The sequence below is a fragment of the Tasmannia lanceolata genome, unplaced genomic scaffold, assembly GCF_043159265.1.
Source record: "Tasmannia lanceolata isolate RefF3 unplaced genomic scaffold, GAP_Taslan_0.1 ptg000007l, whole genome shotgun sequence".
NCBI classification, from domain to species: domain Eukaryota; kingdom Viridiplantae; phylum Streptophyta; class Magnoliopsida; order Canellales; family Winteraceae; genus Tasmannia; species Tasmannia lanceolata.
Window position 1 is genome coordinate 6,453,491 of NW_027518684.1, and position 60,948 is coordinate 6,514,438.

General features: G+C 39.0%; 4 protein-coding genes and 1 pseudogene across 7 annotated transcripts; 4 read left to right on the top strand and 1 right to left on the bottom strand.

The window, feature by feature from the left end:
• Positions 1 to 2,669: 2,669 nt before the first annotated feature.
• On the top strand, positions 2,670 to 4,511 carry LOC143880869 (LURP-one-like protein (DUF567)). Its single transcript, XM_077383843.1, has 3 exons — positions 2,670 to 3,015; positions 3,107 to 3,349; positions 4,205 to 4,511. Exons 1-3 carry the CDS (start codon positions 2,779 to 2,781, stop codon positions 4,346 to 4,348), a joined length of 624 nt encoding a protein of 207 aa, XP_077239958.1. The 5' UTR covers positions 2,670 to 2,778; the 3' UTR covers positions 4,349 to 4,511.
• Positions 4,512 to 5,688: 1,177 nt separating this feature from the next.
• On the bottom strand, positions 5,689 to 16,426 carry PSD (ARM repeat superfamily protein). Of its 2 annotated transcripts, none has more exons than XM_077384832.1 (15): positions 14,132 to 16,426; positions 13,923 to 14,018; positions 13,684 to 13,773; positions 13,480 to 13,584; positions 13,039 to 13,098; positions 12,570 to 12,632; positions 12,392 to 12,487; positions 10,400 to 10,564; positions 9,292 to 9,465; positions 9,119 to 9,184; positions 8,926 to 9,024; positions 7,206 to 7,352; positions 6,347 to 6,543; positions 6,209 to 6,258; positions 5,689 to 6,070 (listed from the first exon to the last, which is right to left on the bottom strand). In XM_077384832.1, exons 1-13 carry the CDS (start codon positions 15,851 to 15,853, stop codon positions 6,454 to 6,456), a joined length of 2,973 nt encoding a protein of 990 aa, XP_077240947.1. In that variant the 5' UTR covers positions 15,854 to 16,426; the 3' UTR covers positions 5,689 to 6,070; positions 6,209 to 6,258; positions 6,347 to 6,453. The 2 variants fall into 2 exon arrangements, with proteins under 2 accessions (XP_077240947.1, XP_077240946.1); XM_077384831.1 differs by having other exon boundaries at positions 13,678 to 13,773.
• Positions 16,427 to 20,747: 4,321 nt separating this feature from the next.
• On the top strand, positions 20,748 to 21,509 carry LOC143881631 (large ribosomal subunit protein uL15x pseudogene; annotated as a pseudogene).
• A 16,355-nt stretch (positions 21,510 to 37,864) lies between these two features.
• Positions 37,865 to 44,166, top strand: LOC143881636 (putative GTP diphosphokinase RSH2, chloroplastic). The gene is made up of 6 exons (XM_077384839.1): positions 37,865 to 39,177; positions 39,419 to 39,604; positions 42,308 to 42,768; positions 42,851 to 43,009; positions 43,096 to 43,450; positions 43,644 to 44,166. Exons 1-6 carry the CDS (start codon positions 38,440 to 38,442, stop codon positions 43,929 to 43,931), a joined length of 2,187 nt encoding a protein of 728 aa, XP_077240954.1. The 5' UTR covers positions 37,865 to 38,439; the 3' UTR covers positions 43,932 to 44,166.
• Positions 44,167 to 45,504: 1,338 nt separating this feature from the next.
• On the top strand, positions 45,505 to 58,443 carry LOC143881637 (guanine nucleotide-binding protein alpha-1 subunit-like). Of its 3 annotated transcripts, none has more exons than XM_077384840.1 (14): positions 45,505 to 45,713; positions 47,886 to 48,047; positions 48,232 to 48,304; positions 51,595 to 51,632; positions 51,744 to 51,833; positions 51,979 to 52,056; positions 53,638 to 53,745; positions 53,864 to 53,965; positions 56,461 to 56,516; positions 56,999 to 57,133; positions 57,339 to 57,432; positions 57,533 to 57,592; positions 57,667 to 57,746; positions 57,977 to 58,443. In XM_077384840.1, the coding sequence occupies exons 2-14, from the start codon at positions 47,958 to 47,960 to the stop codon at positions 58,152 to 58,154; spliced, it is 1,182 nt and encodes a 393-aa protein (XP_077240955.1). In that variant the 5' UTR covers positions 45,505 to 45,713; positions 47,886 to 47,957; the 3' UTR covers positions 58,155 to 58,443. The 3 variants fall into 3 exon arrangements, with proteins under 3 accessions (XP_077240955.1, XP_077240956.1, XP_077240957.1); XM_077384841.1 differs by having other exon boundaries at positions 47,892 to 48,047; XM_077384842.1 differs by lacking the exons at positions 45,505 to 45,713; positions 47,886 to 48,047 and having other exon boundaries at positions 48,285 to 48,304; positions 51,744 to 51,852.
• Positions 58,444 to 60,948: the final 2,505 nt, after the last annotated feature.

Sequence of the window (60,948 nt, forward strand, 5' to 3'; positions counted from 1 at the left end):
ATTTTTTTATTTTTTTTAAGTTACTTGGTTTTATTCAAAGGAACCAAAATTAAATCCAATGGGATGAGTCCCCACCAATGCAATCAACAAACCACTTCCTTACACAACTGTTACTTGGTCTCCAAATATCCCATTTCAGACAACAATGTTAACTTACCAACTTCTCCAAAGCTTAAGCTGTTGGAGAAAGGCATTAATATTTATCTTTTATACTTTTAACACTCCCCCGCACGTGTGGCCCACTTGGCAAACACGTGGCATATGTGGTCCCACTTTGGACCGACCATCACATGTGGGTTTTTGCTATCCGGGAGGTTTGAACTCGAGACCTTTGGCTCTGATACCATTTAACTTACTAACTTCTCCAAAAGCTTAAGCTGTTGGAGAAAGGCATTATTTATCTTTTATACTTTTAACAAGCAAACGTTGGTAAAGAAAGCCTATCCCAATAAGAACTCAAGATCATGAAGCAAGTCGACTGGAGTTCTCACTCTGCACTAACTGAATAGCACCCAGCTGGTTCAAAAATAGAACAGAACCTGCAGTTTCAGGATTAAGACTTCACAGTATTTAAATAAGATCATGGTTTGTACGCACTACGTCGTCCCCTCTATTTGTTGTAACATGCAACCTCCGACTTGTCCACTCCCTGTTTTTCCAATGTATCCACTTCATTTGCCGACCTTCTCATATGTTGAACTTGAGGATCAGCAATCCGATGATGTCTCTAATTTCAGCAATGACGGTAGCCAACTTCTATGGACCTCTGGCCTTCTTGGTTGCCCAGTCTTTTAAATTGGTTGAGTCTCCTTCAATTATTAGAGGGCCAAAACGAGCATCCACACGCACCATAATGGAGCTTTAGGCATCATTTGAGACAAATTCCAGCAGGTACTGAATAAGACATTTATCTTCCTATCTTTAGAATCACGGACGATTCCTCTAATTCCTTTATGGCCCTGTTTACCTTTTGTGCTCACATCAAAGTTCAATTTGAATCACCCTAGTGGAAGTGGCTGCCATTTTAGGGTGATGGTTATCCTTGATCCATTCTCTTGAACAATCATTTGCCTTTCCCTTAAAATATCTCTTACGTGGTAGCTTGCTACTGGCTTGCCCTTGCTTCCCCAGAGATATTACATCAATTTTCACATCTAGTAGAATCCTTCCCCAACTTCTTTTTGTCCTTGAATATATGGTTATTTCTTTCCTTCCAAATGTGATGTTAATTAGTGCATACGGGACTGCCTTCCTTAGAGCGGCCGATGTCTCCAAACGGACCTCCACACCAATTGGAGAAAATCTTACTAATCGATCTGTTAAGAACTCGTGCAAGGCCAAAACTATTTATTACTACTAGCCACAACCGGTATGAGAAAGGACAGTACACCACTATGTGATATTTTCTTTTTTTGAGCCGGTTGCAAGTGTTTATTTTCCTGCTAACCATAGTCTAAGCGAACGTTGTACTACTTGGGGCGGGGCTGAAGATTTTCAAATTTTTGCGCAACGAAAAATTCTCTTGTTACTTACGTTCAACCTAAAAAAGAACGAACAAAAAATAATCCTCAAGTGTCAAGGGTCCTAACTCACTCATTAGAAAGATTGGTGGAGTAATAATAAGCATGTAGTGACTCTCGAAGAGAGGAGAAGCTAGTAATCTTCTCATCTTTAAGGTTGCGCTTAAGTCTGATATCCCATATTACCCTTCTGGTAAGGTACTCAAAAGTCTTGCTTTTCTATTGGTCACTAGGGGGCATACCGGCATAGGTTCGGAATAGCATGGCAAAGAGATGACTCTCCTACGCAAAATCTCCTACTCTCACCCCTCTCTATCCTATATCTAAGAGAGGTGAATATTTTTGGACTATTTGTTTTAGTGGGATGTCTAGGCACTTTCTCACAAAAGCTATTTCGCCGCTGTCTTTTGCAAGAGATAATAGCCACCTCAGCAGAATATGTCTTATTCATTTAATTCATACGAGGTTGCACTTACACTCCCTTGTTTTTGTTAGGCAGGCTATGATTGAGTAAACCATGCTTTATAACTAATAGTCAAGAAGTTGATAGACCTTGTGGGCCATGCTTGAATGATCCGTATAGTTCTCCACAAATGGCTTCTTACGGGGTGTTTGGCAACGTTCCAAAAAAAAATCATTTTTGGGGTTTTTTTCTGATTTTAGAAACAGAAATATTCTTTTGCCGCTTTCTTGGTTGACAAGCTAGGGTTTAGTGGACTGTGTCTGCGGTTAGGCAGACCCACTAGCTAGTTATTAATAAATGATTGGTCCATGAATATCCCATCTATGGAAGATATTCGAGATGGGCACACCTTTCTAAAGACTATACATCTAGACGAGAGAGAGAGAGATTTGGCAAATTAAATAGATATTATTCAAAGCTGCAAGCTAAGATACATGCATTTTGAACTTTGAAATATTCCTATTGAGCCACCAAATTTCAACATAAATCAGATACTTTGAGACTTCTTTCCTTGAAACCAACTTTACTAGCTTTAAAGAGAACTTTCACGATTGCCACACTCAAAAGGATTCTACTACACTTGTTATAAGCAATCGTATGGTCAAGGTTCTCTTTTGGCCTACCTTTGAAAAAAGCCACATGCATTTTAGTTTAACTTTTTCTATGTATAAATTAAGCACAGGTTTATCTTACCAAATACCATAGTTTTAGACAAAAGTGACCACAAGAGAAAATTGCTAGGTTCAGAGTCTCAAGAGAGATTGTGCTTGCAATTTATCCTTAAAAAGAAGAAAAATGCCTATTACATCCAATAATCTTATGCCTGTCGTTAGCAAGTTATTCTGTTCCCCCTCCCAGGTAGTTTTCACAGTCAGGAATAGGCCGCACGTTGTTAATGGCGGCGGTTTTGTAGTCTTAAGCACTAATCAGACAGTGGTTTTCAAGGTAGATGGGTGTGGAACCCTTGGAATCAAGGGACAATTAATTCTCAGAGATGGTGAAGGAGAATCGTTACTCTTCGTTCGAAGAAAGGTAGTATCTTTAGTCCCTAAGAAAGCTCTAATTGATGTAATTATTCATGCTAATCCATTTATAACATCTTTGATTCTTTTAAGCAATCCAGGGAGGTATTGTTCAAGCATTAAGCGTTAACAAGCAATGGAAAGGGTACGCAATTGACTACGAAGGAGAACAAAAGTTGGTTTTTAGCTTAAGAGAGCCAACATCATGGACTTTAAAGGGCAGTTCTATCAGAGTTTCTGTTGAACCCAAGAGGAACAACTATGATTGGGATTTTGAGATTAAGGGGTCTTTTGTGGATAGAGCTTGCAGAATCAATGACCGCAAAGGAAATATCGTCGCACAGGTAGCTCATATTCCGTTATGTTTTGGTTGTATAATTTCCGGGGTTAATTAGGTGTTTTAGTTGGTTTTGGGGTGTCATGTCGTCTATTGGGGTGTTTGGTTGCACGTTTTGATTCAAACTATTAGGATACTACTTGCCTTAACTCTCCCTTGTCCGCCCATGTAGCATATAGCTTTTGTACCACACCAAACACCTTAAAAAATAGTTTTTACTTGTAAAGTCTTGGGATTTAGCACTCCCCTTTCCCCCTCTCTCTATATATTGGTTTATATTTATTGGTAATGACACCCCTACTGCCCCATTATTTTCGTAATGAAACTGTACAAGATGACAAACAAACACTAGTTACCACTACTCTACGAGGAGACTACTTCGCTGCTATTACACATGTTGACTACTTGAGTTCTACTTCATCACTACTCTACAAGGCAACTACATGCAACCAAAAGATATAAAGAGAGAGTATAAGGGCATTGATATTGTGCCAAGCCTAATCCTAACCTACCCACTTGACATTACTAATGATCTAGACCTTTTATTTGGTAGCTAGGGCCATCCAGGATATGATATGATTAGAGATTTGCTCTTATCAGATGATCCCAACAATCTGATCAATAATTTGCAAATGGACGGTTAGGAAAAAATGAGCAATGATCGATCCATACTCAAAAGTTCTATAAACAATTGGCTAGAAATGTTCAAACATAGCGATTTTCATGTCATTTCATTGCAACTCAGGGGCCTGGAATAAAAGATCTAGTGCATGCTTAACTCTGTTTTTGAGATTGTAAACTTCTTTATGTTCAAGGAAAAAAAAGATAGTAAAGTTCTGATACTTTTCTTATTTTGGTGCAGGTGAGAAAAGTGGAAGAGGTAGAGAAGTTGATGGCAAGCAAAGATGTCTACCATGTTGTAGTGCAACCCGGCTTTGACCAGGCTTTTGTTTTTGGGGTTATTGCCGTTTTAGACAACATTAACAACGAATCCACTACATGTTAATCAAAAGAAGAGGGATTAGCCTCTCGTCCCTTCCTTTTCAATTGTAATTAGTGAAGGAGGTTATAGATCCTTTCATTTGCCTTGTAAACATGCTTCGATATTGTTGAACCGTTTTCTTAATAGAAAGAAGAAGAAGAAAATTATGTCCCGGGTGTTGTTACTACAGTGACCATCGTGGCTAAAAATTTATTTGCATGTGATGTGATATTTTCAACCCCAATTGTTTGCCTTTTCGAAGAAATGACGACAAATGCTGAGGGGAGTGGGTACAGAGGAATTTCAAGATCCATGCCACCCTTCAAAATCTGTCACCTTCTTCGTTTTTAGTCCTTTTAGCAGTAGTTGCTGACTCTCAACTATTTTTCGTTGTTAATTTTTTTACCTGTCATTTACAATCTTACGCATCAACACACTGTCACTAAAGCCCTTAAATATTAGAGACCTACAAGTTGGGGAGAAACCTACAAGTTGGGGTTTACCCGACCAGCATCGACCCGACCCGAAAATAACCTGAGTCGAGTTTGGAAATCATGGGTCATGGGTTGGGTAGGGTTTGAGGTTGAAAAACCCGACTCAATCTTGGGTCAGGTAAGGTTTAAAGAAAAAAATCCGAGACTTAAAACCCGACCCGACTCGTATAGGTGTGCTATGACTTTCCTAAATATCTCTTGAATAACATGGCAAATTATTTTCTAGTATATTGATATAATTGTTCTCACTGGGCTGATCATGTTTTTTATGTGAAGAAATAGTTTCTTACTTAAATTTATGCACTTAGATATAAATCTAGAGATTTTTGGAGTGAAAATTTGTCATTTTCTACAATCTTAACAAATTAGTCATTATCGTAGACCGGCCCGAACCAACCCGAGAAACTATCTTGGGAGGGTCGGGTTTATGAATCTAGGGTTTTCTCAAAGAAAACTAAACCTGGCCCGGCCCAAGATAATTCCTCGGTAGGATAGGGTAGGGTTCTAGAAAACCCGACCCACCCGCCCCAGTTGCAGCCATACCTTGAAGTGAGTCACTGAGTCTCGTTCTTACGGTATCTACAGATTATCTTGTTTTGATAATGGGAGGAATCATCTTGTTTTACACTTGACCAGCTGTCAAAAGCTAATACAATTCCCAAAAACTCTCCTCAGCCAGTTAAAAAATGCAAAACAAAATGAGTCGTCAAATGCATATTGTCATTTTGGATCTACGGATCAGATTGCGTACGATAATATTTAGCCATTGTAGTTTTTATTTATTTCCCAAATGAAGCACTATGTTTTAAGTGTTTTCCTAAAAGATAAATGTTAACCATAAATAGAACTTATTGCAACTAAAATTGAAAATTAGAAAAGTGTTTTCCCAAATTAACGACAAACACCGCCCACCGAACATCCAACATGTGGATGGTAATCGGTGATTGGGACCATTCATATAAATTTAAACCAAAATCATAATCGTTTATTCCACATTTCCCATTTTTCATCTATAAGACACACAATGAAGTCACTGTTTAAACATGATATGCCAACACATGAAAAGGCTTCTCGGCAAAAAAAAATTAAAAAAAATTAAATTATTAGAAAAACTTGATAAAACAGTTCAAATGGTAAAAAGAATATACAACACCTCTTAGTTGCACCTCACACTTGCACTGTTCCGCACACTTACAATCAGATGGTGGGTGCCGTTTGTGCGCTCAAAGAAACTATTCCCGGAAATTTACACCTGCAGGTGTAAAACACAGTGAATTTTAAGGTGTTGTAATTTATAATTACACCCTTTATGCGCTCCATTGGACATTCATGGTCATTCGCAAGAAAGCCACCACTAATTGAACTAAAATATAGAAGCCGAGATACATACCTCGTAGAAATTCAAACAGCCAGCGAATGTTATATACAAGGAAGAACACCCTGAAAACACCATGAACATGAGCTTAACAAAGAAAAGTTAGGAAAGAAACGATGTTTCAATAGTTACAGAAACTATATTATACCCCACCTGTATTTGATCAAAATGGAATGCTGGTACCCAAGAATCCGGGAGACATGAACCTTCAATAATTTTATTTGTTCTTTGTAGAAGCTAAAGACCCATCTGATTGTGTGCTATCTGAAAACGAGGCTTGCATTCTGATGACGTCTCAAATTCTCTATGAGGGACTGGTAGAATGACTTCAGAGTCTTGATATCACTGCCCTGTGGACAAAGGGCGAAAAAGTTTGACGATAAAGAATTGAAGAAGGGACAATTAAGTACTTTTCAAATTGTAGGAGCAATTTTAATTAGTTAAAAGGCTGATTAGGTTGGCTGAAAATATAACACGAGGACAAATAAGGATTCAACTGGGGACTGGCATCGACTGCCAAACCAGTTCTTACTCAAGACCCTCAACTCAACTCTAACTCAACTAAGCCTTTTTCACAAACTAGTTCTTACTAAAGACCCTGAGTGGAATAAATGAGAACTGGTTAAGATACTATATTAAATCTGACTTCAACTAATTCAGGCAATGCCAGTAAAGAATCCACGCCCCCAAATCCCATCACTCATCAGAAAAATGAATAATATGATGTGTTTAGGTATTATAGCTATACAAGGTTTTCTTCTTCTTCTTCTTTTTTGGAATGGCATTATAGCTATACAAGGTATAATATAAGGTACAGATTAAAATAGAGAGAAAGAAAGCTATACAAATACAGATTAATATAGAAAAAACTGATGTATAACCCGTTTACAGCCCTGTCATTGTGTCCCTGTAACATGTTTCTGGTTACAAACTTGTTATATTTTGAACTTGTGCGAGTGCAATCCCGAATGACAGTATAGTGCACAGAAGAGATTGAGGGTGTTTTTCTTACCTGCAACTTTTGACAGTATTCCTCAGCTAAATCTTGTGGGCAGTGTGCAGCTGGAAAACCCCTTGACACAAAATGAATGAGAAAATCGTCACCAAACTTTTCATACATGACTTTCTGAGCCACCACAATTTCGCCAAAAAGCACATGCTGCCAGAAAGAATCAGAGTCATAAATAACTGTAGAATCGAAGTAGACACAATTACTATAGGCAAGTTCCAGCATCTAAAAATTCTTTAAAGGCATAACGATGAAATTCCACGCTCATAAACCTCAAACAATTAAGTCATAAAAAGAAGAGAAAAAACTTGATCCATGGAACGATTCGTAATTTTCCATTCCTTTGTGTCCCTGACACCCATGAGGTTGAATACCTTTGGAAGAAGTTGAGTACAGCTCAGCCTACTAATCATATTGATCGTCTCCCTCATGTAAAGCTTTTGTGCAGCTATTTCTTTTCATAATATTCCTAAGATATTGGAAGAAGTGATGGCTCATCCTTAGAGAAGAGTAGGACTTGGGACATGGCCATGTGATAACTTAAAGGAAAACGAGCTGTGGATTGCAGACAGACCCGTACTATAAAGTAAAAGCCAAATGGGGAAAAGGATAGACTGACTTATGGAGTGGATTGGCTGGAGACCCTCATGTGGCAAAGTGAACTCTGTGAGAGTATCATTTCTATAGCAGATTCTAAGGTTCCTTGATGCTAAGAATGCATTTCTTTATGGAAACCTACAAGTGCATATAACTACACCAAGCTTTGTACCTTACGGGGGAAAGGGGGAAGTGTATAGAATAAAGAAGTCTATCTACGGCCTGAAGCAATCTCTCAGTGTCTGGTTTCAGAAGTTCAGTAACAGTCTACTACAAATTGGATTAAAGAGAAGTTGCGTAGATCACACTTCGTTTGTAAAACAAAGGAAAGAAGCTACTACTACTCTAATTGTGTATGCGGAAAACATTGTAGTCACAGTTATGATTAGGAAGTGACACAACAGTTGAAGGCATATCTGCAGAAGGTCCTTGACATTAAAGACCTCGGTCATATAAGATATTTTCTAGGTGTTGAGATAGATCCACTCTTGGGGTTCTCTCATCACTAAAAAATGTGTACTGGATCTTCCAATAGATATTGGTAATTTTCGTGTAAAACTTATCAAAAAACCTATGGATATTAATCACAGACTATCCACTTGACAATCCATATCACGTGGGTAAGCGGGAAGCCTTAACTCTCACTTGTCCAAATTATAATTATGTTATCAATGCCGTTACATAAGCTTATGCACTCGCCTCATACCAAGGTTTTAAATTTCGGTTTCGGTTTCGGCCACCGTAGAAACGGAAATGTTTCGGTTTCAGTTGAAAATTTAGGTAGAAATCATGTAAAATAATGAAAACAAATGTAAACATATGCAAATGATAGAATTTTAAGATCAAACTTCAGGAAATGGTAGAATAAGCAAAAATACACACCTAGAAACCATCACATAGCAAGAGTGCAAGACAACCATTTATAATGGTTTGACAACATCAAATGCAAGTCTAATAATTCAGTACATACCATATTTCACATGTAAATCATATAAATATTTATATATAATGCATACACCACATTTCACATGCAACTCATATAAATATAATTATGTTACACGAAACTCGAACAGGCTAAACATGATGTGGCCATGAGAATTCAAACATAACAAGAATGAGAACTTACGGTATTTGCATCACGGAACTCGAAAGACTTGTCAAGCACGCTGTATAAACAACAGTTGGTTGCAAATGTCTCAATGACAAAGCTCTGGAAACCAGGTACCTGAGAAACTTTCAGGAACACCTAATCACTGACGAGACAACCAGCCACCTCGATCACATATATAAACAGCGATGAGATTTACAAAGCATATTACCTTTTCTTCACCACTAGGTTTGACACACCAGTCTTTGATCAGCCTAATAAATATTTGTACACATGCCTGTAGAGTAGACATGTATAAGAGAGTATGTTTCAAGCTCTGATAACAATCTAATAGAACTACCAGCCAAGGAGGAGAGAAATCTAGGCAGCAACCAAAATACATACCTTTCGTATAAGTATATCCTTGTGATTGCAAGAAGCGTACAAGAGCAACCGCATTATTGGATCCAAATACGCTCTGCTTCCAGGGGCAAGGAAAACCGAAGATAGGTCATGTGTGGTCATGACATGAAGAAATGTATAAAATGTTCGCTGAAGCTCTTGCAGTTCACGAATTTCCTACAAAAATCGTAAATCCAAAATATCAGAAATTTCAGGCAACTTAGGATGCAAATTGTGATTGATGACTCTTGCATCACTAAATAACACTTGAACTTGTCATTTTAGTTGTGATTTTTTTCATTCACATGAGTTGCATTGTAGAGAAATTATTGTTAATTTTGGGCTTTAAACTTTAATAGATTGCTCAGCAACGAAGATGTACTGTTTCTATTTTTTATTTTGGGAATGGTTGCAGATTTCATTGAAAAGAAGTTTAACCAAAAGAAAAGCAGTTATCCATAAGATCATATTAATTTTTCTTTTTGAAAGGGTTCCTGAGAAAATAAAAGATATAATTGACAAGGAGAAATAAGGGAGTCGTTTTTTTTTCAAAAAAAGGAAAAGGAGAAATAAGGAAGTAAAATCAGGGATAATATAATACCATAGATTAGCACGTGATTCTAGTGTACAAAAATGCTAAAACAAGCTAATTAGAATTTTTCTTTTTCTTTCTTGGAGAGAGAGAGAGAGAGAGAGTTTTCTTTCTAATGGAAAATCACTGTCATACCAATGAAAAAGTATATTTCCTATGATATGATGTAACAATATGCTAATGAAATCAGTGTAGTTTACTATGATATGAAAATTAGATATATGCTGTAAGTCCGTAACTAAGAAAATTGAAACTTGTAAACGTTTCCATATTCGAGACTTAGAAAACTTTTTCCCCTATCAATGATAACACTGTGATCAGCAATTCAAATAGCACGGCCGATAAATTGTGGATTACTAAACCTATGGAAGCATCACCCTTTACATTTGAGATTAATAAATGAACAAAGCTTCAGAAGGCAAGAATTTGCACTAAGTATTTAACAGCTCCTAAGCATAAATAATGTGTCAGATGAACTTTCATGTGTTTAACCTCTTCCCAGTGAATAAATCCGCATACCTCAGTATTACTTCCAGGTCCTGAAGGAAATGCATCCTGAGGAAGAATGTGAAATACTCTGCTTGCAATAGCAGGAAATACTTCCTCCAAAATATCACCCACCAAGGTATTAAATTTGCATATAAGCTGATTGATGAGCACAAGAAAACCCACCATTTCTTTTGGCTGCAATCATAGTCACAAGAAACTTCATCGTAAGTACGAACAGACGATAAGCACGTAGGAGAATCTAGTTATAAAAAATGTCTACCAATTGATACGGCCCAGTTACATGGCTAGTCATACAATGCACAAAAAAGAGGTACTGCAATATCTTCTAAGCATTTTCAGAAGGTCCCAAAAGTATTAAAATTTACGATAAGATTCATTTCACTGCTATACAATTTTTTATCCAATTTGTTTATCACAGCATTGACTACAATATGCACTTACATGCTTCTTCTTTCTTTTTTGAATGGCGCACTTACATGCTTATTAAATGCAATTTTTTGCCAGGACTCAGAGATCTCCCAAAACAAAAATGAAATGAAAATCGATTCAAAGATTATGTGTTACTTTCATAGTTGAGAACACGAGTGATGCAAACATACCAGCACCAACAGCCCCAAGAATTGTCACAAGAAAGAAAAAAGAGGGAATCAAATTTCTAGGAGAAACAGGCTCCTCTGAAAAATTAAAGGTCAGAAAGAGAACCCAACTCGCTAATAATATGAGAGGGAAAAAACTTGACCCAGAAGGATCTTGCTTCTGAATCCAAATTCTTTCCGTACATTCACTGGGAGGAATATAGAAAGAATCTTTATCAATGACTGGATACTGAAAAACTAATTACCCTCAAGATTTCTCCTTTAGACCAAATCCTACACCACACATTCCCTCACACAAGAGTAACTCTATTTTATACCATTTCCTCCAAGGAACACTAGCCACAAAATCCAGGAATAGAAACAAATATAAACAGAGAAAATTCTTCTAAAAATTTTCCAAACTATTGGCTTTCCAAGACTGACAGAAACTAACTCCAAAATTAATTTAAAATCTTCCTAAATTTAAGATTGAACTGTTGGCTTTTACGTCCAAAGCAATGAAATCTTACAAAATCTGCAGAAATAGCTGGTGTAGCACTAAGAAAGACCTTTGGAATGAGCTCTAGAATGATTAATGAACCTTCAGGCACGCAGTTATACCTCTAGAAGTTTCAGCGTTAATTTGAAGGACCATAATTTTTTAATTAGATCAGGAATCCATTTAAGTGCTTTGGATACCTTGAGGAGGTGAAAATCTTCTTGGCAGGTTCATAAGATTAAAGGAGAAAATTTTGTGGTGGCAATGATCACAGAGAGGTAGATAGATTCTTAATCTCTTAATAGTAAGTGATGATTGACAATTGGTGTTTGGATGTAACTCCTGACTAGAGGAAAGATCAATCATCAGTAGAGAAGGGTGAAATGAATCTATTCTATAGGGTTTGAAGATCAAGCAATGAAATCCTACAGCTGACAATCAAATAATTCATTCAAGAGCGATGACCTCAATACTTCAGTATGAAGAAGACCACATTATGTTTACACCGGGAAAGGGGGATGTGATTACCAAACTAGGTACCCCAATGCTCTTCTTAAAATTGCATTACCAAACTTATCGAAACCAAAGAAAAGAGCAAGGTTCAAAAGTTATTATTTATGCAAATCATGTAAACAAGGGAGGCATGCATTTGAAATAAAAGTACAATTGCGAAAGCTTCAAACCAACTACTTCTAAGTTCTAAGCTAATATAATAGGAAGCGATAAAGGAAATTATATAGTTCAAACTTCAAAGTATGACCTTCATATGCTATGAAAAGGCGATGAGTAAGAGCATCCAATTTTCTTACAACCTTGGATTTGGGATATAAAAAAGTATTGAATCGAGAGAGAGAGAGAGAGAGAGAGAGAGAGAGAGAGAGAGAGAGAGAGAGAGAGAGAGAGAGAGAGAGAGAGAAGTTACTGCACCTCACTTTCCACAAGCAATTGGTCCAGTGCCTTGGGAAGGTAAGGAAATACTGATGTTCCTAAAGTGTCAACCATGCGGTGAAGAAATGATGTGACCTGCTTTTTCAAAATGCAGCATCAGATGGCACACTAATCAAAGACAAGTTTTTAACAAAGAAACCGTGTACCCACTCGTTACCTTATTTCGCAAAGGTTCAATCTTAGGAAACACCAAAAGAATTTGCAGGAGAACATCCAGTGCCTGTTATTCAAACAAGGACCACAAGAGCTTTAGAAATGATATCCAAATCCATTAGAAAATGATGCTACAGTTTGGCTTCAAGCTTCAACATGTGAACACGAAAGGCCTACACTTTTTTTTAAATGGCCTACACAAAAGGCCTACACTTAATCACCAAGAAACAATATAGAAAGTAAGATATGGGCTTATGGGCTTCGAGACGAAATCACCATGAAGCATAATGTATAACACATGGCACTTAATAACCAATGACCTATGTAGAAACTAAATTATGTGAATAATTGGCAGACAAAGCTAAAAAAACATAACGTATAATATACTCGCTGAAACATATGTTCATATATTTCCCAAATATTCATCTCATGTAACCATTCAAAAGCATAATCGATGCATGGCCTTGTCTTACCTGCTTGAACATGATGCCAATCGCAGGACGACTAGCTGTGACAAGCCGCTCACTAAAGCCCTGAATAATCAACAAACTGCTAATAAGGATGAATTGCATTTGCTATGAGAACCATACATACAAGATACCAAAGAACAAGCAACTAGTAATTTAATGGCTGGAAACCCCACTCAGGGTCTACTGTATTGTCTCTGCTTAAATAGAAAGTAAATCAATTCAAAAGATGAGAAAACAGGATCAAGTTAGTTTGGCACTGATGAAACCTGAAATACTAATAATTACATTTTTAACAAGATTTCAGCCAAGAAAACACATATTAGTTAAGAATCAAAGGTAAATGATTCTAACTGGCAAAGGCTTTCATAGTAGATTGAAGTGTAACAAACAAATATTTTCCTATGGAACAAAAAAAAATCCAGGAGTTTAAGGTTCAAGAAGAACCTTGCTAAGTGCATTAATCGCCATGATTACTTGCTGGATACTTGAAACTTTTGCGAAAGAATCATCTGGACTCTGTGCTTTGGCATCTACCAGCAACAACTCAACCTGGACCAAAAATCAAAACAATTCAGAAAAAGAATTTAAATTCCTGGAAGTAATAAAAAATAATCATCCCTTCATTACAAAAACACATTTCACCTTAACCTGTTGACAAAGAGGTGTGAGCAATGCAGAGAGGTACTCTGACTGTTTTTCTGGTGGCACATCCTCCATACCGATCAATAAACCAATTGCCTATATAAACCACATAAAAGAAAAGGGAAAGAAGTTGAATGGCCATATCAATCTCAAAGAAAGGAAGCAGCTTAAACACCTGGGAGAGGGAATTGCTGATACTAGAAATATGTAGGAAACAAAAAACATATTACCAAATTGAATTATACCTCAAATATGTGACTACCATCTTCAGATGCTGAACATTTTGGCTCTTTTGAGATCCAGTTTACACTTATAAATTGGGCCACTGTATCTTGCAGGTTCTGAAAACCCATGAAGGAACAAGAAAATATCAGAGGGAGCCACTGAAAGACAGCAGAGACATGTATAGTAGAGTAACAAGGGGAAAGTGCAACAGAAAAATGGATTGAAATACCTGCAGAATCGTCTCTATGAATGGCACAAGCTTTGCTTTCAGTAATTTCACAACTCTCATGAAGAGATAACTAGCCCGTCTACTCACATTGATATTTGGATGGTGTATACCCCTTTCATCTAGAAATGCAGTTAGTACAAGAGGTATACATTGGGTATTCTCCTGCACAAACTTCATGTATCTGGTTATCGTCTCTAAGTACACAAGTGCCACCATCCGATGTGAATGACAAGAAAAGCGGGCTGATAAAAGCATTGGGACTAATTCCCTTAAGACCCCACTACCAGTCCTCATTGCCTCATCACTTATCGACTCTCCAAAGGCATAGAGAAGAGAAAGAGCGGCTTCAACCTCTTCAACATTACTCTCTGAAGATCCATGTGCACTAGCTAATGAATTCCTTATAAACACCTGAGTAACATCAGGCGCAACACGGCCCACAGTACGAAGCAACACAAACAAATCCTTGCGATATTCTGTCATACGATCTTCCTCTTCTCTACCAATCTTATCAGGCAAGTTAAGATTATCTCTGTACGTAGAATCATAACAGATCCGTGCACGAATCACCTCCAACATCTGACCAACATGTACCACCTGTTTCTCTCTCAATGGTGAGAGACTCTTCATAGTGGATGCATAACAAGACAGGAACTGGACAATGTTGAAGGTTGCATCTAGGTCAGAATTCTGCATAACATAAAAGACAGAGGGCAGAACTTCATCCAGAAGCTCCATTGAAATCCCCTTTATATCCTCAGAATCCAAATGCTTCGAACAATCCAAAATTTCAGATGCATATCCAGTAAGCAGAGCCGCCAATTTGGAAACCAGCTCGGACTCGCCATCACCCACCACCAAACTAAAAACCCGACTAATCTGAAGGCTCCGCAAAAGCGAGAGCTTGGACTGAGGATCCATCCGCTTAGAAACTATCGCTAATACACAACTAGCAGCCGTCCCTCTCAATTGTTCCGACTGCCCATCGACCAAAATAAGCTCGAACAATAATGGAACAAAAGCATCATTCGCGATCAAACCAATATCAATCCAAGTGATATATCTCCTCGTAGTATCTAACATACCCGCCGACAAATCCGGGTCAGAATTCCTATACAGTGTGACAATGTCATACCAAGCCCTAACTATCTGTGGCACGCATTGTTGCCTCATCGCGTCCTTAACCCGCGAAGCAACAGTGATTTCCTCTGCACTGCGAGGGTAATCTAAGCTAATCAATTCGTCATCGAGTGCATTCAAAACCCTACAGAACATATCGATGACCGGCGCACCTTTACTAAGATGCGAAAGCAAATCTAGAAACACTGATGACCAAATAAGAGGATACTCAAAGTAGATTAGGGTTACAAAGACCTGAGCAAACTTGTTTTTTATGAAGGCCGGACTGTCCAAAACGCCGACCGAGTTCTTGTCCTTCGGAACCTCGTAACAAGCAATCGAAAGAACGGATTCACGAATATACGATTTCTCATCAGGATTGATTGAAGAGTATTTTAGGTGGAGGATTTCATGGAGGGTTTGCAAACACCAGAACTGAACTTGGACGAATTTTGTAGAGGAAACTCGTTCTATAGATAGGCGACAGATCGATGAGGTTTCTTTGATCTGTTGGCAGTACGCCACAGCCTGGGATTTAAGAACAGGATCGACAGAACCAGATTCATCAAAGCTAAAGAGTATCGCTTTCTCTAGATCATCCATAGCAGTGACAAAACCCTAGGACAAAACCCTAGGAAAATGAAAAGCTAAAACCTCAAGAAAAACCCCGATTTTCTAACTTCGTCTTCGTTACTGTTATAAGGTTAAAGAAAGTCGAATAAACCCTCAAAATTCTTCAATTTATCGAGTAGCAGTGACAAAACCCCAGGAAAAGAAAACCTAAAACCTCAAGAAAAACCTCGATTTTCTATCTTCGTCAGTTTTATTTGCTCAATATAAACCCTCGAAAATCTTCAATTTATCAATTTTCCCCCCTTTCTTTGTAGATTTTGATTAGCTCCGTTGCAGAATCAGATGATTGGATAAAAAAATTCAAAAAATTGGGGAAAAATTAATCAAACTGGAGGAAAAAGGATGGACTGAATGCCTTGAAAGATTGAAAAACTTACCAAGATCGATGAGAAAGGGATCGTTAGAACGATCTTTTTTATTCAGGGTTTAATGTGTTTTTATCAAATAAAAATGGGGAGATTTCTTAGTTTTGAGAGATGGAAATGGACGTAGGGAGACCGCTGTCTTCGAGGATTTTGCGAGGAGGAAAGCTTGGAGAGGAGAGAAAGTGGTTAATTTATATGAGGTTAATATTACTAAAATGTCCCTGTTTGGTTAGGTTAATTTTCCTAGGAAAATATTACCAAACACTCCCTGCTTTCTATTTTACCCAAACGACGCTAGATTCTATTATTTTAACTCTATTTCCCATTTTTAATCTGTTTGTTTGGCTGTTTGCACACGAAAGAGTTTTACCTTAAACAGCGAGACGTGATATTTACCCAGCGTCAGTGTATCAATGACAAAAAGGGAGCTAATGTACTTGATGCCAGAAAATTCCGGTGGCTTTGATTGCAACGTACACTAGCAATGTACTTCAAAGTTTCATTAACCTTCAATTTCTACTCGTTACGGATATTTGCACTACAATGTTCTAACAATTGCAGAAATTCATCTCATCGTTTATGATTTAAACAGCTTTGAAAGGCTGTTACAGTCATGGTTTTAAATTTCGACCGAAATCCAGAATTTCAGACCGAAAAATCCAGAATTGAAAGGCTGTTACAGTCATCTCATCTGTTTTTTTTTTAATTAATTTAATATTTCATCGAAATTACCGAAATTTTGGTAATTTCAGCCAAAATTTAATATTGAATAAAATATTAGTTTCGATTTTTGTACCAGATTTCGACCAAAATTTCAAATTTTCAAGATCCGAAACCGGTACCGAAACCGAAATTTTAAACCTTGGTACTTACAGTTCCCCAAAAACTCTCATAGGCCAATTAAAACAGAAAAGGCAAGCTGAGTTAGTGCAAATAACAAAACATGGTAGTGCCAGTATCAGTATCAGTATCCTTGATTTATATCATCACTCTTTATGTAAAGATACGTAACGAAGAATACTGGTATTTCGCACGACAATATTTTGCAACGTGAAACTAACCTTGTTTTACACTGTTTGATTAGCTGTCAAAGGTTATTACAATTCCATAAAAAGAGATCTTAACAGCCAATTACAAATTGTAAATCTAAGTGCATTCCCCATTGTCATAACTCAGAAGATGGCCATGCCATTATAAGTTTGCCAATAAAGTATGAGAGAATTTCACCTCCATTGTGACTAAGTACATTCCCCAATATCTCCCCATCCACTTTTCGGTGAATGGCTGAGATTAGTATAACTTATCATGGGGGCCAAACGTGCCCTTAGTCGCGACGAAGGTTAACCAGCCTCATAGAGTATTAGCATATAAGTTTGCTCTAATTGTGGACGGGGAAGTGCCCGGATATTCTCTTAGATGTAGGAGTAATGCCAAATTAAAGGGTGCCCGTGCAAAAACCCCCCACACAAGGATGCCCCCTATTGGATCCACATTGCTAAAGGTGCATTTCATATTTCTAGTTGCCCCCTATTAGCATTCTCACTTCCGAGGTGCAGGAGACCAAAAACCTTCTCTGAACATAACATCTCGTTACCGATACTTGAAAATGCAAATAGCACTAAAAATTGTGAAAAAGTAGAAGAATAATAACTACACTGACGTGGGAGGTGCCCTTGCAACTTATTTTTGTAGGGCGCCTTCCAGTTTAGCATTCCTATCTATATACATTAGGTTGACAAACAGACATGGGAGCCTGACCTATGTGAATGATATAAATCATTCATACGGTAAACCCTGATAAGTTTTTGTGTTGAATTTGGGTAAGACGTTTGCCTTGTATTATAACGTACGTTTATTTAACTTAGGAGTTTTGTCCTCTCATAGATTCCTATGAAGCTTGCTATATTTGGACTGATAAGCCATAAAAATGCGTGTGACTTTCCTAGTTTCAAGAGGGACTCAGAACACTGTATACGATTGGGAAAAAAAAGGGAGAAAAGGTGTAGATTTTCTTACGACCCTTTACAAAAGGGAAAGAGAAGAGTAAATATAAGGGATTTTCAATCTCCAAGTGAATCAATAAAAAGCATGATCAACGGAAGGGGCATTTGATGCTTGATCCTAGTCAACATCGAACATACTGGATTTCTGTCTCATGAAATCCAGAGGGAGCTGGTTGTAGTCACACACTGTACGGTGAACCACATATATCATACACCATGTAGTAATCTTGGGTGTAGTCACATACAAGTGTGCTTTAGTTGTATTTCTCTTTCCCTCCTTTATTTTTGTTTTTTCAGTCTATTTCAAAAAATACTACAGAGTGTTAACACACAAAATCGTAAACATACTTGTGGGTTCGGATTGTTAACGGGTCACCTTGCAATAAATGGTATTCAAGCTTTGAGTTTACAATGACAGTGACAGATTCGAGCGCAGAGTTTGAAGTGTAAAAATTTGATGGGAATAACAACTTTAATTTGTGGCAAGTCAATGGTACGGATTTGTTGGTTCAACAAGAAATGCGTAAAGCATTGTTAGGTGATGCTAAGAAGCCTGCGTATATGTCAAAATGATGATTAGGATAACATGGATTTGAAGGCTGTGAGCTCTATTCGCTATCACTGGGAAGTGATATCAAATATTATATCATGTACGATAATTTTGCAGTTGATACATGGTCAAAAGTTGAAAGCTTGTACATGACAAGGTCTTTCACGACCAGATTGTACTCGAAACAACATCTTTACACTCTGAAGATGAAGAAAAATACCAAAGTAACGGGACACTCGAATGCGTATAATAAAATCAATTGTCAATTATCAGATATTGATGTTAAAATGGTGATGAAAATAAGGCCTTGATTTTCCTTGACTTCTCTACCTCCATCTTATGAATGTTTCGTCATGACATTGCTTTATGATCAGGGGCGATGCCACTTGTAAGGAAAGGGGGGCAATTGCCCCCCTTATTTTTTGGAAAAAATATATATATACCTTTATTTTTTAATAATTTTTTATACTTACCCCTTTTAAAAAAATATGCCCCCCTTTCCAATCATTCCTAAGACAGAAAACAAGTTTAAAATTTTAATGTCACCATTTTTATCTTTTTTTTTTTCTCCAAAATTTACTATAATTTTTGCCCCCTTGTGCAAAAATTTAGATAGAAATTTTTTCTATCTTAATTTTCAGATAGATAAAGAATTACTATAATTTTTGCCCCCCTTGTGCAAAATTTCTGGCATCGCCCCGGTTTATGATAAGGATGCCGTGGAACTAAAGAAGGTCCCTATTGGTCTTATTTCTAATGAAATGTGAAAGAGGTCCAATGGTGAGAAGCAAACATGCTCTTTGATATATTTTGATAGGTGGGTTCCACCAAGTCATGTCAGACCCATGCATTGGGTGGGTCCCACCATTTTACCTCATGTGTTGGTAGTGTAGGTCCCACGATGTCCACTATGTCCATGTATAGGGTGAGGGGCGGCCCACCATAGTACACCGCATGTTCTGATGGGGTCGTGGGGCCCATTTTGTTACACCCATGCATATCATAAGCCAAGAATTCTAGCATACATAGAAAAGATATCCCTACACCCTTATTCAAAACATATCATTCGGCGTCACAGGTAAAAATCAAATCAGGCATTCCTAAGTATATTAATATGAGTCCCTACTTTAAATGATCTGAACCGTCCATTTGATAGCCTGGATCTCGTATAAGGCTATAACCCAAAAATCACACCAGTTATGCAATCCTAACTTCCAAGATAGCCTGGATCTCGTGTAAGGCTATAACCCAAAAATCACACCAATTATGCAATCCTAAACATTATCCGTTAAGTTTTAAAGGAAAAACAAAGCATTAAAGGGGTGAATTTATCCTCAAGCAGTGAACCATTCTCACAGAAACCCGCGGTGGGGGTGGGGGGGGGGGGGGGGGGGGGGGGGAGAATTTATCCATTTAAGGGCGGGGATTTGAACCATTGTTTAGTCTTACTTTTTGAATGTCTATGCTCAAGGAGAGAGAGCCGCCTATATTATGAGATTTTACGTGGTGGGCACTGGGCAGTAGGATGCAGCCCCAAAATACAAAGGGGCCCATATTGTTTGAGTGATCTAAACCATTCTTTAGTCGGGCCCTGATGCAGATAAGGTGTGCCCAGAAAATCTTCTCCATAGGACAGTCCTAACCCTCCAATCTGTGGATGTTGTTTAAAACGGCAGTGTTAAAACCTCCACAGATTGGAAGTTGGGCCCCACTAACGAAGGTTTTGATCACCCAAACAATGTGGGCCCCTTTGTATTTTGGAGCTGCACGTGCACACACGCCGTCCACCACATAATTTCTCATCATTATTTAGACGGTTCAGATCTATCAAAGTCGGGACCAAAAATACCCACTCCAGCTCCATCGCACTACAATGACCTAACATAACACTCGAGGGTATTTCTGGAATTCCATCTTTCCCTTTTCCTATATAAACCCTTTTGCAACCTAGGGTTTTCTCCTGCGTCCATTTCTGCATTAGGGTTCCGCCCCTCCTATCTTCTTCCCCCTACCGAACCCTAATCACCAGCCATGACAACCAGGTTCAAGAAAAACCGTAAGAAGAGAGGCCACGTCAGCGCCGGCCACGGCCGAGTCGGAAAACACCGAAAGCATCCCGGCGGCCGTGGTAACGCCGGCGGCATGCACCATCACCGGATCCTCTTCGACAAATACCATCCAGGCTACTTTGGAAAAGTCGGTATGCGTTATTTTCACAAACTCCGTAACAAATTTTATTGCCCGATCGTTAACATAGATCGCCTTTGGTCCTTAATCCCTGAAGAAGTTAAAGAAAAATCAACGGCTGATAATGTCCCGATGATTGATGTTACCCAGTTTGGGTACTTTAAGGTTCTTGGTAAGGGGATGTTGCCGCCTTCACGGCCTGTGGTTGTGAAAGCGAAGCTTATTTCGAAGATTGCGGAGAAGAAGATTAAGGAGGGTGGTGGGGCTGTTGTTCTTACTGCTTGATTTGGGAAGAGATTTGAAAATGGTAGTTTTGAATTTCTATGTTTTGTTTAAGTAGTTAATGATTAGTGGGTTTGGTTGGGGGAATCGGTGGGTCGATTTTCTTTTTCTTAATCTGCATGTTTAATTGAATGGATGTTGAGAACTCCATTAGGGTTTTTTTTAATGCCTATGTTATGTTGCTTGGATTTTGATTTTCATTACTTAAAGAGAAATCAGTATTGGAATATTTTTGAGTAGTTTGTTAGTGTGTATTATTTACTTTTTTTCTTGCTGGTAATGTTTTTATCTGTTATTCACTTGTCATGATTGCCTCATTGGGGGCTGCTTTACTTGAGTGACCAGTTCATAATATATCTGATGACCTTTGGTGTTGATTCTGTTAGATTGTATGGATGTTTGTTTTGCCTAATGGATAAACAGCATGTCACGTTATTCTTTAGCTTAATTGATAATGAATTCTTAACAGAGGGATTTCAAGATTTTAAGTCATGAATTCAAGTTTTATTGGGATTTGAAGTACAACATGTTGTTTGAGGCTTATTTGATTGGGATAAATCTAGTAATCAAAGTTGAGGTTGTTTTTTGTCGCAGTTTTGCGTGGGTTGTTAACAGATCCAATTTGGATTGGATCTGCTTATATTTGTTTCACTATTTATTTGATAATCCTAACTTGGATGAGTCTTACTTTGTCGGATATGCAGATCCTACTTTTACATTTGTGTCACCATCTCATTAAGATTCAGAGCATTCATTGGAGTATCCTAGACCAAGCCTTTGGCTTATACAATTAAAATGTTGTACAATGTTAGAAATTTCAACGTGTAGTTCCAGTCTTTTACAAAGAGAATACAATGTGTGTTTTTACTATTAGTTTGTATTTTTGCTGGGGGTGCAACTTGGGCGGGCTCAACCCAAACCCGGCGGGTTCAACCCAGAAAAAAGTCGGGTTGGGTTGGGTTGGGTTCGGGTTGAGTTTGGGTCGGGTTCGGGTTGAGGGCTTGGGCAACCCGACCCGAGTGAACCCAACATTTTTAATAATTTTTTTTTTAAAATTTTTTAAGCTTAAAATCTCGGGTTGGGTCGGGTTGGCAAAAAGGGTTCCTCGGGTCGGGTTGAACCTCATCGGGTTGGAGCTCGGGTCGAGTTGGGTTCGGGTTGAGCGAATGGTTGCTCCGGTCGGGTTCGGGTTGGCCTCAACCCGACCAAACCCGACCCGAGTTGCACCTCTAATTTTTGCTGAAAATGATGTGTGTTGAACAAATGTCTATTCGGCGTATGCAAGCACACAACGGTGAATGCAGACAAAGGCTGATGAGTGGGTCTTAAAATTCATTGGGATGGGAGGATATGGATGGACACTTCATTCGTTCTATTCTGTTTGTTTGAATGTGATAATTTTAGTTTTGTTATGCTAGTGGCTTAAGACCACTACCAAAAGGATTGTACTTGCTCTGATAAACTGATCTAGGACGGATCTATCGGAGAGGTTTTCTAATAGTTTTGGTTTCAAGTCAGTTATACAAATCTGGAATTTCTGGGCAGTTGGGTTGATTGGTTTATGAAAACAGGGTCTGCAGAGATTAAGAATGAGGGTAGTTAAAACAATTGGTTAAAAAGTGGACTGTTGTGACCTGTTTAGGCAATATCCACAGCTCAGGGCAAATTTTTAAGTATGGTAAAAATCTGGGATTTTATGACAGATAATGAGTATACTATAAAAGTTTGTGGCTGATGAGTTGGGCAATCGGTCTCAGGCTCAAGGGCTGGTAAGACATTTATTTGGCAATAGAGGTGTTTGGGATTGTCTTACATATAATGGGCTTCGGTTTTCTATTTTTTTTTAGGTAAGGTTCTTGCAGCAATTAATATTGATAGGTCGAAGGTTTCAACAGGGTGAAAACTGGTGGAGAAGACGGAGTTTTTAATACAATTCTGGACTGTTCCTTTTTCCAGATCTGCACAGTTTATTACAGACCTGCGATGATTGGAGAACAGATAAATATAAGGACTGATTTGGTATTACCTTAGCATTTTTTTAGAGTGAATGGAGTAAAGACGCATCACGGAGTTCCTAATTAGGCGGTGAATCGGGTTGAAAGTGAAAGTCGCCAAAAGTGGCGGAATTCTCTCGAAACCAATTCACTTGAGTGAGATTGAGAAGAGTGGAATTTTGTGTGTAGGGGTGACATCCTTAGATCTACGAAGGAACGCCAAAGGCGAAGGCAACTCTCTGGGTCCCTATCGACGATCTGTTAATATTGATATTGGTTGACACGGACATATAAGTCATGTTATACTGTTGAATAACAAGCCTTCTATATAGATTATCTATTTCTATTTATTGATAATCCGTGTGCTTGAGAGTCCCTGATGATTAAATAAACCAAGATTTTACCAAATTCGTAGGTTCAATCCCTGCTGGATGCACGCCAATGGGAACGTTCAATAAGTCTATTGGAATTGGCTCTGTATCAATGGAATCTCATCATCCATACATAACGAATTGGTATGGTATATTCTGTTGGTGGGATTTCCCAAAATAAAGAAATTATAATGAATCTGTAGAGTTGCTTCAAGTCGCGTAATCGCTTTCCTTAAGACAAATTTCGCCCCCACCAGTTGTGTGCAAAGGGGATCCGCGAATCTCCAAGATACAATGAAGCCTTGTAGGAATGTCCGACAAATGTTTGATGACACTTTGCACAAGTGGAATCAAACCCAAAACGCCTTTCAAGAACTTCAAGCCTTAAAGAAAAACACAAAACAGTTTCTGCAGAAAACAGTCTTTTGTGCACTATTTAAAGAACAAAATAACTTGATAAACACAAGAGAGTAGGAGATTGCTGGAGAGAAAGAAAAGTACAGCAATAACTGAATTTCAGTAGTTTGAGAAGACAGATTTCTACTCTTCTTATAGAGCATTAGATGTCTATTCATTAAGGGAAACATCCCTTTAAGAAATCTCTTGGATTGGTTTGAATGATCACCATTTGATCACATCCCTTTGTGATTTAAGTGGTTTGGATCATTCACAAGGTGTCTCTTGAGTTTGAAAACATCCATGACTGTTGGGAAAGAAAAGACATGAAAGAAGGTTGAAAAACAGAAGTGAAAAGTCATGTCCAAATTCTCCCAACGGATAGTTTTTCGAACAGTCGCGGTCAACCGGGTTACCTGGGTTGCCCGCCGGCATGCTTCTGTTCATTTTATTTTTTCATGATCTAAAGAACCGCGGTCGACTGGGCCTTCCGCGGTAGACCTCCGACACCTCCCTAGAAATAATTTAAGATTCCAATAATCTATCCGCGGTCGCCCGCCCTCCAGCGGTCGTCCGTACTAGAATTTATTTCAATTTCCAGTAACCAATCTGCGGTCGACCGGGATACCTCGATCGATCGGCCGTGTCTTAAAACTGTTTTTATAATTTAAATAAAACTTAAGAAAATTCTTTTATTTTCCTCAACATCATTTTGCAAAATCTCTAACATATTCAACCCGTCTTCTCCATAAACCTTCCAATCTATGGATAAAATACGATAAACGACAATATTATGAAGACATAAACCCATTGTTACGTTTCCACATCAAAGTGAAATAGAGTACTTAATTTTTCTTTCATTTTATGCCTATTGGTGTTCCAAAAGTACCTTTTCGGATGGGTAAGTGTGTGCATAGATTTTGGTTTGGATTCTTGGATGGCCTCAAGGGTGAGAGGGGTAAGGACTTGGTTGACAGGCTTGCAGGTAAGGGACTGTGTGTGTCAACACGTTTACAACTTCAAAGCTCCAGGATGTTCATATTAGAGTTGATATGGGAGCGGTTTTCAGAACTAAAAGCTGAAGAGAAGCAAGTGAAGATCACTTGGAAAAAAAAATACTCAGGAACCTCACCTAAGTTGAAGGATCACACCCGAAAACACAAAAGAAAAATAGGTAGTAAGGTTAGGATCACACCAACCAAAACCCAAGACCACATACTAAGGGTCTTCTAGGCATTACACCATAGGAAGATCGAGGCATCTCACCTTGAGGATGAAGGCTTCACACCCACGACTTTGCACAGCAGTAGAAGGAACTTTTTATCTTCATTCATTCATCATTCTGTTGCAGAGTCTACGAGAGCTTCAGTTAGTGTCGAGCTTAAATTAGTGTCAAAGGATGTGGATTGTGCTGCAAAAGCAGACACGATGTTGTTCCACCAATGCTCATAAAGCTTCATGTTTATATTGAGATTGAATTTGACATCCAGATTGTACTCATCAAAGGATATGATCTGACGTACTTACTCAACTCAACATAGCCTTTGTCCCAAGCTAGTTGGGGTCGGCTAAATGAATCCTTTAGAAAAACTTCATGAAGAAGGTGAAAGAAATCTACCTGGCTCTAATCCTGGCTCTAGTTGGGTTCTTCTACGTGGATCATTTTCTTCCATTCTATCATATCCAAGGTCATGCATGTTCTCTGTTATGTTCATAGCTATCAAGTCCTTTCCTCACTGTTTCCACCCAAGTTGTTTTTGGTCTTTCCCTACCTCTTTCTACTCCATCAATTTGGCACGAGTCGCCTCTTCTCACCGGAGTATCTAAAAGCCTACGTTGGATATGTCCAAACCATCTTAAGCGGTGCTCTCTTATCTTCTCCTCAATTGGTGCCACCTCCACCTTTTTACGAATGCCTTCATTTTTAATTCTATCTAACCTTGTGTGGCCGCACATCCATCTAAGCATTCACATCTCTACTACACTCATCTTATGCACATGCTGCTTCTTGGTGGCCCAACATTCTGAGCAGTACAGCATGGCTGGCCTCACAACTGTCTTACGATCGCACAGAACTCCTGAGGCAAGCTTCCGCTTCAACCAATCTGCTCTTATTCGATGGTTAACATCCTCTTCAATCTCTCCATATGTAGAATTCAACCAAGATAGCGAAAGATATCCCTCTTAGGTACTTAATATGACAGAAATACTTAGCCAGTTGGAAAGGAAAACCGTATCAGAAATGCATGAAGCTCAAAGCTGACAAACTCCCACCAATGAAGCTTATAATTATACTCGACATGATCGAGTCATCTAAAGTGAGGGAATATGATGAGGGACAATCTAAGATAATTACGAAGAATCAAAGTGTGGAAGATAGGGCACATCATTAATGTTAAAAAGAGTTATTTTTGTACAAGTGTTAGGTTTTTGTCTTTAAATAGGGCCCAAACATGTATGATGAAAATTATAAGTGGGGAGTCTGTAAATCATTTGAAGGCATTTTCGTCCAAAAGTATTAGGCTTTTGTTTAGGAATTTAGAACTTTCTAGTTCTTTTCCGTATATATTGTAAGCCTCGTGTCATTTTTCTTTTACGATGGAATCAATAAGTATTTGATTTTTTTTCTTTTTCTTGCATGGATATGATCTCTACTCCCTTCGGATTGATGTTGGGATTGATAGTGTTATTCTAGCATAATCTTCTTATTTAAAAAAAAAGCATAATCTTCTTCTTTGGTGAGATGCTAATACCTCTTTGGTGAGATGCTAAGGAAAACTCTTGGTGTGATGCCTTGTTAAGTATCTCATTTCTTCATTACTTGCAATTTATATTTCTCCTTTATTTTTTCCCATTACTTGTTGTAGACACCCCATTTGACCGGACCCTAAAAGTCCCCAAAATCGAGTAAGAACTTAAAAAATCGAATGAAATTCCCAAATTTCAAGTCCCAAAATATCTCGAAATTAATCTCAAAAATTCCTAAAGGACTGGGCCCAAAATGAGAAGAAGGCTTGAGTTTTTGAGCATCTTATTGTGCGTATTCCTGGGATACAAATTCCCCAGGAGGTTGTTAGTATTCTCGGGGATACATCTGCAAAATTTCATGGCAATCGGGCGAAAAATGTAATGAAAGATAGGCAAAGTTTGTGCAATAATCAAAACTGGGTTGTGATAGGGTATGAATTATCAAAGCTTGGTTGTGTAGATATCACCCTCATTTTTCTATAAAAGGCAAGATATTTTGTTTGGTAAAATGGTGATTTGCCACCTTTAGAGGGGTGATTTTGGAATTCTGATATTACTTAAGGTGTAAGCAATCCTTAGTGGCCCTTGGATCAAATCAAGGGGTTAGGATCATTTAGAGAGAGGAGAAGCCGGATTTAATGGTGGATGGCTGGATTCCGGTGGGTTTCAGAGAACATTTTTTTTTATATGGCGGAGAGGCTTGGGCATAGATGGTGGAGAGGATGGTGGTGGATGGGGGTTTAGAACGAAACAGGGAGTAGGCTACAGGGTTTCTTAATGGGAGATGAAGAAGCTTGGGTGGTAGATTTGAGTTTTGATGATGGGTAGAAAGAGAAACGAAGGGGGGTTTGAGGCAGAGATGATGGCTGAGGTGGCGGCTGGGCAAAAATGGGGGAAATGGAGGGTACGGCCGGAGATGGGGGAAGTTGCAGAGGTGGAGAAGATGAGGGTTGTGGAGGTGGTGGAGATCGGTGAGGTGGGGTTTGACTGGATGGGTGAAGGAAATAAAGAGAGGAAGACGATGGTCGTGGTGGCTTAGGGAAGAAAGTGGGCGGCTGTGGAGGAGGCTTGGCAGGAGGAGTGGCCGGAGGTGGAATAAGGGGTTAATGGATTTCCCTCTTCTCTGCTTCTCTCTCTCTCTCTCTCTGTTTTTTTTTTCTTGCGAAAATGAGGCCTCCTCCTCTTGGAAACCTAATTCGATGGCATATAAAAAGGGAAATGATAATTTTAACCCCCATTCTCCATGGACTGCCACCACAGTGCATTTGTGATAATTTTTTTAACCTGGGGGGGGAGTAGAAACAGGGTGAAGCTTCTCCTCTCTCTAAATGATCCTAATCCCTTGATTTGATCCAAGGGCCACTAAGGATTGCTTACACCTTAAGTAATATCAGAATTCCAAAATCACCCCTCTAAAGGTGGCAAATCACCATTTTACCAAACAAAATATCTTGCCTTTTATAGAAAAAGGAGGGTGATATCTACACAACCAAGCTTTGATAATTCATACCTATCACAACCCAGTTTTGATTATTGCACAAACTTCGCCTGTCTTTTTCTACATTTTTCGCCCGATTGCCATGAAATTTTGCAGGTGTATCCCCGGACGGAATCCTAAACTCTATGAAGGTTGGACAGAATCCTATATTCTATAGAGGTAGGACAGACTGATGAACTTTAAAAGGGAAGGACAAACTCCTAAACTCTCTATGACAGACTCTAAAGAGGAAGAAATCCCTTAACCTTCGAAAACTCTAAGGCAGGAAGGGAAGGGGTTGGCTCAAGAAGTATTCCGTCATAGCCTTGATCCATGTAAAGATTTCTGAAAGCTGATGACAATGCCAAACAACCGATGACTATCCAGGACTCAAACCAAGATATCGACAACAATAGAAGTTCTGATAGCACTTAGACATTTAGGATATAGTGTGGCCCAATCTTTTGTGCTCCAAGCAGCCAGATCATGCAATTGGGTGCTCTTGCTTATGTTCTATTGAGTAGGCTCTTTTTGGTAAGTAATTGGAGAACAGAACAATAGTTAATAACATGGAAAAATTGGAGGAGGCTTTGAGATGCGACTCTCATCAAAGTATAAAAGAACTTCAAATACGGGAACATTTCACCAGTAGGGTATCCAAATCTTGGCCAACACAATGAAGCTATTTAGGAAACTAAGAGAAAGTCATGAAGGCAATTCAATATTTTGACAAATTGATGGTGGGCCTCATACTAAAAGTTAATTCTCGGAATTAGTTGACCTTTCACTTGACAAAAGATTACATCTCCTCGGTATATGCTTTCCACCAAACATGAAACAATAGGGACCCTAATATTTATGGAGATATCCTACAGCTAACATTGATTTTCCAGATAATGTCATGGACAAGGATTCAACTTGTACTAGTTTCAATTGCAAGGAAAAGAAGTTGTGTAAAACATGAATGGAGGTCTAACAATTGGTTTCCAGCAGTAACAAGAACTGACCCAAATAACCATGGATTGCACAAGTGAAAATCTCTACCACATATCAAGAACCCAATTAGCCAAAGGATATGGCAAAGCTATAAGGACAGACTTCACAAGATGTTTGAGAATCAGGTTGATCGAATGAAATTTGGCCTCATTGATGCGGACTTCGATCCAAGAGATTGCCATATTTCGGGTTCTGCCGCTTCCAAACAATGATCAAATCCAACCCCTTTAACGGGAACTGTTAATATCTGAAGCAGGGGACTGGAATGAGATGGCAAGATTCCCTTTGTGTCGACCTTCAACGGAATTGCGATGGGTGATAGGCTGATAGCAGATTGGTGGCTGGAATTGACGGAGGATGATGACGAATTGAAATAGGAGAAGGGGGTTTAGTAGAGGAAGAAGATGTGACCGGTGGCAAAGGGCCTAGTATGGGAAGTGGGTTTGTAGGAGATGACAAAGGTCAAAGCAAAAATAATGTAGAGGTAGAAGATGGGGTTGGTAATGGAGGAAGATGGTCGGTGGAGGGAGGCTGGCCGGAGAAGCTCGCCGGCTATGAAGATTTGGCCGGAGAAAATGGCATAGGCCTGGTGGAAAAATGGCCGAAACCCCACCTATCTCTCCTTCCCTCTATCTCTGCAAGTCTCACCTCCCTCCTCTTTTTCTCTTACGAAAACAGGGACCCTCTGCTTTTTTTTAGAATAAAATGGAAAAGGGGTATGACAGTGGTGAGGTGGAGAAGATGGTTTGGATGGGGTTTGAGATGATCGGTTGGAGGGATTTTGTCAAGATGAAAAAATGGGTTTGGGTTTAAAAGGTTCTTGGTTGGGTTAAAGTGATGAATGAGGAGAGATGGATGTGACTTTAGGGTTTGATAATGGAGCTCGAGTGAATCCGGCCGGATTTAATGGTGGATGGCCGGATTCCAGTGGGTTTGGGAGAACATTTTTTTTTTATGGTGGAGAGGCTTGGGCGTAGATGGTGGAGAGGATGGTGATGGATGGGGGTTTAGAACGAAACAGGGAGTAAGCTACAGGGTTTCTTAATGGGAGATGAAGAAGCTTGGGTGGTAGATGTGGGTTTTGATGATGGCTAGAAAGAGAAACGAAGGGGGGTTTGAGGCAGAGATGATAGCTGAGGTGGCGGCTAGGCAAAAATGGGGGAAATGGAGGGTACGGCCGGAGATGGGGGAAGTTGCAGAGGTGGAGAAGATGAGGGTTGTGGAGGTGGTGGAGATCGGTGAGGTGGGGTTTGACCGGATGGGTGAAGGGAATAAAGAGAGGAAGACGATGGTGGTGGTGGCTTAGGGAAGAAAGTGGGCGGCTGTGGAGGAGGCTTGGCCGGAGGTGGAAGAAGGGGTTTAATGGATTTCCCTCTTCTCTACTTCTCTCTCTCTCTCTCTGTTTTTTTTTTTCTTGCGAAAATGAGGCCTCCTCTTGGAAACCTAATTCGATGGCATATAAAAAGGAAAATGATAATTTTAACCCCAGGATGCTGTCCAACCCTTGCAGAGTCGTGATTCTGTCCAATTCCCCCGCAAAGCATAGAATGCTGTCCAACCTTTGCGAGATATCAGGAGTCTGTCCTACCCTTATGATAATAAGATTCTGTCATCTTGTGTCAAAAATAACAAAAACGCTTCAAAACATCAAAAATCTCAAAAATCTTGAGTCATTAAGAGTGTAGTTAGGAAAATCCGGTCCGAACTACGGATGGCTTGATCCCTAGCTGAGGGGTACGTAGGCAGCTCAGGCTTGCAGCTGGCATTCTGAGTTTAGTCACAACTTCAAAAACTTCTATAAGCTTCAAAACCTTTCAAACCTTCAAAAACTACAAAAATTCTTCAAAATAACCTTACAAACAATTTTCAAAAGATCTTCCCATAGAGTTAGGAGTCTGTCCTAGGCGTTTGGGGTATTTAAGAGTTAGGAGTCTGTCCTGATTGTGTTGCTTTGCCGTGTCTGGTCGGCTAGACACTTAGTCGATCCGATGGTTAGACTAGAACGCACTTAGATAGCCCATGGTTTTCCTTAGGATGCACAGCCTTTGATTCTTCCCGAGGTCGGGATACGTAGTGCAGCCAGGATGGATGGCCATCTTGGTCCGAGTCAAGTATCGCGTTAGAGTCTAGAGTTTGTCGTGTCGAGTCGTGTGTGGAGTCATGTTGTGTTGTGTGTTTTGCTGTGTTTTGTTGTGTTTTCTTACTTTCATGTACAGACCCTATACCTTTAGCTTTAGCATGCATGTGTTTGCCCATCAGAATTTAGACACCAATTAGGTCTGACACTCATAACCTAGCTATTCTTAGGTGCCATGTCTTTCATTTCTTTTGTGTGTGCTTCTTATTCATCTCCGAGACATGCATGATTAGCGCTAGACGTTATCTCGAGGATATTCGTTCCCATTTCACATGATTTTCGCCCAAAACTCTTCAAAGTTAATAATAAATGGCATAAGAGACCAGGTGCTTGCACTTGGGGGAATTGGGGGCGCCTAACCCCTTCCCCATTCGTCATTAGGCACGGACCTTTTGTATCTCTGGTTATCTGTTGCGACAGAGCACAACATGAGATCCAGGGCCTACTTCCTTGGATGACGACTCTTTCTTTGTTTAAGGTACGCCTCGAATCCGGGCTAGTCCCTGAATCGAGAGGTATCTCACTTTACATCGCCACTCATGCTGTGAGGGGCACTCTTTCGAGAGTTCCTTGGTGGAGCTCTCCTTCACGTGGATGATCTAGAGACTCTCTGGGGGCTCGTCCCCCCGCCTCTATCGGATCGGGGTCCACACTTGTGATCTATTTTTCTCCTATTTTCTCTCTTCTTTGTTCCTTCTAGAAAAATAATCTTCTTGGAAATTGAAAGTATTCCTTCCTCGACCCCCAAACCTCAAAATTCTTAATTTTTCTTCCCTTCTTACCCATCTCACCCTAAACTATGCATTCCTTAATCGGCCAAAACCTTTGCCTGTTCCTTTCTGGCATGTCTGCACGCTACCGACTTATGTTTGCACCTACCCTGCATACATCTACACCTTTCCAAATCTATCTTAAACTTAGTAGAAATAGTTTTTAATTTAATCACATATTTTTAGGATCCAAAACCCTAAATTTCTCCCATCCCTTTTACCCCTAAATTCCACCCATCCCTATATCGTCCTGCGTCATTTAGGTTTCGTATAAAAAAAATGCCCCTCATGTTTCACATCTATTTAAAGATTTTGAAGGGTATTTTCATATTATAACAAAGTATATTCAGTCCCCACTTGAATTTACGGCGATGATATTTTCACCGCCCTGCAGTACGCATTCGCCCCCCCTTTTAACGTGATTTGACGTCAAAAAGCGTTAAAGTTGCCCACTGTTCACTTTATAAGGGGGCGAATGCGTACTGCAGTGGGGTGAAAACATCATCTCCCTTCATTTATTGTACTTCAGATTGACCCATATTTTAGTCTTTGACTTGGATTGATTATATTTTCTCACTGAAAGCATTCACTGCTCCTACTCTCTTGACTCAATTTCATATAGTTCTCCTATATTTTCAATAGTTTAGAATGCTATGTGCTTCAATTTTAAAAGTTTGAATCAAGTCCTCCATCTTCTGTACACATTAAACTCAAATTTTCTTTGTTTCATTTTGCCCCCTACCTTTCATAATCTATTTTTTCAAGCACCAAAGGAGAGAAAGAAAGCAAAATTCAGATTCTGAATCGAAAATTACTGTCTGCCTGTAAATAAATCCAATTATTCGTTCTCTCCAAAAATTCACTGTGTATGCTTCCTTTATTTTGCTATCTGTTTCTCTTTCGTTGTTTCCTTTATTTCATCATCTGAACTAGCTTAATGAAATTAAATTCTGCATTCGCACATCATGGCATATTGTGAATGTGATGAATATGAACTTTATTCTTAAGCTCTTTAATTTCTGACTTTTTTCTCCATATATAATTGTTTCTCCTTCTTTCTACTTGTCATTTCAACCTTTAGTTACAGATTGCACCCACTCTGTCTAAGCTAACCCATTACTGAAAGTGTGTTTTTGTTATGTGTTGATGAGATGAGATGAGGTAAATGAGGATTTCATCTGATTCTGATTTTGTATGTTGCTGTTGTTTTGTCGATTTCGTCTCCTGTTTTTTCATGATTTTGCCATAGGAAGCTACAAATTTCATCTCACCTTTGGAATGCATTTTTTACCTTTCCAACAGGAGAACCAAACAGCCTTGATGTCAGAAAAATCTCACATTCTAATTATTTCCGATCCATCCCTTTCCCTGCCGGCGACGCCAACCTTTCCATTTCCAATCTTTTCTTGGCGTACAAACTGATCCTTAGGATTCTTTCTTCGCTTTGCATTCGTGTGATTTGATTTCATAAACTATCTTTGTTGTGGGTATCTGAGTGTAGTTTCTAAAATATCTTCATTTGTCCTTTCATATATGGGAGTGTGTCTGGTTTCTCTTAATCAAAATTTCATCCAAGGCAGAGATATCCCTGTCTTCAATGCTCTTTAGATTCCGGTAGAAGTAACTATTGTAAGAGTCTCTATGTTAGTCACATGTCAGCTGACAGAAATCTGTCCAACTAATAATTTTGGAAACTAGGTCTAGTATCCTTTTGATGCTGTTCAGATATTTGTTCAAGACGGTAGTAAAACTAAGTTTGATTGAGACATTACCTCTCTAAAAGGAAATGGAGTAAGCTGACTCTGTTAATTGTGAATAATATAATGCGTTATCCATTCTGGCAGTGTCCATTTGTGCGCAAGTGGGTAGGGTTCTCTTCCCTGTTGTTCCATCTTAATGTTACTTGAAGAACATAGTTTGATAACCTTGTCAAGATTTTATTTAGTGTTGCAAGATGAAATTGCTCTCCTTATTCACCTACTGTAAGTTGAAATATCATCCTTCTAATTTCTTATACTGTTCGACTCATTTATTTGCAATGAACTTCACTCCTCTGAGGATGCTGCTGCTTAAATGGTTCTTAGGGGGTGGCTCTTTGTACGTGAAGTTTCTTTAAATTGGAGCATTGGCTTGTATTTTTTCTTTCTCTTCGGGTTGTTTTCTCATGAATCCTCAGGGACCTTTTTGGTCTCTGTTTGCTTTAATGGAATCTTTGCCATTCAAAATAAAAATAAAAATGGAGCATTGACTGTTCTTTTGCCCTATCGGAATCATGAAACCCCTATGAGATGACAATGTTATATTGATTTCCTTATTAGTATTTCCTTATTAGTATTTCTCAAAGGAAAAATTGCCAATGGGGGGACACCAAAATACAAGAATTGTTAAAGAGGGTTGATAACCCCCTTTTGAGAATTTGATAACCCCATTTAGAGGGTTAATAACCCCCATTTTGTCCCTCTCTTCACAATTTTTCAAAAGTTTGTCCCCCGTTCACAATTCTTGTATTATGGAGCCCCCCATTGGCAATTTTTCCTTGTGTAAAATATACCTACAATGTCAACCTTACCCTGGTTTCCTACGTTAGATTTATCAAAATTTAGTTATAAAGAAACCAAGTGGGAGGGAGCAGCACCTAGGGGCCTTTTTTTTTTGTTAATCTATCCGGACTTGGTTGAGAGGCAAATCTTATCCCAACATCTCTCAAGCTAGGATTCAGAATAGTTGCGCAACAAAGAAGGATAGACGCCTTTTTCTATTCCTTTTTCTTCCCGAGAAACTCTCAAATGCTGTTAGTTCTTTCCTTCCAAAGAGTCCAAAACACTGTACGCAACTCTAGCCCACAAACGATACGACCTTGACCAGCCAAGGAACAAAGGACCATTGATTAACTAGCATCACAATATTGCATGGAAAAAAGTCCCATGTGATCGTCTGTAATTTTGTTCTCTGTATCTGGTTGGGGTCTGCCTAACCCCATTTTTTTTTTTTTAGAAATGGAGCCTAACCCCATTTACCTACCAAAAAACAAAGAAAAAAGTCTCATGTGATCTTGAACCCCTTTAGTATAGCATCATCAATATTGTTCACTTTGTGCCAGTGGTTCAGATCCGTGTACCATAATCTCCACATGTACTCTTTGGTGGGCCCACAAATATTTCTGCTTTTTACGGGTGCTGACCCTACCATGTCGGGTCACACCATGAATGGGCCATTATATCACAGTTTTCTTGGAGTTAAAAATCCTATCCGTCAAGAAACAAGATGCGCAGAGATCTGCATTGAAGTTGTAACTTGTAAGAGCCTAAGCATCTTGGGTGGAATGAGAATAGGATGCCGATTCAAGTGCCTTATTCCGGCTACTCCGCAATCCAAAGTCCAAACGCAGCCCTAGTGCCTTGGAATTACATCAGCCACCCAAAGGAAAAAGAATGGGTTTTGCCGAATTTTCTTAACCAACATTAACATTCAGATGACTTTGAGCCCCTTTCGTTTAATTTTCTAATGGTTGGGGTTGTCTCCGTCTTTATGTGCAGTATTCCGGGTCATGAACAATTCATAGTGGGCCCCAACGGTGGATGGTTAAGATCACTTGATCAAACAAGTGGGACCTCCACTTACAATTTTGCATGTCTATGGTCGTTGTCCAAAGTCTCACCGGAGCTTTCTAACCATCAGATTTAGGCCGGTCAGGGCCTTAGGGGGGTTGTTAACGGACAGAGACCTGTCTTCAAGATCCGATTCAATTAAAAAAGATGTCGGGATGCTAAATTTTGAGTAATTATATATGTGATTTTTAAAAGGTACATTTGTTGGGCCTAAACATGAGTAGGCTGTGCTCCAAAAATCATTTCCATAGGATGATCCTAACTCTCCGATCTAGTGAAGAAATAGTATAGGTTGTTGGTTTTTTTTTTCCCTAGGATTTATGTGGGAGAATATTTAGTGGTCACATCAGCTTTTTCTTGCTGACATCAGCAAAATCTTGTCTTGAAAATGGTGGTCTCTCTTTCTCTCTCTACCCTCTCTCTCCACTCATCATAATATCTTTCTCTAATTAATGCTTGTCTCCTCTTTTATCTCCTACCTTTACCCACATAAATCCAAGGAAAAAAAAAAAACCCGGCAACCAAACGGAGGCCCATCTACCTCTCTAGATTGGAGTGGTAGGATCATCCTATGGAAATGTTTTTTGGGCCACAAGCTATTTACGTTGTGGCCCAACAGATGGACGGTTTGGATCATTGTACGGTGACGGTAACGGTAGACGTAGTCGGCAGTCCACCGAAAGTAGGTGCCGGGATTGCATAAGCATAACACATGCAGAGTGACAAATAAGGACTCCTACTTGTGTTTATTTGACCACGTTTGGGCAGACTTTTCTTTGGGAGATGATTTTCCGCCCCACTTTAGGATAATGCACCCCACTTGTAACCTGACTTCTCTTTCAAGGAAGTAACCGACACAGCTGGCGGTGAGTGCATACGACCTCGTAACGTGTCGGGAGCAGTAGCCGACCACGTGACAATCGTCATGCTGCTCCGCCCCGGCACGTGTTTAACATTTTGGCCATGAACTGGAAATAGTAAACGGAGGCCAAAATAGTAATCTCTCATTGGTCCCGCCACCTGTTTCTGATTAGCTGGTTTCAACGAACCGCTAAATTCAGGAAATCCCAACATTACCCTTCATTGGTCCAGCGAACAGTTGCTGGTTGTAGGTTGTAAGTTGTAACTAACCTCTAATTTTTCATAAAATAACGGAATTGCCTCTTACGGTTATTGTGTCTTTCGATAGAATACGCGCATCCAAAAAAGGGCAGGAATGGTACTGGAACTCGGATTACTAAATTAGGGACTCGGGCAGTCGGGCCACAGGGTTTTGAAGGAAAATGATATAATCACCCCCTTTTCTTCTCTAGGGCAGCCTCTTGTAGTGTAAAAGAGTAGTCAGAAAGACACTAGAGGCGGCTGTCCAAGGAAAGAAAGTGGTCGAATATATCACTTCCCAGTGTTATATGAGCATGAAAATTGCTTAAGACACTCTCCCTGTCAAGCCATTTTATGGCAAACGATATATTCGTCCCTTTATTTCACTTGGGACAGCCCCCTCTAGTGAAAAAGAGTAGTCATAATAAGTACCTAGAGTGGGCTATCCTAAAAAAGAGGGCGAATATCCATTCATTTGTTGAGCCCTTGCTTAAATAGGCTGCGCTCCAAAAACCTTCACAAGATGATCTTAACCGTCCGATCTGAATAGCAAAGCTCTTTTGTTCCGTACCTCAACAGATCAAAGGGTTAGGATCATTCTATGAGGATGATTTTATTGGCACTAAATATAAGCTAGGACTCAATAAAATATACAGATATGTACCCACACCATACTAAAATTCATTATGGAAATCTCAATAAATCGGATGATCCATGGAGATGATTTATGTGGTACGAACATACCTATGTTGTGGCCCAAACAAATGAGCGGTTTGGATCATTCTATGAAGTGGGCCCCACTGTACTTTTTCAAAAATACTAGACTCTTCGGCCACACACCAGCTTTTGGTTTACGTTTTACCAAATGGAGGGTCTTGCTTATAATGAGATTCACATTTATAAAACACGTATTGTATCACTATCTCCCTCTTAAGCGGCCACGTTTGTGGTCCTACTAGTAAGCCAGCCCTTACGCCATATACTTTCTCTCTGTTTTTTTTTTTTGGTACAAGGAGGAAAATAAGTAGAAGCAAAGAGCTAAAAAAAAGAAAAAATCGGAGAAAAGAAGGGAAGGCAAAAATCCGTCTCTCTCTCTCTCAATAGTCAATAGTCTCGTTTTCTTCTTCTCCCCCACGCCTTCAAAACGTCTCTGACTCTCTCTCTCTCTCTCTCTCTCAACATTCTTTCCCTTTCTTCAACTTTGGGTTTTATTTGTCCCATTCTAGGGTTTCAGTCTCTATCTCAACCGGATACATTTCCTTCCCGCTTGATCTTTTTTATTTTCTACTGTTTTGAATCTTGATTTGTTCCGATTCGCCGTCTTGTGAGAAAAATTGGTGTTTTTTTTTTTGTTTTTTTTTTCTTCTTCTCGTAGATGTTGATGTTCTAGGGTTGAATAAATTAGGGTTTCACATTCGTGCATTCTTTGTATATCTTTTGCTATTTTTTGTTCTAGGGTTTTGAATTGGGGATCTGAGAGAGAAGAAGGGAGAACGAGAAACTAGGGTTTTGAATTGGGGATCTGAGAGAGAAGAAGGGAGAACAAGAAACTAGGGTTTGGGAACGTTCTCATGGCGGTTCCAACGATCGCGCTTTACGCAAGCCCACCAAGCAGTGTCTGTTCTCCTTACCCTTCTTGTCAGATCAATTCCCACTCCTCTTCTGATTACGAATTAAACCCTAGGCCTCAATCTTCATCTTCTTCATCTGCCCCAAAACCAATCCTAGGCGGACTTTCGTGTCTTTTCTCATCACCATCTGTAAAACACGCCTCCTCCTCTTCAAGTTTCGGTGGTGACGAGCTAGGGTCTCTTTGGCATGAGAGAGGAGAGGATTTTAGTAGTTCTTTTTGCTACTCAAAAAACTCTCCTCTGAGTTCTTCTATCAAATGTCGAGATCAGAGTCCGGTATCGGTCTTCCAAGGCCCGGTTTCGTGTAGTAGCAGCGGGGTCGGATCTTCTAGAAGCCCGCCAGCAAGAATTTCCCGCGAACGGAACGGAGATATGCATGTTCAGGCGTCTTTTAAGGCTAATAGGGATGGGCTTTTTAATGGGTTTGTTCGGAATGCTTTGGGTTCTTGTCTTGATTACGATTCGCCGAGTTTCCCGAGCCTCGGACGAGATGATGAGGACTCTTCTGTGGCTCTTGTTGATGAATTGGCCTTCAACTTGGAAGAGAATATTGGGGGGATGAGTTGTGAGCCGTATGCGAAAGATTTGCTGTTGGGTGCCCAATCTAGGCATAAGGTTTTCTATGAGGAGCTTGTCGTTAAGGCGTTCTATGAAGCTGAGAAAGCTCACAGGGGACAGGTTTTTAAATTGTGATTTTGTTTGGATTGTTTGTTTTGGAGATTCCAGTATTGCAAATTGATTTGGGTCTTGGGGGTTTTAAAATTCTGATTTTATATGGATTGTTGGTTTTGGAGATTCCAGTTTTGCAAATTGATTTGGGTCTTAGGGGACATGTTATTAAATTGTGATTTTGTATGGATTGTTGGTTTTGGCGAGTCCAGTTTTGAAAATTGATTTGGGTCTTATTGGTTTTTATTAGATGCGGGCGAGCGGGGATCCGTATTTGCAACACTGTGTGGAAACGGCAGTTTTGCTTGCGACGATTGGTTCTAGCGCCACTGTTGTGGCGGCGGGGCTGCTGCATGATACACTTGATGATTCTTTTATGAATTATGACTATATATTTGGAGCGTTTGGAGCTGGCGTTGCTGATTTGGTAGAAGGGGTATGTATAAATTTTGTTATTGAATGAGCGTATTCATGGAATCAGGAAAGATAAGGCCATTCTCTGAATATAAGTTCGTTTGTACGCCTTGTTTTTTTATTAAGTTTCCGTAGGCCTTATAAATGCAACCTTTTTCTTTTGGGATCTTCTAGCACAACGACCAAAGTTTGTATCTCTTGAATGTACACGAGTTGATTCTAATGGCCAGAAATGTTCAGAACAATGCTCGTATCAGTGACATGATTTTGGACTTCTTTCTTAATCAGAAACATTTGACACCTCTTGTATAATTTACAATTCAACTTCCTATAGTTTCTTGCTCGCTCGCTCTTTATGCATGTTATCTATAGAGAGGAATCACTATATTTTCAGGGATGGTAATGATTCTTCATAGGATCTATGAGCCTGACAATCTAATCTGTGTAGTTATGGTGTGAGTTTCTTCTTTTGTCGGTCTTTATCCCAGATAGTCTCTTAGTCGCCTTGGATAGTTGTATTTCAATAAATCCGAGTGCATAATCTGAAATTCATGGTAAAAATGGTAACCACAACTATAATACTCAATTGTATTAAGAGTCTTACTTTGTGACCTACATGTTTTATGCTCCCTGCTTGCGAAAGGTTAAAGTTTAAAGTTGATAGAGATGTATCAATTGCCATTGATGGATGAACGATTGAATATCCTTGGCATTTGCTCTCACAATTTGGAGAGATTTGCAAGATTTTGGAGAAGATGGAAACAGCCCTAATAATACCCTTGTAAACAAGCACTTTGCAATGATATGATGGTATCCAATCTTTGTACAACCTACCCCTTGTGAAATATTTTGTTGTTACTGAGAATTTTTTAACCCCGTCCTGTTTTCTCTACTATTCTATTTATAACAGTCTGTCACCGTAATACAGTGATACATCCACTTTCAACCATCTGTGCGTGTGCAGTTGCAACTTTTAGGAACCTGGTAAGAATCCTACAGCTTAGGCGAAATGTTGAAACAGTGATGCTAATAGATTAGATTTTCAGATGCCTCGGGTGGAATTTTACCAGTCATGAGGTGCTACGCTTGCTTGAGGACATCTTTTGGTAAAATAGGTTTTGGGCTTGTGATTGAGTCAATGTTTCATATGGATATTTTCAAAAGGAATCTCATCCAGGTCGAGGGTGCTCAAATTACTCCTTAGTAGTTTTCTTGGTTTGTGTTTGCAGCATTAGTATTAGTGATTTAGTACTATACGTTCAATTGTAAGGTTTTCTTTTTTCATCTTTATGGTAGCTGCTTTAATATTGCCCCTCTAGTTGAGCCAGATGCCTTCGACGTCATTATTTTCCAATACAATGTTTGCTTTCTTGCTGGGGTACCAGGCTAGCAGCTTTGTTGGAGAAATCCACATTTATCACAATTTGGTAAAATGCTTTTATCTGTGTCGTTTGCCACAGCACCTTACAGTCTTTCTTTATATCGCAGGCCACACGAGTGACTACTTTTGCTATCATCAAGACTTCATTTTTGTATTTTACTAAAACTGGGAGGAGTCACGGAAACAGCCTCTCTGCATAGCAGGGGTAAGGCTGTGTACATGTAGCCCTTGCCAGACCCCGCAATGGGGGGAGCCTTGTGCACTGGGCCACCCTTTGGAGGAGTTCATTTTTTTGCTAGTCTCAAGGAGCTGCTTGAATTTGGGCCATTTTAGGTAGCTGCAAGATTTCTGCTTGCAAAAGCTGGTAAATGTGATCTTTGTGATGTTTCGTTTGTTGAAGTGTCTGCTGCATGTGTTACTGCATGACCTAGGGGTTTTTAATACCAACTTCCTATCACCAAGAGGATTCTGCAAATCTCAGAGTCCTTTGGTATCTCGAGTTTTCATTCAGGTGTTGATTTGGCACTGTGGACTATATTGTTTTGTACGCACTGGTGGGATTTTTTTAGGAACTTTAGTACCTAATAATGAGGTGCCTATTTTTGCTTGTGAAATGCTATCAATTAAATTTTCTTGTATGCATTTTTTGGTTACTACCTTGATGAACTACGAATTAACATGACAGTTGTTTTCTTGGCCAAGACACATCAACATTAGAGGGCTCTAATAACTGATGTCCGGACACAACAGTAACATGTTCTAGCAATTCAACAAAATCAGTCATGGCATGGAAACATGAATCCAGTTTAGTATGCTTTGGTTGCAAGACCATGTTTTTTCATGTACATTTCTAAGCAGTGTAAGTTTTGGACTTTGTATTTTATCACACACACACACACACACACACGCACACAAATTTAACGTTAGTTTTGCTTGGGTAGCAGTGACACTTGAAAACAATTGGTCTTCCTTGATGCTGATGGGTTCAGCACAGCTGTTTGAGCCTGAAGTTTATGGATCTGTTTGATTTGCATTGCATTTTCCACGTGTCTGTACAATTAATTTTTTTGCGGTACAACCTGTTCTACTTGTTCTGTGACATTATTTGGTTTTTCTCTTCGTGAGAATTAGTAGTTAAGTTGTACTTCAGGAATTCGTGACTCAGATTTACAATTGTTTAATCTTTTTCTTGGTAGCATTAAGTTGGACACACCCTCATGATAATGGTTTATATGTAGATAAAACAAATGCCTTAATGAAACCGAGCTGGTTTTCTTACCCTGTATCACATTGACTGGTGTTATAAAATATTAAAGTTCCAAGTTATTGTTTGGTGTTTTGTAGGTCTCTAAGCTTAGCCATTTGAGCAAGCTTGCCCGTGATAACAACACTGCCAGTAAAACTGCGGAGGCAGACCGCATGCACACCATGTTCCTTGCAATGGCCGATGCTCGAGCAGTTCTTATAAAATTGGCTGACAGACTACATAATATGATGACACTGGATGCTTTGCCCTTGGTCAAGCAACAAAGGTTTGCAAAGGAGACTTTGGAGATATTCGCCCCCTTGGCCAACCGTTTGGGGATCTCAAGTTGGAAGGAGCAACTAGAAAACCTGTGCTTTAAACATCTTAACCCAGAGCAGTATGGAGAACTCTCCTCCATTCTTGTCACTTCCTTAGATGAAGCGATGATTACTTCTTCTATAGAGAAACTAGAGAAAGCTCTCAGAGATGGAGCAGTTTCCTATCATGTCTTATCTGGGAGGCACAAGAGCTTGTACAGTATTTATTCCAAGATGCTAAAGTACGCGCACATTCTCTCAATCTCATCTCTGTCTCTCTTTCTCAATGTTGAGTATGGTGATGATGATTGAACTTGCTTGCAGGAAGAGGCTAACCATGGATGAAATTCATGACATTCATGGTCTAAGGTTGATAGTTGAGAATGAGGAAGACTGTTATACTGCCCTGGACATTGTTCATCAAATATGGTCCGAAGTCCCTGGAAAGCTCAAGGACTACATAACCCATCCCAAATTCAATGGGTAATGTTTGATTAAAGCTGAGATTGGCACTTTGGCAGGACATTTTCGTCTTTTATATTCTCTCTGATATTGTTTGCCATTTGCAGGTACCAATCTCTTCACACTGTTGTAATGGGTGAAGATATGCTCCCATTGGAAGTTCAAATCCGAACCAAGGAGATGCATTTACAGGCAGAGTTTGGCTTTGCCGCTCATTGGAGATACAAAGAAGGCGATTGTAAGCACTCCTCATTTGTGCTTCAAATGGTGGAGTGGGCCAGATGGGTCATGGCTTGGCAGTGCGAGACAATGAACAAAGACCGGACCTCGTCCCATGGTTGTACTGATTCAATCAGGCCACCCTGCCCATTTCCTACACATTCAGATGACTGCCCATATTCCTACACTCCTCACAATGACCACGATGGGCCAGTTTTCGTCATCGCGATAGAAAATGAAAAGGTCTGTGATGTCACCACCTGTTTTATATTCCTCTTATCATTCCATCTTCCATTTTCTTTTGTTATATTTTGAAATATTAGTAGTTTGATGTTTGGAAGTGAATTGAGTTCATTTGAATTCCTAATCGTCTACAATTTTTTTAATCTTTTGGTGATTCTGAGATATCTTATTGTGAATCGGTTTGTGGTTGCAGATGTCTGTACAGGAGTTCCCGGCTAACTCGACAGTGACGGACCTTTTGGAGAGAGTCGGTCGTGGGAGTTCAAGGTGGACCCCTTGCAGGTTTCCTGTGAAGGAGGAGTTGAGGCCGAGACTGAACCACAAGCCTGTGAAGGATCCCAATTGCAAGCTGAAGATGGGAGATGTGGTGGAGCTCACTCCGGCCATACCTGACAAGTCTTTGACAGAATACAGAGAGGAAATCCAGCGCATGTATGACCGGGATCTGACCGTCTCCGGCAGGGGTGGCTGGAGAAGCTGACCCCATCTATTCATCAATGCATATCTTTATTACACCTATGGGTAAATGTTTACTCCATTGTTTCTTGTATATATGAAATCTTTGTACAGAGGATTATGAATTTGGGATGTAGAAGCCGATGACTAACCGGATTCAAACAAGGGCCAATGAGGCTCATGTTACTCTGATTCAGACCTGATCTACTCTGCCTCTGTATCTGTTTCATCTCTTTAAAATCATTTACAAGGTCTTTTAATGGTTGATGTATGCTTTTTTTTTTCTGCTTCGCTTCATTGTTTGTAGATGTTCTGAAAGCCTTCAAAATTTATTGTGGCATCACGTTCCTTAATAAGTTTACTATAAGAACTTTTTATACTAGGGAAGATCTGCTTGATTTTTTTCGGAATTGTGGTTGAGCTTTTATCATAAAATGGGAATTGTGGTTGAGAAAAGCAATCCTGCACTGCAGCGCAGGGAGCTTATCTGCGCTCAAGTGGTTTATACCGCCTCCCATTAGGTTCGTTTCTTGTGGACCCGCTATACGTTTCAAAGGGGAACCCGCTGTACGAACAATAGGAGGCGGTATAAACCACTTGAGCGCAGATAAAGCTCCTGCGCTACAGCACAGGATCACTTTTCTCACTGTGGTTATGCTTTTATCATAAAATCGGGCTGGGTTTTGGCTACCATTTAAAAAAAAAATAAAAAAAATGAGGCTGGGTCAGGGTATATTCCAATTCATTTTTTTAGCAAAAGCTCAAACGATCCGGTCCAAATTGCACCCCAAAAACCAGGGTGCCTGCACTTTGGAGGTCATGCAGTGAAGAAGAAGAAGAAAGTTCCACTGCCATTGCTGCTTATCTTACTAGAAGAAGAAATCAGGCCCCTTGCCCCATGCTTCCTCATTTGTTGCAAGTTTTTTTTTTTTCTGGCAAACATACATGTTCTGTTTTTGCATACTTCACTGTGATTCACATATACAAGTATCTCTCAATCAAGTACTCTGGAACTGATGTGGCTAGTAAAAATCAGGGTGGGCGAGCTACCTTATCATAACTGCTAAATGAGAGAAGAAATATCAATGAAATATGGGTGTACATATTAATTCTTCAACCCATTGTTTTTTACAATCACTAGGGTGTGATTAGGGGTGTCAATGGATCTATGGGGCTAAAATTTAATTGGATAGGTTGGGCACATCGGATATTGGACCCGGTTTGGATAGGTTGGGCACATCGGATAAAGGATCCGACCCGGATCTTGACCCAGACATAAGTGGATCAGATCCGAATCAAATCCCGTAACACAGCTAGGTGAGATGTGACTTGTCAGATATAATTAACCAAAACTAGAGGGTGTAAACACCAGACTAGCGTGGCAGAGTTTTAAATCCCTACAAGGCTACAAAAGAAATAAAGCATTAAAATGGGAGATGATTTTTTCGCCCCACTCTAGGATAATACACTCCACTGTTAACGTGAATTGTTGGCAGACTAAAGCTTTTTGACGTCAAATCACGTTAAAAGTGGGGTGTAAAATCATTTTCCTAAAAAATTGACATCCTATAGTCTATTCTAAGGAACTCTGTTCTAGTTCTGGTCGCAAATGTAGGGAAATAAAAAAACAGAGAAGACTTTTACTTTGACCGACTTTGAAGACTCTTCTTTCTGACCTTTCCACATGCAGCAGAGAAACTCTCCTTCTCTTTATATAAGCAAGAACACAAAGTACTCAATACTCTAGCTACACCTTCTTCTTCTTCTCTCTCGTGTTATTTCTCTACTATTCGCCGTTTTCTTGAAGGTATGGAGCGCTCGATCTTGCATTCTTATATATGTTTTTCTTTTTTGGGTTCTTTTCTTGATGAGTATGTTTGTGGAGGATCTCTGTCGTTACTTTGTTTATGCTTTTGATTTTATTTGTTGTTCTTTTGAGATGGAAGAATTAGAAATTAATGCGGGAATTTGTTGGGTCTGATGTCTTGATAAATCGATGTTTTGTTTAGATGATTCTTTTAAATCTGCATTTTTGTTGTGAGTCTTTGCACATAACTGGTGAGTTTAGCCCTGGTGTAGATTTTGGTTTTTTCCTTATAGATAATTTTAATATTTTACGTATGCATTTTATTGTTGTTACAATCGAAATTATTTGAGGCAAGAGCCAATTCAAAACAGAACATCATGGTAATGATTTGAGGCAAGAGAGGCCATGCAAAACAGAACAGTAGAGTGATTTCCTTACATGCGTGCGAATTTGGGATCACTAATAGTGAAAAAAATAAACACAGGGGTCCATGTTAGATTTTTCTTTCACCTTCTCTGTTTGGTTGGCGGGTTTTTTTTGGTTCCTGGGATTTATGTGGGAGAGAAAAATCCAAGGAGATTTGTGGGAAAAAAAAAGTCCTAGAAGTATCCCGGTAAAATAAAAATCCAATGTTTGGTTGACCGGACTATGGTGGGAAAAAAAAAAACTTTGTTTGGTTGCTTGAACTGTTGGGAAGAAAAAAATTCTTCTCAAGCTTATTTTTGGTTCCTGGGATTATTTTGGGATGGGATGAAAAGGCAATCATTACAAGAGTGGGATTAAAAAAATTCACCACACAAGCAATCATTACAAGAGTGGGATTAAAAAAATTCTAGTGCTAAAAGGCAACCAAACAGGGGATGGGACCAAAAATTTACTAAAACTTCCTAGGACAAAAATTTGCCTTACATGCTTATAACGATGTAGTTGCTCCTATTGTCTTGAACTTTGGGATGATTGATTCGGGTTTCAGCAAGGTTTTAAATTTCGGTGTCAGTTTCGGCCATCATGGAAATCGAAATAATTCGGTTTCAGTGGAGATTTCGGCCGAAATCTTGTAAGATTAAATGGAAATATTCCGATTGCTCTTAAATTTCGGTGGAAATCTTGTAACTAAGTTTTACCCTTCATGAAAACAAAATTTCGGCTAAATCTTGTAAATTTCCGATTCCTTGTGGATTTCGTTTCAGTTATGGCTGAAACCGACATATTTCGGCTGGAACGATGTTTTGGCTGAGATTTTAAACCGTGGGTTTCAGCCCTTGGAAACCTGGAGCAGAGGTTGGAACAGGTGAGGGAGCTGGAGTAGAGCATAGAACAAGTTAGTTTTCAAGGGGATCAGGGTTGAGAGTAGACTAGGGAACACATATTAGTGGCCGCATGACTTCACTTCTAAGCTTCAGTCTATACAATGCTAGCTTTAGCTTCTCTTATTGATTACACTAGCTAACCAGTTCGCATCATGAATAGTGCTGAATAGTGATTGGCTCCTCAAAAAGCATCCTAGATAAAACCTCTTGATTTTCTGCACCCTATGTCCAGTGCCATCCTCTCCATACTTTGAAGGACACAAACTTTATTTAACCGCAAGAGAGATATATGCCTTAAAGAAAATCTTTTCTCCAACAGTCCCTATAATATGAAGGCCCTGGTTGTACTTGTTCAATCTGTGCCCGAATTCGAGAAGGTCACAATCTCCGGGTAAAATGGGAGAAGCAGACAGCAAAACTTCCAGAAGTATAGTAGTCCAAATGGGGTTTGTTCATTTTGTGGGGTGAAGTGATGGGAACTCTTTCAAATCCAAAGCTGTAGCTTCAAGGACAACTTGACAAGTTGACTATGTGGAATAGCTGCCTTATGTTGCCCATTGTTTGTTTAGAATTTAGATGGGTCCAAACAAATGACTTTGTTAAAGAGGTTGGGAAAGTGCATACTTCATGTAAAATTACATTCATTTTATTTTTCTACGTTGGAAATATGTTTATTCTTTTGCTCTCTCCCTCTTTTTTTTTAAAAAAAATTTGTGCATTGTCCTTTGAGGGAGTTAGGTTCTTTCTCTTGCTATAAGCGTCATTGTTGCCTTTTCTTATTCCGAGCTGTAACACAAATTGGATGCAATATAATACTTTCTAGGTTCTTGATAGGTTAACACTGAATCTGTTATCTGGTCAGTTTCAGAAGGGTGGTTGTCCAATACTCAATGATCCTCAGAACTATTGGCGCAGATTTGTTGGTATAGTTTCCATGCTTTCCGTTGTAATAATAGAAAGTATGGGCTTACTTTGCAGCAGGCAACAACATTTTAGTGAATCTGATGCGGAAAAAAATGCACAGGTGGGATTTCTTCATTACTATGTATATTTTTATTCTTCATCTTTGCCTATTGATTGTTCTGGTGCTGCCACGCGGAAAATTTCCCTTCCTAGCATGTGGTATTTATTAACCCGTGTCATCTAGTAGTACTTTTATATAGGGTTTGTTGTTTTGATCCTTCAACTTGTCTTTGGTGCAATTTCAGGCTGCAGAAATAGAAAGACGAATTGCTCATGAAACAAAGGCTGACAAGCACATTCAGAAGATTTTATTACTCGGTACATAAATGACATGTCAGGGATACATTTATTTCGTTTTTGTAACTATATTTTGCATATTATTTCAAGATATACTCAGACCATGCATCCAACTCCTAATAGCTGTTATTGGCTTGCACATTCATAAGCATGTGACATGACTTTGATTGTGGAGGGCCTTTCTAGAATTCGTATACCGAATGGGTTGGATACTGATCTTATTTAGAAAGGCACTGTCCGCATGGTCGGATATTTACCGGGTTAATTGTGAACTTTGCTCTCCCAAAACAAGTTCATGTTTTATATTCAATTACACTTTCAAAAACATTAAGGACTATTACTTTACTAGGCACACAATGCTTTTCTACTTCCCATTTTACTAAGCTGATTCTGAAATTTGCAGATCCTATAGGTTCCTCTTCTGAGCCTTTAATGTATGCCCACAGCCTCCTCTCCCATTAGATATCTGAAAATATGTGATTGTAACATTAATTTTTTACCATTAAATTTAATTTGTATCTCTCATTGAGCAACCTATTTCTTTTTCATGAATGTCTGACTGAATCCTGAATGCAATGCTTATGAATTAAGCATGATATGAGGTTCTGCAATTCTTGGAAGCCATTTTAAGTTTCTTTCCAATAAAAAAATATCACTTAAGGTCCCACAAAACCTTAGCTTGGCTCCATACACACAATGACAACCGCAACAATAGTTGAGAATCGATGCCCCCTACACCCGAATATCCGAGCAAACCTCTCCACTTCTTAACTCTCCATTCGAATGCCCATGACAAAGGATTTGGAAAAATTAATCCTCTAACCGAAAGTAGCTTCATAGCATCTTAGAATGCTTTGAGGTTACTCTCCTTATCTTTTGAAGGACTACTAAAGAGAAGAGTGTCATCTACATGCCGAAGATGAGTGATCTCCACCTCCCTGACTCGATGTGAATCTCTCGATAAGACTACCAACACGTGCTTTGTCCAGCATATGATTCGAAGACTCAGTGGCTATTGTGTACAAAAATGGCAAGAAAGAATTGCCTTAACAGAGTCCCTTGAGGTTATAAAAATGTCATTGGGTTACCCATTACGAGAACCGAAAACCAAGCAGATGAAATAGACTGATGCACCCAACCTCTCCACTTGCTACCAAATCCCATGCGTTCCATTAGATAGTCCAAGGCTCCAAGCTGCCTCAATCAACCTTGTATTAGGTTTTCTCTACATGTACCTTACATAGGACACCACTCATTCTAGTCCTATGATATAGTCCACACACTCATTGGCAATCAAAGCCCCATCTAGAATTTGTCTTCCATGAATAAATGCACTTTGAAAACTCAAAATAATCCCTTCTTCCCCCAAGAACCTCACAAAGATAATATGCTAAGGTTGTGGCTCAAAGCTTATAAATGCTTCCAACCAAGCTGATAGGTTGTAAATCCGCTAGCCACCCCATTTCGTTTAGGAATGAGAGAGATAAAGTTGCCCCATTACTCGTGTTTAAATATAAACCACCAAAGAACTCTTCCAAAAGCCATATTATTGTCATGGATAGCTATCCAACACTTCTGAAAGAACGCTATGCATAATCCATTAAAGACAGGAGTGTGGCCACCTCTCATCGAGAAGTGAGCTGCTCTTTCACCTCCTTCCAAACACCCCCAACTTAACTCAAGTCAAGCCTCTGCCTCTAGAACTCCAAACTTGATACCATATGGCACAGTTAAAGGGATGCCCTCGGCATAGTACGAGGACTCATAAAATCGAATGATCTCCCCCCCCCCCCGTTTTTTCACTATCTCCAGTGGACCCAACTCTTCCTTCCCGTCTAGAGTGTTGATCCTACCCAGTTGATTTGAATTCTCTACATGGTTGATCCCACATCCTCCTTGAACCACTCTCTTATCTTAGCCTTCACGTGTCTTAGTTTTTGCACAAGACACCTATCAGCAGGATCATAGGTTGGAACTTGAACCGTATCTCCACCACTCACTAAGCCAATCAATAATCTTGGTCTCCTTAAGCCATGCCAATGGAAAGCGGAAGAGAGAGGGACCCCACGACCCTATTACTTAATCCAATAAGATAGGACCTAGGAAGCACGGGTACTCTCCCGGGGCTCCCGCACCCATACCCGACACGTATGGGGTGCGGGTACGTACCCCATTTTAAAAAGGGAAAAAAAACAATTTTGGTTGTTGGGTGCGTGTCGGGTGCGTTTAGGCTGCGCACCCACGCTTACCCGACACGTCTTTCCTCTCCTGTACTACTCTTTCCTCTCATGTACTTTTCTCTCCTTTCCTGTACTCGGTATTTACTTAAATGTCTTTACTATTTTATTGTCCATTTACTTAAGATTTACATGTAAATAACGGAATACCCCCCATTTCGATTTATTAAAAATAGTTTCAAGACCCAAATCTAAAAGAAAAAAAAGTCAACTCATGTTCTAGTACAAAATTCGAAGAAAAAGGGTCGGGTCAAAATTTTAACTTTCTTAACTTCCAAACGGTGGGGGTATTTTTCAAAATTTAAAAATTCATAAAATCTATCATGTCCAAACATTATTAAATCCCAAAAGTCCGGTATAAAAAATCTCATAATTTGGTCTCTAAAAATTATTTATCTTGTCAGGCACCGGTCAACATACTAGTCAACACACTGGCGGCAAACTTTTTTTTCTAATGAATGATGTATTGATGCCTCATGTTATGAAATATGGAACTTAATCACTTATGAAATGAAGAGTAATATTAGAATTTTCCATTTTGGTGATGTTATTGTTATTTGATTGCTCTACAATTATTTTCTAAAATTTTTATACATATATAATAAAATATTAAACTATATTATTATATTCGGCGTACCCGAACGTACCCGCACCTGGTTTTTTTGGCAAATCACGTACCCACGTACCCGTGTCGTGTCGTACCCGCACCCCGTACCCATGCCCGTGCTTCATAGGATAGGGCAATGGTTCGAAGTTAGCTTGGGAAGAACCAACTGAATAACAACATGAAACTGCAATCCAGGAAGCAAAAAATTAGAATTTATTCAGCCTGCACATCGGATGAGTGTTCTGATTCCGACCTGCTAGACCAGTTGAATTAAGCGCTCGACAATGGAAGATCAACTAAAGTGTTTCTCTCCAGTTTTTGCTTTCCATGCAAGCATTCTTTGGATTTATAAATCCTTGATGGTTATCATTCTTGTCATTTTTCATTTTTAAGTCCTGCTTTTCCATGTTCTGCTGGGATCTTTACCTGGGATTCTATTAATTTTGGTTGGCCTATCTTTGGTCTAGGGGCTGGGGAGTCTGGGAAGTCAACAATATTTAAGCAGGTCAGACAGATTAAATTATTCCCCTAAAGGATGAACCTTCACTTTTTTTTGTTCTTTTTTTTTTAATGTTGAGATCTACCCTGAAAGTTTTCAAATGTGGGTTATTTGCAGATAAAGCTTCTGTTTCAAACTGGCTTTGATGAGGCAGAACTTAGGAGCTACATGTCAGTTGTCCATGCAAACGTGTTTCAGACAATTAAAGTACGCAATCCTGGCAAGGGTGTGTTGGTTTTTTCCCTTTTGCAGAAACATAAAGTACTTAGTATTAGCTGCTTGGAAGATGCAAAAATTTGGAATAGTATGAATGATAATCCTTTCTTAAGGGTGAATTGCTGCTTTCCTACAGATTTTGCATGATGGTTCGAAAGAATTGGCTCAAAATGGAGCAGATTTCTCAAATTATGTTATATCCACTGAAAATAAGGTTTGAGTACGCCTTTCTCTTTCTTATCATTAACATCCAATGCATTTCTATTCTCAAAATAATCAACACTGTGGTGTACATCAAACTACTTCTAACATTATTCTATCATGTGATTTTTTTCAAGAACATATAGCAGCGGATTCAATTATGGCATGCATTTTTTTCTTAACAAATTATTAATATCTGGATTTGATTATGTAAACATTGTCTCAATATGATATTAATGAGTGATTATATAATTTGACTTACACATACATGAGACATGTATATAATTCAGTATATTTATGACCATGTTATGTTCTTGATTTAATATTTTATTGATTCAAAGTACATTCTCCTACTTGTGCATGTGTGACTGCTTGATGCATGTGATTCCATTTCCAGGTAACTAACATGATGATTGGTTGTTTAGGTCTTTGTCACAAATATTGTTTTTCTGGAAGTTCTCTGTGAGGGTATTTCTCAGGATATCTTTTCAATTATTTATACTTATATCTGAAAGCATGTAATACTGAGCCTGCTAGTTCCTCTATGAGGTCCTATAGCTAATTGTTGCCACTCAGTACATGCTCAGTACATGTGTCTTAAAAGAGTAATGCTGTTCTGCCTATGACATATAGATATTTCTTTCCTTTTTTTTCACGCTCCTGCTACAAAATTTTGTCTTGATTTGTTCATCCAGTTGGGGTCTGGCTTGATTTTGTTTGTTGGACAACTGGCAGTCACCTATTCATAAAATTATGCTTCTATTATTTTCATTGGGATATTTTCTTGGCAAGTATAAGATAAAATACAGGCCTGGTTAATGCAAATGTCATGGATACCAGATAACTGAATATATACATGGTCTACTATCTGGTTGTCAGGAATAGCTTTGGAAAGAGATCGACTCAAATTCAAACTCTCCTCTTCTTTTTTTTCTTCTTCTTTTTTTTTTCGAGAAAATCATTTCTTTGCTTGAAAGACTCCGGGAAGTTGGAAAAAAGGAGCTATGGATTCTTATGCAACTCAAACTCAATCTTATGTTCATGGTTCATTCTCTAAGAGATAGTAGATGCAAGCAAAGGTTTGGATTGTTGTTATTTGCACGCTGTTGATTCCCATTACAAAAGTAATTAGTATTTTTGTCATTAAAAGATAATTTGGGATGGTAATTATTCCAAAAAGGACTACCAATTCTGTAATAAAAGCACTCATTCCGGGCAGTGCAACGGAAGCCATTGAGAAGCTACTAAACATGGTAAATATTTTGGCATTGGGATAACTTTTCACCCATTTCGTATGATAAACAAGACGTATTCTATTGTAACTTGTTCCTACCATGAAAAAAGAGTGCTGCACGGTGCCTGCACCTATAAATCCATGAGTGATTATTTGTAAAATGGCTCCATTGAGCCCCATATCAGTTATGGAACCAATTCTGATAATTGTTATACCCATTTGAGATAAGGAGGAATCAACTATTCCCTTTTTTAAATTGCGTATCTATCTGCATGTATATCTGTTTGTCCAATGCTGTGTTGGAGGAGGACCATATTTGGTAAATAGTGTAAATAATGCTTTGCTTTTCTGGTATTTTAGGAGATTGGAGAAAAACTGTCTGAAATTGGAGGCAGGATGGATTGCCCACGACTGTCTAAAGAGCTTGCAGAGGACATAGAAACTTTGTGGAGGGATCCTGCGATTCAGGTAAATTCTGTTTTGTGAATAGTAAACCAGCGGTTTTATATAACTGAGTGGCATAGGCTTAAATTTTTATGTTTTTCAGTTGAACATTCTTAATACTTTATTTGCTGTGTACATTCAGGAAACTTATTCTCGTGGAAATGAATTTCAAGTTCCAGATTGTGCTCACTATTTCATGGAGAATTTGCAGCGATTATCTGATTTGAATTATGTTCCAACAAAGGTTTCAAAAATTGAATCTGCTTCTTGATTTCTCATTTTTTGCATTTCATCGTATATTTTTTATTGCTTCTTGTTCAAGACCTCTCTGTAACATTTTATCTATTAATAGATCTGATTCGTATTTTATGTCACAATAATATCTTTTTATGTACCATGAACGGTCAACCTAGCGATTCTCTTAAAGATGAACCACAGGTCCACAGCAACCCACTTATAGATGTATGTACTGCATTCTTCTAGGTCTCCAATTATTCTACCACATGATTCAAGTGTGTAGTATGTGAGCAATCTTAAGTTCTTTCTGTTAGTGATAGACAAAGATGATGTGATTTAAAGTGCAAGTATAAAGAGTGAAATTTTATCAGTTCCTTGCTAGAATTAAACAAAAGAATTGGTACATGTACGTGGTGGCTAGAATTCCCAAAACTTTCCCTCATAGGAAATTGTCCGAAATTTTGTTTCGTTGGCCAAAACGAAATGGCCACCGAAACGAAATTTACAACTATGGTGTAAATCCTTCCTGCTTCTTCTCTCTCCTCTCCTGTACTTAGTATTTACATGTAAACCATTTAAGTAAATGTCTTTACTGTTTTATTGTCCATTTACTTAAGATTTACATGTAAATAACGGAATACACCCCCCCCCCCCTCTCAATTTGGATTTATTAAAAATAGTTTCAAGACTCAAACCTAAAAAGAAAAAAATCAACTCTCCTTTTATAGTACAAAATTCGAAGAAAAATGGTCGGGTCAAAATTTTAACTTTTGTAACTTCCAAACGGTGGGGTATTTTTCAAATCTTAAATTTTATAAAATCTATCATGTCCAAACATAATTAAATCCCAAAAGTCCGGTATAAAAAATCTCATAATTTGGTCTCTAAAAATTATTCTTCTTGTCAGGCACTGGTCAACACACTGGTCAACACATTGGCGACATACTTTTTTTCTATTGAATGATGTATTGATGCCTCGTGTTATGAAATATGGAACTTAATCACTTATGAAATGAGGAGTAATATTAGAATTTTCCATTTTGGTGATGTTATTGTTATTTGATTGCTCTCCAATTATTTTTTAAAATTTTTATAAATATATAATAAATATTAAAATATCTTATTATATTCGGCGTACCCGAACGTACTAGCACCTGGTTTTTTTGGAAAACCACGTACCCGTGTTGTGTCATACCAGCATCCGTACCCATGCTTCATAGTTGATTGGTTTTCGTAACCCATTTTGAAACTACGCCTACCTTTGAAAGAGATTTCAGCATTTGTACATCTTTCTCTTAAATTTCAATGTGCTTTTTCATGATTTCCAAACACGAACCTTTTCCTGAGTATACCAATTTGCTTGTACTCACAAGTGTTCTTCTATCAGCTGCAATTCTTGAATTATACAATTGGCTCTTGTTACCCTCTATGTGACACATTGTGTTCACCATGTACACCATTCCACTTACAATGCTGTACCATTACAGCATATTCCTTCCAACGTACACTTCAAAAATGGCAGATGAGATCTTCATAATGAACCATTGCTAATGCAGACTAATCAAGACCCCAAAAAAAAAAGGAAGTCAACATTTTGGGACGGTGTCATTTACCAAAACCATAGTGATAAACTGATAATTGAGGGAACATTGTCCCACCATCCAAATGATTTCTACAGATGCTTAAGATTGCTTTTTCCTCTGGTGGTCGTGAGAATTGAAGAAAGATGAGATCTTTATAAATCATGGAGGGTTAACATGTTGTCTCCAATTCTTCATACTCAGCCCTCAGAGAAGAACTTGAAATCCGGTCTACTTACTGGGAACTTCCCAATTAGGCAGCGACTCAAGCCAGGAATATTCATCACAGAGGCATCCTACAGCATCTATATATGAGCATTTCAGATTAACAAATCTCATTTTTTTGTGTTTCTTCTTTCGTGGACATCTTCCAATTGAGGGACTATTAGTTTCAACTCATTTCAATGCAATCTACAATTGGAGCAGTGAAAAGCAACTCTGCACATCAGTAACATTTCTCTATGATTGCGGTCCTTCTCGTTGTCTTCAATATTTCTGTTGATGGTTGCCTTGTGACATTTTCTTCCACTTATGGGATCATCCACTTACTGTTGTATTTTAGGATTGTTGTGTAATACCTCCATCTGAGGTTGAGACTAGTTTAAATCTTACTTTAGATGAAATTAGATAGGTAGGTCATAAAGTTCCGGGCTCAAAGTTCTCAATTGTCCGTGAATAGGATTCCTGGAACCCAGGGTACCCTTGCCACATCTGTATGCATTGAACCCAGGGTACACTTGTGACATCTGTAAAGGTTGTTGCTGTGAATGCTTTCTGAAAATAGCCCCGTGTTTCTGGATGTATTTATGCTGTTTAGAAGTATTGCATTTGATTAGGTTTCTACTAAATGGTGCCTATAGTGGGCTTTTAATGTTACGCCTCTTTGAATGAGCTCCCTGAGTAACAGTGCTGAGTATTGCAGGAGGATGTTCTTTATGCCAGAGTTCGAACAACAGGTGTCTTAGAAATACAGTTCAGGTGAATTTTTGGTTAAACTAAGTTGTGTTTAAATCCAGTTCAGTTGAGATTTTGGTTAAACCAAGTTGTGTTTTGCGATGCCCCTGCCTTTTCTATTAATATCTTTTATCTTTAATTTCTTTATATCATATGCCTTGCAAAATAATAGTTTTAAGGTTTATGCTAGAATATAACACTCGTTAGGCATAACTGCATAAGCAATGAGTCAATTTCCTACTATTCTTTTTTCAGATTCCGAACAATTCCTGGGGTTTTTGAATTGAAGGAATTGACTTCCATTTCTTTTGTTTTCCACATTCACGTTCATTTTGAGCAAATGATGATTCACTCCTTTGTCTCTTGATGTGAAACTCTTCACTTCCATAATACTGTAGTGTCTTGCAACTGTCTTTCTTATAGTAGCACTAGCATCCTTTCATGCAAATATGCAAAATAGTGCATGTTGGCAGTATTAGTCGCTGACACGAATGGCACGTCTGCAGCCCTGTGCGGGAGAGTAGAAAAAGTGGTGAAGTTTATAGACTTCTTGATGTTGGAGGCCAGAGAAATGAAAGAAGGAAGTGGATTCATCTGTTTGAAGGTGTGACAGCTGTAATATTCTGTGCTGCTCTTAGCGAGTAAGATTACCATTCCTTTGATCCCTGAAATGTTCGTAACAGATGTGCATGTCATGTTAACAACAAATCTAACATACTGTTAATATGCTATATCATATTAGCATTATATTAATATACAAGCACTATGTTAGTATTCATCTGTTTGGAGGAGTTTTAGTACTGATACTTATTGAACCAAACCACCCTTGACCTGATATAATGACAGGTACGATCAGATGCTCTTCGAGGATGAAAACAAGAACCGAATGATGGAGACCAAGGAACTCTTTGACTGGGTCCTAAAGCAACCATGCTTTGAGGTTTTCTTTTGCGGCTCTTTGGCAGAGACACTCCATTTCAGATTCCGGGATAAAATTGGTTGCAGTTAGTTTGAAATCATTTTGTATTTTATTGGTGCAGAAAACGTCCTTCATGCTGTTCCTTAACAAGTTTGATATATTTGAGAAGAAGGTTTTAAATGTGAGAGCTCTTAACATTGGAAATCTATTCATAAGTTGCATCTTCTCAGATGTCTAATCTTGTATTCTACACAGGTGCCCTTGAATGTATGCGAGTGGTTTAAAGATTACCAGCCGCTGGGAACAGGAAAACAAGAGATAGAGCATGCATATGAGTATGTGCCCTGTTCTACGATTCAATGTTATGGGTGAATGCATACATTTTCACACATTTATTACTCATTTCTTGACTCCTTAATTGCTGTTTTTTCATTACCTAACTTTAGGATTGGGACTTCAATATGTGTGGCAGAAGTGTTTTCATATACATATCCTGTGCATTTTTTGGTTTCATTCATGTGTTTTCTTGCCCTGTTTGATTCAAACAATGCAACTTTGCTCTCAGGTTTGTGAAGAAGAAATTTGAGGAACTGTACTTTCAGAGTACCACGCCGGATCATGTTGACCGAGTTTTCAAGATCTACAGGACCACAGCATTGGATCAGAAACTTATAAAGAAAACTTTCAAACTGGTTGATGAGACTTTGAGAAGGAGAAATCTTATTGACGCGGGCTTATTATGACCATGGCCTTCCCAAAGTGAAAAGCCATCTCTCACAGATGGGTGAAGATTTTGCTACTGCAGCAAAGAAGGAACCATTCTGCTCAGTTGTAATTTTACTCTCAGGTGTCCGGTTATTCAATTTTGCAGTCCCTTGTGGATCATCGCCATGATAGTGTTCGATATAATATGAACACCGGCAACAGATCTTGGCGATTCAACATTGAGAAAATCACAGAACAATAGGGATTGAATTGAAATGAGAAAAAGTCATACCGGAAGCCATGAATTGTGTTTTTCTTTCTCTCGCAGTTTCTCTTCGCTATACAATAGTTGGTGATGGGGACCGATTTCTTTCTCTTCAAGTGTGGATTTTCAAAGATTGAAACGAATTTGTTGTGAGCAAATAGGTCCCAAGAGTTCCTTTTTATAAGCGTTTGTGGGAAGAGATGCGACTCCACATCGCGCCGATCCCTCTCCCCAAATGTCTCTTTTTTTTTCAAACGTTTATACCTTTTCACACCAAATGATCTTGACCGTCGATCTTGCAACAACCATATCCACCGTTAGGATTATTTCCTAACATTCTCCCACTTGGCTAGCAAGATCTTTGAGCCAAACATAAGGATCATAACTTTAAATTAGTTAGATAATAAACACAACATTCCGTTTAGCAAAAACTACCAACAATAAACCATGTAACCATTGGGTCACCAACTCTATCCAATAGCCTACCCCATGATTATATTATTAGTAATTCTTACTAACATGAATGTAAAAGCATACATGTATAAGATGTAAACATGGTCCAAAATAGTCATACAGACACATTCTACCTCTTATTAACAATCCATTTACAAAAATGTGCACGAAATGGAGAGGTAGAAAATAATCATAATATATATCAGAATCATAAAATATAACGTGATCACAACAGTGTATCTCAATACCAAATGCAGACTCCCACTATCATAGGCTATCAAAAGAGTCAACCAATCCCATGCGCACTACATGCTCTCTAAAGAGCTTTGGTGACAAGCCTTTAGTCAAGGGATCTGCAAACATATGTGCGGTGCTTATGTATTCCACAAATACACGCTGATTCTGAACTCTTTCCCTCAGAACAAGATAATTTAGATCTATATGCTTCGAGCCGTCTTCAGACTTGTTGTTCTTGGAAAAGAAAACCGCAGCGGAATTATCACAGAGAAGTTTCAGCGGCCTCTCAATAGAATCAATCAAATTAAGCCATGAAAGAAAATTTCGCAGCCATAAGGCATGAGCCGAAGCCTCCGAAAATGAAATAAACTCTGCCTCCATAGTGGATGAAGCCGTCATTCTCTGTTTGACGCTTCTCCAAGAAATAGGTCATCCTGAAAGCATAAAAATATAACCAAAAGTGGACCGATGGGTGTCCCGACAACCAGCGAAGTCGGAATCATAATAGCCAATCACCTCAAGGCTATCCGATCTCCTAAATGTGAGCATGTAATCTGAAGTCCCTCGCAGGTAACGCATAACCTTCTTGGCTGCCTTCCAGTGATCCAGACCTGGGTCACTTTGGTATCTACCAAGCATGCCAACTGCAAATGAAATATCTGGACGGGTACAGACATAAGCATATATGAGACTACCAACAACGGAAGCATAAGGAATATGTCTCATCTCATCCCGTTCCAGTGCGTTCCTAGGACATTGTAACTGACTGAATACATCGCCCTTAACTATAGGGGCAAGACTAGGGGAGCACCTCCTATATAGGTCTTCTGAGACAATCCCAGCAATCATCGAGTCCTATCTCGATGAATCTCTATTCCTATAACATAGGAAGCTTCACCAAGATCTTTCATATCAAAATTCCTTGAGAGGAATTGTTTTGTTTCTTTCAGCATGCCTAGGTTACTACTGGCAAGTAGTATATCATCAACATATAACACTAGGATGATGAATCGACTCCCACTAACCTTAAGATATATGCATTGATCTACAGCATTTTTCTTGAACCCAAAACTAGACACTACCTCATGAAATTTCAGATACCACTGCCTAGAAGCCTGCTTAAGTCCGTAAATGGACTTTTAAGCCTACAGCCTAGGTGCTCTTTGCTCTCAGCCTTAAAACCTTCAGGCTGAATCATATAGACATCCTCATGAAGATCACCATTTAAAAATGCAGTCTTCACATCCATCTGGTGTAACTCTAAGTTATAATGAGTCACTAAAGCCATGACTATCCTCAAATAGTCTTTCCTTGATAATGGAGAGAAAGTCTCTTTGAAGTCTATTCCCTCTTTCTGAGTGAACCCCTTAGCGACTAGTCTGGCCTTATATCTTTCAATACCGCACTTAGAGTCTCTTTTGGTCTTGAAGACCCATTTACAGCCTACAGGCTTGACCCCTTTAGGTAACTCGGTGAGTTCCCAGGCACGGTTCTTTTCCATCGAGTGCATCTCATCCTTGATGGCTTCAAGCCACTGAGCTGATCAGTCGTTATTTATGGCCTGACCAAATGAAAGTGGATCATTATCCATTTCACCGTCATAGTCACACTCGTTTAGATAGACAACATAGTCATCAGAGATGGCTGACCTCTCTCTCTCTCTCTCTCTCTCTCTCTCTCTCTGTGACATACGCACAGATTGCTCAGCGACAATCGTTGCTGGAGCATCAGGAATGTGGGGCGAAACCTCCAATGTGCCATCTAGTGCATCAATATCCTCAGGTGGAGGAATCAACACTACTCTTTCTTGGATTACCGGTATTGGAACAAATATCCGGTTCTCCTCAAAAGTAAGTGACTTAAGCACAGAACTCCCA

What these genes read in the sequence shown, in the direction of transcription:
- LOC143880869 (XM_077383843.1), top strand. Translation starts at nt 2,779, where the DNA reads ATGCCTATTACATCCAATAATCTTATGCCTGTCGTTAGCAAGTTATTC. An exon ending in TACTCTTCGTTCGAAGAAAG is followed by an intron (nt 3,016 to 3,106) that starts GTAGTATCTTTA and finishes TAAGCAATCCAG; the next exon opens with GGAGGTATTGTTCAAGCATT. An exon ending in AAGGAAATATCGTCGCACAG is followed by an intron (nt 3,350 to 4,204) that starts GTAGCTCATATT and finishes ATTTTGGTGCAG; the next exon opens with GTGAGAAAAGTGGAAGAGGT.
- LOC143881636 (XM_077384839.1), top strand. Translation starts at nt 38,440, where the DNA reads ATGGCGGTTCCAACGATCGCGCTTTACGCAAGCCCACCAAGCAGTGTC. An exon ending in ATTTATTCCAAGATGCTAAA is followed by an intron (nt 42,769 to 42,850) that starts GTACGCGCACAT and finishes ACTTGCTTGCAG; the next exon opens with GAAGAGGCTAACCATGGATG. An exon ending in ACCCATCCCAAATTCAATGG is followed by an intron (nt 43,010 to 43,095) that starts GTAATGTTTGAT and finishes TGCCATTTGCAG; the next exon opens with GTACCAATCTCTTCACACTG.
- PSD (XM_077384831.1), bottom strand. Translation starts at nt 15,853, where the DNA reads ATGGATGATCTAGAGAAAGCGATACTCTTTAGCTTTGATGAATCTGGT. An exon ending in AGGATATACTTATACGAAAG is followed by an intron (nt 9,185 to 9,291) that starts GTATGTATTTTG and finishes TCTACTCTACAG; the next exon opens with GCATGTGTACAAATATTTAT. An exon ending in AACCTAGTGGTGAAGAAAAG is followed by an intron (nt 9,025 to 9,118) that starts GTAATATGCTTT and finishes AAAGTTTCTCAG; the next exon opens with GTACCTGGTTTCCAGAGCTT.
- LOC143881637 (XM_077384840.1), top strand. Translation starts at nt 47,958, where the DNA reads ATGCTTTCCGTTGTAATAATAGAAAGTATGGGCTTACTTTGCAGCAGG. An exon ending in TTATATCCACTGAAAATAAG is followed by an intron (nt 52,057 to 53,637) that starts GTTTGAGTACGC and finishes CTGGTATTTTAG; the next exon opens with GAGATTGGAGAAAAACTGTC. An exon ending in TTCTGTGCTGCTCTTAGCGA is followed by an intron (nt 57,134 to 57,338) that starts GTAAGATTACCA and finishes ATATAATGACAG; the next exon opens with GTACGATCAGATGCTCTTCG.